Genomic DNA, 72,089 nt, shown 5'->3' on the forward strand with positions numbered 1-72,089 from the left:
TTATAGTATTATTCTTTTGGGAAAATAAAAAAGCATTTTAATTTCACACACAACCCAATGATCTTCAAATATTCTGATTTTTTACTCTTAAAAGGAGACTGACATCTAATGCCTGAATGGTGTGAAAGTCATCTCACCAGATGCAAAAAGTTTTCAGCAGGAAAGCAAGTGGAAAATGTGAGTTTTGCCTTGCTTGTAAATGAAAGGCATTATGATGGGTCAGGAGAACTGTAACTGATGTTGAAACTGGCAGCCAGTTCATTCACCTGTACATTTTAGCATAGACACCTTTCTGCTCTAACAGATTTGCAATAAACTGGTTTAACTGAATGGCTCTTAAAGAATAACAAGGCTTATTCAAGACTATATCTTATTAAGTGCAAATCATCTATAGTTAAACTCTGGAGTAAGGCTCATTAATTACAAACATGAAAAAGTGCCTAGCAGAAGACAGCAGCCTTAACAGAGCAGGTTAGGGGCACCATTGCTGAGAATTTACATGCCTATGTGCTGGAGACAGATACACAAGGCTATGGGTAAAACCAACATAAAATACACTGCATGTACAATAGCAGCTCAGAAACATGGGGTACCAAACAAGTTTTTGTTATGGAAGATCTATTCAGGTCCCAATTCATCTTCCGCACCTGAATGAAGATGTCCTGCAATCGAGATGAGCCTCCTGCTGGCACATGCCTGCTTGGATCAGCAGGCCACCCATTGGTGGGGAATTGCCTTCAGAACAGCGCACACTAGCTTTCATTTCTCATGGAAAACTTAGGGAAGAAATTGAGAAGTACACCTTAAACTTAACAAAAATGGTCAGTTTGAATACAGACTTTATAAATTAGGCAGATGTTTTGTGTTGCTAAGTTATATAAAACTTAATAGCATGCAAAAACCTGTGCAAATACTGGAAAACTTTTGAGTTCAACATTCTCCTATTATTTAGGAAGAAAATCGCTCTTCGATTTTCTCAGTGGAAATGTGTATAACAGCATCCAGCTACCAAAGTCCAACATTCAACTGGATAAATCACAGTTTTACAGGTGGGATAGGACGTAGCTTTTTTTCAAGGCATTTAACACATTAACAACAGAAAAAGTCACCTTCTACTTGAATTCACATTAGGACTCATGATGAACCTAAATTCCCAAGTTTGTCTGAGATCCCACAGGAAAGACAGAGGAAGAGAAAAGAAGCATCTGAGAAACAGATGGGTCATAGCTCCTCTCTTCAGTTTAACTATTCAAATTTCTTGTTTGCGATTCAAGCCTTTCAGACACTTACATGTAAAAGTGCCAGACAGTATGGGCTGCCTACTTAGGAGACCATATCACACTAATGTAAAAGGTTTTCCTTCAGTCAAATATTGCAGTATATTCTGGAAATAAAATGAAATTAAGCATACTGCTATTTGACCATTAAGATGAACAAGCTTCCCAATCTATCCGTTCAGTAATTTAAAGCCACTTCATTATGATAGTGCCTTTTATAAAGTAGTAATATTATGAGTGCTTAAACTATTAAGTTTATCTTTTTTTTTTTTAATTAAATTTAGTTACTCACTTACATAGCAGAGATGAACGTATCTAAAACTAAAATTGTCCTCATTCTATGAATATTTATACAGTTTCTTTCCTGAGAACATATTTTAACACCTCAACAAGAAAAATCTGCTCATGTGAAAATAAAATGCAACATCAGAGCAGCACGAACATGTGCAAGGTCACTGTTCTTCTATCATTCAGTCAGAGCACTGCAAATTATTTGTCTAATGTGCAAATTGCTGAGCTGTTAATGGTGAGATTCTTAACACTTCTAGGCACTACCAAGTTGATCTCCAGCTCTCCTAGTCTAGAAAACAAAATGCAGTCACATCATCTTCATCTATTCTTAAATATTCCAGTTACATGTACTTTAGTCTCCGAAATACACCAAGTGTTTTGGTCATTTTCTAAAAGTGCAAATTTTAAGAAAGTTTAAAACCTCAATTTGCAAAACAAAGACTAAACAAGAAAAGAAAGAATGGCTGAGGTGCTGCTTTCATTCTGAAAGCCTATGGAAGAATGAGGCTTTTACAGTGACAGGCTATGGTAAGTATGCTTTTACAAATAACAGGCTGTACAGATATCAAATCCCTTTTAAATCTCCAATTCTTTTCCTGCTGTCTGCAGTAACAGAAGTACCTTAAAAATGTATTAAACATATCCAAGAAAAACCTTTGCTTCCACGACTTTTATTAGTCGTGCCTTCAGTCCTATTATATTATGCCAGCCCCAAATGAAATGTTTTGTTTTTTTTTACATTTAAGAATGCTACTTAATCATGGTTTGTTTCCCAATATAGGTGATTTTTGCACCACATGTATTGTGCTCAACACGTGGACATAAAGGTATTTGTTCAAAATTGCATCCGTGGACATAAAGGTATTTGTTCAAAATTGCATCCATTATGAATATGCATTCCTTTACAATGTCTAAAACAGCTAAAACAAAATTCACAGAATAAATTACTAAGAGAAAGATCATGAGAGCTCCAGAAGTGAATCTGATGGTGTAACAGCATAAATAGCAAATACTGCTTTTCAGAACTTAGGTATTTTTTAATACCAACTTGGAATACTACTAGAATTATGTACCTTCTGTATAGGACAGAACTTTTCTTCATGCATTTTTCAAAGCAGGATTATTTGCTTCATTTTGCAACAAAGGAGGTTACACGACTCGGAAAATTTCACATCACTACTCAGTAAGAAAGACAGAAACCGAATCCAGCTCTTCTGAACTTTAAGCTCCCTATTAAAATGGACATTTATCCCTCATTAATGGGAAAAGTGTAAGAATAGGAATAAAAATAAATAAATAAATAAATAAACAAAAAAAATAGAGCATTAAAATGTAGGTAATAACAAGAGACTGAAGAAAGGATTTCATTTATTGTACAACACTTTTGTGTTGTAAATTTTACATATTGATACAGCTCTAGAAAAGGTTCAAGATACGGATTTGCATCCATACGTGAAATTGAAAATAGTCAAACATACTAAATCATGTGGTCCTTTGACTTTTGTCCTGAGCTTTGTACAAAACAGGTACTGCATGTTTTTAGGGTTCTACATAATGATGAGTAGGTGCCAGAATTTCAAGTCTTAGGAAATTACTAGCAAATGAATTGACAAGTTATGTCTATTAAATTTGTTCTTTCTGAACATGTTACAGTTAAAATGCTGTGGAGATGGGAGATGTGTCTTTTACAGAAAAATTTACATTGGTGTGGCCTGAAAGCTCATAGCCAAGTTACCTGTTGACACAAACAGGAAAGATCTGCTGACTTTATCACAGTTGTCTATTTGCAAATATTAAATTATACAAATAGCTGTTTTTATAAGCAGAAACTGTGATTCTTGGTCTCACAACTCCTTCACTCTCTTATTTTTAGGATCTACTTTCCAGCTAGAAAAGAAAAAGCAGACTGACAATCATTTTATTCCAAGCTGTTCCAATTATGCAGTCACTTGATTTCAAGCGTGAATAGTCTGAATATAGTGAATATGATATAAGAAAAATGCTGGAATGGAAATAACTGTTGACAGGCTCACACCTATGGGGAACAGGAAACATATCTACTGTTTTAGGGTATTGTCATGAAACAGCCACTCGTGTCTCCAGAGTCTCTTTCAGGATTCCAGGGAAAGACTAGAAGGCTCAAAGTTTCTTTCCTCCAAGGTTTTTATTAGCAGAAATTCATTCAAATTCGAAGACTCCAACAAACAAGCAGACAAGCAAAGTTAGATACAAATCCTCAAGGTACCAAAAACTAGGTGTGTGTTTAGTGTATCTCACAACTATTAAAATTAGCATAGATATATTCTTTATTGAAACATGATGCTCAAATGCAATCTTTTTACAATGCTATAAGTATGTTTAAAGAATATATGCCCCACAGATTTCTGTTACATAATAATTAATATCAAATACTTGCCATTTAAAAGTCTGTTGTAGCTAACCAAAGATAGAAGAACTTGATCTGCATTACGTTAAATCATTTACTTCTCCAGACATGACCAACAGTAATTTAGGCAGCTATATATGAAACAAGTATGTTTAAACAGATTGCCTTTAACAAAAAAAAATGGTAAATGTTAGGTATGTTTTGAAACCATCTAGTTTCTAGGCACACATTCTAAAAAAATACCCACCAAGCAAGTATCTACACGTCAGAGTATGTTTGTACTGAAATATGAATGTTGTCCCCTTTAACACTGACATTATTTATTTTATTTCTCAGTGGAATTTTATTAAGTGGGAAAATTTTAGTAAATTAAGTAATTGGCTGCCACTTCAACTTTTGTTTACACATTATAAGTGCAAAACTTATTAAAATTAATAATCACCATTAATATTCCTATTGGAAGTGAAGAGGAAGATGATGTTTCTGTTTCCTTATAACCAAAAGACATCTGAAATAGCTAAATGCTTCAAATCAGAAAAGATGTGCTGTAGAAATGCCTTTTAAGTACCTTTGGTGTTTCTTCATAATGGACTCCAGCTGTGGATTGTGCGAGACCCATGAAACATCTTGCAATAGAAACATTAAAGGGCAATGATCCTCTTGCCCATCAGGTAACTATGCCTTTGTAGGAAGTCAACTGAAGAGCACTGATTGCGGCCGCTATCTTTTTAGCTTCTTAAACCCCAATAATGCCAGCAAGCAAACAGCAAAGAAGTACCTTAGCTAAATGTCACGGTGACTTTACTCATTGCATATTGTATGCTGAACTCCTTTAGAAGAAGTGTGCTGGGCAGCCAACGAGAGCCAACCTTGCGGGTCCAGTGCCCCGAGAACCCCAGCTGGGAACAGGATCACACCTCCCCTCTTCGGGGAGGGCGCCATGGGGCACGGGGACAGGCCAGTGGTGTGGGAACAGCTGGCGGGGCAAGGCTCTTCTAAGGTGCAAAGAACGGGGAAGAGAAGTGTGGGCAGACATCACGAGGGACGGAACAGATTTTTGGTAGGCCTAAAAGAATGTTTTTGCATTCTGCAAAGCCACTGAGCATTGCAAGAGTGAAAACTGAGAAACAGGCAATTGTTTTTACAAATATACATATATTTCTATTCTGTCTCAACTGTTCAGATCTATTTTTAGACTGTAAAACTTGTTGTTCACCTTGATAAAGCTTGGCCCTGGGAAGTCAAAACCTTTTTGGTATCTTTAGGGAGCTGAAGACAAGGAAAAGGCATACAGCAGACCCCTGGGCAACCTCTGACCAACTCCTGGTCCACTAACCGTTTCTAACTACCATGACATTGTGAAATCTGCTACTACCTTTGAGTGTGAATACATTTTCACCCTCTCATTTAAACTTACTCTAAAGGCAGAAGTTCACGTACAGCCAACACTTCTAACCCCAACAAGAGGGAAACCAAACAAAACTCCACAGAAGCATAGCAACAAATGTGTCAAGAAAACAGCTGCACAAACTGAAGAGGAGCCACAGAACAAAAACGTGACCATCAGTACTGCAGTCAGCTGTTTATACAATTTTGTTGCAGCCATTGACATGTCCCAGACATTTGAATTCCAGTTTTGTTCTACAGCCTTCCAAGGAAAACAGTGCAGCAGAGCCATTGCTCTCACTATCAGTGCCCTCACACAGCCAGCTGAGATGAAATGACCAGAAAGCTGTACTTTAAAGTTTCCAGACCCTCACAGCTCTGCAGTGTAGCCTTAAAATGAACACACTGGCCTTAAACATGGCAATGCATGTTACATTCAGATCTCCAGAGGCCATACAGTTGGAGCTTCTGTTTTCATAAATCAAGAGTGCAATGTAGATATAGCAATAAGCCACATTTTGGCAGTACACAACTGTGTATTTACTCATGCATAAGAGGTCCAAGTGGAAGCTGGTATGTAACAGGCTAAATAAGCAACTAAATCACTTATCAGTGTAACATAATAGGGGAACAGCGGAATCCAGGCCAAAATCAGGAAGTAATTTGTCCACACAGAAACATCATTTAAGATACGTATGTTAATTTCTGCTGGTGGTTGTTTAAGTGGTCTCATTTTTCTGAAAAGACAGAAACAGAAGTACTATCCTGCTCGTCTGCACCCCGGAGACTGCTGAGCTGCCAGCTGAGTGACCTGAGCCTGAGAAGGAGGAGGAGGAGGAGATCTCTCAGGGCTGACACAGTGACCACGCACCGCCCCGCTCTGACTGCGCAGGGACCTTGGAAAGAGCCTCTGATCTGCCCGGCCACCCAGAGCCTCAGAGGGGGACTTCACCCAGTGGCCGTGACAATGAGGAGACATTTTAAAGGAAAGGGAATATAATTTAATATCTGTGGAAATAAACCACTGAAGCAGGCATTAAGAAAACTGCTTTATAACCAGTAGGATATTTTGCTAATAAATAAATATGCTTACTGTCCTACTGATTACAAAGCATCTCTGCCGGTGTTTCTTCTCAGTTGCTTATTTTTTATTCTACAGTTGCACAATGTCTGGCACAATGGGGCTCTGAGCTCCACTGGGCCTCTCAGCACTGTCATCGTAGCAATCTAAAAAACTGGTGATAGAAGCACTCGATATGAGTAAAAATATAGATATATATTCCATTTTCCTGAACCTTGGTGACCTCCTCACCTTGCTTGACTGAAAAAAAATACAGTTTTAAATGTGCATGCTTATGAAGTAACAAACATGAATTATTTACACTTAAAAGGCTTGCATCCAAGGGACCCAAGGTATCTACAAAATTTATTCTAACAATACAGTGATGAAGTACACTAAGTAGGAACCACTAAGCTCTTTTGCAGGTGGATGAACTTACACAATGTTTCTTCAAATATTATCAGTAGGACATATCCTCATGAAACTGTTTATATTTGCAAAACAAAATGCAAAAAGTTTTGCTTCTATCTTACATCTTATGCCTTATTTTTAAAACCTTATACCAAATTTTAAAATTTGTAAGTATGCAATAAATAAATAGCTTTTAAAATTTAAAATCAAGTTTAACAGGAGATAAATACTACTGATTAATAGTTCAGACATAATATTTGTTATTTAAGCTATTCATAAAAGATGGTTTAAAAAATTCCAGCTGATAAACACTATACTGTCTAGTGTTTCAATGAGTTTGTTATTAAAAAAAAAAAGTACTGACATAGGGAACTGCTGAGGGCAAAGGTAAATAGTACTTCTTATATTTTTAGCCTGAAATCATAAAATCAAAGAAACAACATACAGCCAGAGGATTTGTTAATTAATTAACAATTTAAATTAAATAATTAAGTAAATATGTTCTTTACATCAAACCTCTTCTCTTTAAATGTCTCAATTAAATGAATGTTTATATGTTCACATAAGGAAGTAAACATATGTGTAAATGAAGTCCTTACAGTAAGTATAGGGTGGTTTCATTCACAGGAATATGCAGCCTTGTTGGATGAAACTGAAAAGAATAAGTATTAAGGAAGAACGGGTGCTAGTTCAGTATAAATCTGAGTTGCAGTGTGATGCATCAGAATACTTCATGCACATCAGTTTAAGTATTTCCACAGTCCATCTGTTTGGATGACAAACACTCAGAATACAAAAGAGCTGCCAAGTGCGGAAATCATTGACACCAGCTGGGAAGCAGGTCTGTGCTCAGAAGAGAAAACTAGAAATTCAGGAGGCAAATGCTGATCAAATACACTTAAAATCCAGCAAGTGCTGTTTGCTAGTTGTGCCTGGTTGTTGCCTCTCACCAAAGAAAGTACCGAGGACCAGCAGAGCTATCTGACAGACCATACTGGACAGCCACTTTCCACAGAGCTCCATCTTTACTTTAACACCCTGTGTCTGAACCAGGCTCTTAGAGATAACTATGTCCTAAGCAATTGCTGCTATCAGTCCCCCAAAACTAAACATCTTAATGGCAGTGATATGACACTGCAGATTAGCTGGTGGTGCTGGCTTTTAAGCTAAATCACAGCTGAAACTAGCAGGGGATTAGAGACAGGCAAAATTGTGGTCCCAAAACAATATCCTTACATACAATGCCACAGAAAAGCAGTAATGTGCATCGACTCATGGGTCACAGCTGAACGGAGCACACAATACACTGCAGCACCCAATTTCTCATTCCTCAGATATCCTTTACCTTGTTGCTTCTGAAACCTTAATTCTGTGATTTGGCTGGTCATGAAAGTCTTTATCTTTTTAAAATTTGATAACTTTCAGGCAGAGCCCAAAGCTAACTGAAGTCATTTACAATCCACAAAGACTTTCTCAGGTCTTGAATAATCCCTTTTGTGGTCAGTTATTCATTTTACATGATACTGTTCTGAAGCAACACCAAATGAATGGTATTACCTCCTGATATATACTCGACTGAAGAACACTGCTCTACAATCATTATAAATGATGTTTGGGGGTGAAATTAGATACATTGCTTTGATATTTTCAGGTTAAGTAAGTACACCAAGCTCCATACCTGACCTGAAGTGGCCTAAACTGTGTTGGTAACCAACTGCCCGTTAGCTTAAAGGAAACTGCTGCGCAAAAAGACAACCTTAGAATTCGAGATGAATTTGAAAAAAGAAATGCAAAGTTTCAAAAAGTCTTGTCAGTTACTCTATATGGCAGTAAAACAAACACTTTTTTCCTACTTAGTAGAAATAAAAACTGTAAGATTTTTCCCTTCGTATTTCTTCCCCTGTGGCCACATCTACGTTCAGACTGCAGCCAGCTGTCTGACATTCTTCCTTCTGACTGCTCCTTGCTAGGCATCCCTCTAAGTCTAACTCTCCCACTGCTATAAGTAATCTTTACAGACCTTTCTTTATCTTTGGTTATATGGCACTTGTGTATAATGGAAGTTAGCTGAGGCACATTAAGAGCCTCCTGGAACTAAGCAAAACTCACTAGGGCTTGTTTACATGTGAATACTGAATTGGAATAACATAAAGATGTGAATCCAAACCATTACAGCAAAATTAGCTGAAAAAGATCAAGACATTTTTATATTTCATTGGGAGCAGCTTACAAAAGGATTTAATGACAGGAAGATTAATAATTCTTATACAAAAATTACTGTGTTCACCCATAGTATTTTGGCTCAAATCACACATTGCAATCCATCCCTCCACAACTGGCGGGTGGTTCCTAGCTGGGGAAAGTGGTAAATGCCAGGCACGGCTGCTGTTCAGATGGATTTCAACAGGCTGGAAAAACACGCCACTTCCATGCAGCTAAGTGCAAAGTCTTGTATCTGGGTTGGAATAACCCCATGCATCAGTACAGGGCAGTGATGGGTAAAAAAAAAAGGTCTAGGGATTCTGGTAATGGACAAGTTATTCAGTCTCTCTTCATTGATGTGCAGTTCCACCTAACACCTGAATTTTCTCTGCTGGATACTTCTTCTGTTCATTTTGTTGCCTTTAAAACTGGTTATACCCCGCTCTCCAGGTTGCTTTCATTGAAGAACCAGTCTTTGGCTACAGACACGAGGCACTCAGAGCCCTAGAGCATCTGGTATCACCCTGAGCTTGTAATGGGCAGCCCCAAGCGTACCCCATTAAATGTCAAGGTACATGCAACACCCATGTCCCCAGATAACATACAGCAAAAATAAATCTACCAACCTACAATTTCATTATAGTTCAAAACAACAATTTCATTGACATTTTTATCATTGTCAAAATTTCAACAGTTCTGGTGAGTCACTCCCGTTAGAAGGGAATTACAGGTCATAACTTTTGGCAATTATTCCCCTTATGATCACAGTAAGCCTAATCACTTTTACTAGTATATCCCTTACCTAATTGTTTTAAATAAACAATTAAACTTCTAAACAAGTTTCTTTCAACTTACAGTTTTATGTATTTCTCCTCAGAATGGGGAAGAGGAAGTCATGGGATAGCCAGGGTCTGCTATTTCCAGTATTGTCATAGGGTATTTATACAAATCTCCTTCAGTCCATCTGTAGGAATCCTACACCAGCTCCTCAAGAAAGGTTGGAACATCTCCATATTCAGGCTTGAGCAACGAAAGTCTAGTCAGCCACTAAGAGAAATTTCCCAGCCCACAAAATTAACTTCCTTTGGTATAATAATTGAGGTGATGCTGTAATCATTCTCTTCCTTGTGTGACGTGTGGCTGGTTACCAAGGCCTGATTACAGGGGTGAGGGAGAAACTAAGGCACAGCCTATCCCCATAGGCCACAGCCAAAAGAGATTTCTACATATGAGCAACACCGGTGTTATGACTAGAAAAATGCATCTATGTGCATTTGCGTGTGAAGTACATGTAAAGCCTTGATTGTCACAATTCCAGAACCATCAACACTTCATGAATTACAAATGGTAGCTGACAGTCTTCTTGGCTGTGAGGGACCAAACAGCTAGCTCCGGCCTTGTGCTTCTTGTGCAAGAAGTTCCATAAGCAATCAGAGTTAAAACAGTAATTCATTCATCTTCTAAGGCTTTAAAGTATTATAAACAAGAACTTTGTTCCACCAAATAATAAAATCTCACTTCTCATATCTGAAATTGTGGAAGAGAGTATTATGTTAAAGAATCCTTTTTTTTTTTTTTTTTTTTTTTTTAGAGTCACATAAAAGCATTCTTTTTTTCTGTCCTACACAGTGACAAAACAGTGGGACATATTGTACACATGAAGGGACACTCCCATTGACACAGTTACTCTTGCCTTCTCAAGCTGAGTGTCTGTCTTTTTTTTGGAGAGACGCAGAATCCAGAGTGAAGTATAGTGCAAGGCTTCTGTCTGTGCCTATTTCAAATGACCTGAATAGCTCATCACTGCTTTGTCAGTACTAAGCAGCATCCCAATTCCAACAGCTTGTTAAAACCCCTCATATTGAACTGCACTATCATGCATTTTGTATAGACCGCTTCTTTTATAGTCTGGTTAGAAGATAATAACTACAGTTTGGTGAAGTTAAAAATGCCTTTTTTCCCTTCATATGTCTATGAAGATAACAATCACACTGGGCCAAATTCCACAGGAAATAACTATGCCACAAATAGCCTCCAAATCTCACTATTTCTGTTCTTCAGCATAGTAGGTTTCTTCAATAAATCCAGAAGTTTCCCACAATTTGTGTCAAATGCAATATTTCAAAGAAGCTTTGCTTTACAGAGTGAAGTTTAAAAAGGAAAGTATACTTCTTTGTGCAGAGGGGAAACCGAACTGCCTCGTATAGACTGGTATTTACTTTGATGTAGTTTTATGCACTCCTCTCCCTTTCATTTACCCGAAGCTAACCAGCTGATAAACAGAAAAATGTATCCTAGAAACCAAAGATTATTCACTGGGGAGAACAAATTACAAAACTGTTCTTCATGCCCAGTAATCACTTAAATCGCAAACCATTAGCAGCAATCATACTGATCACATAAAACAACTTGCATCCCCAAGAAGCAGCTAACCGTAATCCTTCAGAAAGCAGACTATTAGGAGCTGTAAGATTTAGTATTGCAAACAGATAATGATTTAAAATGGCTATTAAAGGACTATAATATCAATAGCCACTTTACTATGAAGCTTTGACCTTTGATTACTGAACAAAGTAGTATTTTAACCAAACTATTCCAGTGAAGCTCTTTTCTTATGCAACTTAAAAATTTAGTGTATACATATAGCAAGGACTTTGAAAAATATATTGAGTGTTCAAGACATTCAACTACAATTTGTAAATGAAACCTTTCTACAAACATCACAACATACCTGCGATCAAATATCTAACTGATTTCCAAAACACATTAACCTATTTGCCTTTCAGAATCCCATCCATTGCCATACAATTCTGTTATAAAGAATTTTGTTGGGATTTTGAGGAATATCCAGTGAGATCCTTCTCAAATATCCTTGCAACATTCAGAGTTTCATTGCATCACTGACGTACCTTTTATATGTAAGGAATATACGAGAGATCCAAAAAGATAATAGAATTCTTAACATAAAAGAAAAGAGAGTTTGTCCATTCTCTATTTCATTCCCCTTTTCTGGGTGCAGATAGCATCCATCCCTGCAGCAGGTAGCTGTTCAAGCACTCCAACTTTAGAGCAATACACTTGAACAAAAAGGAAAGAAAATGGGGCTTTGCTGAGCTACAGGATGAGCCAACATAAATAAATGTGACTAAAATGAAACACTGGGTAAAAATAAAAGTCCAGAAGAGAAAAGCAGCAATGACTAGTAAGCAACACAGTAACTGGAACAAACTGATATAACTACACAAACAGCAATTTCTATTACATGACTTTGAATACTTTGAAGTTAAGGTCTGGCTTTCCTGTAACATGCCAGATAAAACAGATGTAGATGATTATATGTCATTTATTAATATGGTATTTCATTGCTAGATTCAGACATACCTGAATATGAAAAAATGAAGATGATAACACATGAAGCTAGAAAAACATAAATAATCTTTTATAGTAAAAAACTCCAAACAAGAGGTTAGATGTAGGAAATCCTACAAGCCAATAAATAATAATCATTAGAAGCCAAGTTTAATTTAGTATCTTTGACATTTCTCTTAACTGATTCTTGTCCTAGAGTGCTCTACACAAAAATAAAATTTAATATTAAAGATAAAACTAATAGCCTCCTATAACTACATTAAGTCAAACTAAATTGATATTTATATACTTCCTGGTATGCAGTCATTTATAACCGTAAGCAATTACAAATCTATGTGGCTGAATACTTCACAATACTAGCCTTTGTAATGTTGGGAGAATGCATTCATGATGGGCAGTAAAGCCAGCCTGATCTGGAAGCTTTTTAGGGCTGAACAGAAGAATTCCCCATTTTGAAGAGACAATTCTGTTTAAGGGACCTTCAAGCTGGAGTAAACCTCAATGAGAGTGAAATAGGGAACATGGGGGAAAAAGCAAAATACAGTTAAAAGTATTAAATACAGTTAAAAGTTACTCTAATGTAAAGAAAACGCTTTTAGGTATGCAAAACTCTTATGTTTGGATAGCCTGATAATAATCTTTTCATCACTTGCAAGTGATTTACAGTCATTAACACAACTACAAAAGGCAGAAAGAAAACAGATACGTTGCCCAATTCACCCAGCGTCTTCCTAGAGGCACAAGAACTGGTCTGCAGGATGGGCAGAGCACCTCACAAATCAACAGCTCTACAGACATAAATTTGGAGAATTGGCCCAGCACATCAGCAAGTAACCAGGCAAAAAGGGAAGCCACTGCAGGAAAGCAGGGACAGGCTACCTGTCTGCACACCCTGGGCACCAGTAAACTGGATTAGGGTTCTCCTCGCCCATTCTTTCCTTTCAGTATCTTAATTATTTAGCTTATGGGCTACCTATCCAGGAATTTCCCTAATTCCTTTTTGAATTATCTGAAATTATCTTTCTCAAAAACCTCTTAGGCCAACAGATTCGCTAAGTTTTCTATGTAATAGTATTTTCTAGCATCTGTTTTACATTTATCTCTTACCAGTTTTAATTAGTGATTCCTTGTTCTAGAACCAAGATTTAGTGATTAACAATTCTGCATCTACTTTACTCACTATCTTTATGGCTCTGTAATCCTCAAATTTTCTATCTCTCAGTCTTCTACTTTGCTAACTGAAGAACTCCAGCCTTTTTAGCTTGTATTTGGTAAGGTAGCTTTCTCCATCTCTTGATTATCTTATCTATGATCTTCTATACTCAAGACAGAGTCATAATGTTTTGAATGACATTAATCTTGTTCTCAATATTTTTCTTGACAATGCAAATGACAAAGCTGCCTTTTTGGAGAACAGCTACTCACAGAGCCAAGGATTTCAAAGAGCTCTTAGCAGTGATTCCAAGTTCTGTTATCTGAAGGCTGGCAGGATCTTTCCAGATCTAGGTCACTTTTCCCCAGAGTCATTATTTTAAAAATTATCTACAATGAAATTTATATGGCATTTCTTTTGCACGTTGGTTATATTTTGTGTAGTATATCTGGCACAGCATGAAGACTACCCAAAAGAGCTTGTTTATCTGCAACCTTGGAGACTTCACTGCGTACAAACTCAAAATTCATCAAAAATCATAGTCCATTTCTCTGCTAATTTTATGAAAGGAGCCCACTGAAGAGTTGTCATTTTTTTTCAATAATTATGCTTGCAAATTAGAATATATTAAGACTAGAAATGGCATTTCTAGCTATTTACATTACAGCTATGTACCTATTATATAGGCTAATAAAACTAGCCGTAACTTGCTATTAGCTAACAGTAAGTACTGTACATAACCAGGGTATCTTAGAAAATATCCTAGTTCTAAATTTGAACCTCAGATTAGGAAGAGTAATGCAGCAATGACACGTGCTACTTTCACATGGGAATTCTGTAGCAAAATTCTAGTGACAGTGAGGCCTTAAAAATCCTGACGGTTTGGTCAAGGCAGAATCTAATTATCAGACTACCCATATACAAGCACACAGCAAGTGGCAGAAGATGCATCTAGCTTAACAATAACTAAATACATAAGGTTTCCGATTAACAAAGTTCAATAGTAATGTTAAGTGACTACAACCTTATTTATATTGAATCTTAATGAACAGACGTACAGTGGTATGTGTCTTTTGAAAGGACAAAAGCATATTCCCCGCCTTCATTTTGCAAATTCACAACAAAGCTTGCTGGGTATCACACAGTGACAGCAAGTTGACTTGCACACTAGGAACAACTCTCTTGATGAGACAATATTTCAATTTGCTCCTATGCGTACTTTCATCTTATTTTCAAAGATGAAATTCCAAGCAGAAGTATAGGAAGAGTACTCTGGTGCAGAACCAGGAGAGAGAGAAACAAAAAACAAAACAAAACAAAACAAACAAACAAACACTTCTTTAGAGAAAAGATCCTTCAGGCTTTGGAAAAATTTGGCTTAGTGTCAAGCTGTTGTTTTGGATGGATTGCAATATTTTTTTTCATTGGGCAAAACTTAAGTGATGAGAGAAGCAGAACTTGCAGTACTAAGTGCTTTTCCACCTTCCCTTGTAGCTTTTCCCATCACTTTTAATTAGACTTTAAACTATACAATAATCTTTTCAATCTTTATCACTTTTGTTTTCCTTATGTATAACTTTACATTCACAACAAGAAATATCATTTATAAAGCTATAAAGTTCCCAATAAACCCTTCAGATCAGACTATAGAAGGTGTTATTTCATCTTTAGGAAATGTTAACTGTATCACACATTGATTGCTTCATGGATACGATTTTATGGTCAGCTTCATAAGAAATGTAATCGAGTAGCAGTGATGGGCTAGCTGACTTTGTAGAAAAAAAATATTTCCTTGCAATCTCTGCAAGGAAAATAACTCACATAAAGAGAGTAAGTATACACTAGGTGCTCTCTAAAAACACAAGTAAATAAAAATGTTCCATGTGTGTTAAAATCAAAATGATATTTTTAACAACAGGAGCTAGTAACATAGACAGGGAAACCATCCTTCAGCAGAGAGCATCCTGAAAGCCCAGCCTCAGGCTTGGCAGCCTACACAGCGCAGTGCTGTGTCCAAAAGGATCAGCAGCAGTGCGATGGCAGGCCAGTCATGTACCTGCACCTCCTTCAGCTTCAGGCTTGCATTTTGACACACACAGACACACACACACACACCAGGAACTCTGTAACACCTTGCGTTGCACTGTACCATAGCAGAGGTGAACTGATTTAGGCTCCAAGAAGCTAAAAAACAGATGCCAAAATTTACCTTTTGAAAACATTCAAAATTTGATGCAAACTGTACATATGATGGTACATATACATTTGTCAAACTGATATTTCTTCTGAAGGTTTCTACATACCTTTCGAGCATTTAATATTGTTTAGAGGTTTCTATCTGGATCGTTAGTGCTGGTAGAGTGAGGTTTATAGGCCATGGATCAGGAATGTCACAAGCAGAGTGCATGCCCTATGATCAAAGCTGTTCTGGTAACACCACACCATTGTGCAGAAGTCGGCGAGTACCACCAGCAACACAGGGTAGAAGCTATGAGATAATTAATTAGGTCTAGATAACTATCCAGACCTTGCTAAGAGGCTATTTGAAGACAGAAGAGGCATGATTAATGTCCATCTTTGTTACCACAAATTTTGCATCCCTTTAAATCTCATCATTAAAATCAGGCAAGGAACATGAAAAGGACTGCTGCATAAAACCCAATCAGAGAAAGAAAAAAGTGCACTGTCTTTGTAAAAGCACTCTTCTCCAGCTGTCTTCCCTTCTGTGGTGCTACAGTATGACAGCACCAGACTCCCCAGGCTGGGAGATATAAAAAGAAAAGTGAAGGGCTTGCTTCAGAAGATCGTAATGGTATTTGGGAGGAAAACAAGCAGGAAGGAATGCATGAAGAAGACTTCACAATAGTTTTCAGAGCTTAATTTAATCCTCTCAGAATCAGTGCATGGAAGAATCTCTTGATTATGAAGGTGGGATAGAAGGGTAGTTTCTCTCAAAACCAAGTCAGTTTTGATGAATATTCTACTTCTTCAAGAGAAAAAGAGTCTTACTTAAAATTAAGAATTAGGCCATTAACAAGTAAACAGGAACCAATGTAAAAATTGTTATAACAAATATCACAAAGAGTAGGAAGAGCTATTTCATGTGATGCAAAACAAAGACTCTTGCAACCTTGACTTGAAAGTTAATGGTACCATAATGCTGAAGTTTTTCTTAAAATGTAAAAAAAAAAGATACAGCCCCTGCATAGATCACTAGTGTCACTCTTACTTCCCATGCTGGGACCAAATGCTATACAGAATTAGCTTCACAACACTGCAATTCGTAAGCCAGACAGTCCAACTGTGTTCTCTCTCTCGTGCAGTCATTATTTGAAAGTCAAAGCAACTGTGCTGTGACGTAACATGCGAAATGCACCTCCACCAAATCTGTTCTCAAATCTGAAGCGAAGGAGAAAAAATGTGAACTGCCATTTTTGAATTATTATTATTTTTTAATTTGTGAGGTATTAAATAGTAGGAGTTCGTACTGACTCCTATAAGCCACACATAATTACCAAGCAATGAAAATAAAACCGAACAGCTTCAGTGGACTTTATGAACGCTCACTCCTCTTCCCCTCACCAAGCCCTGTTTAATATGCAACTGGGCTATAATGTTTCTTATTAGGGAGACAGCTTAAAATTAGAACTGTGGGAGAAGTGATTGATGACCTGAGTTCCCATAGCCCTTTCAATGAAACATATTCCATTTCCATTTCAAAATATGTTTATTATGAATTATTGGTTTGTCATTGGACTTGATGAAAGTAAATTTACGTGAACAACTCAGGCCTCTGCAAAGGGAAACACTTTAATTAGGCAACCTTTCCCTCAGTCTTTTCCATGCTTTACAAAACAGACACTCCTTCTAGAATTTAATTCTTTGCATACAGAACCAGTTTATTGATTGAATAATGTTTCTTAGTGTGGAAGCCATTTACTCAAAGTCAAAAAATGTTGTGACCTCAACCCCTTACTCCCAGAATAAATCATTAACATCAGTGTCTCAGGCAAAGTTTTATACTACTTGTGTAAAATGATGAAAAAGCATATTAGCACTGAACTAGAGAACAAATATCTTCTCAAGATGTACGCGTAATAACAAGATATTCAAGGACAATGGTCCTTGAAATTCAAACTGATTCCCACCCACACATACGAATACACTTCAACTTCCAGAATTACAATTTTCAGAGCAGTCCTAGTCTGAGGTTTAGTAATAAAATCCAACACAAGGATAGAGAAGAAACCCCTATTAACTGCACAGTCATACCACAGCTTTCCAGTGCTTAAACAACTGGTAATCCCTCGAGCACGAGGACTCCCATCATTCACAATACAGCTGTTATACTGCCTCTGTTAAGGAAATCGAAACCCAGTTGAATATGGTTATTGTAATCGTCTCTCAGTCGCAAGAGGTACCATTTTAACAACAAAAAGTGTTACAGAAATGCTTCTTCCCCTGTCCTACACAGCAGTGGTTATGCAGACAGGACCTATCCGTAACAAAGGAACAATAGTTCTCACTGGCCCCCTGCATAAGAAACCAACTCAGAGGGACATTTGATAGCAGGGTGGTAATAGATTCAATATGCACAAGTAACTGCACCCACCATCTTCAAAGCCCTCAAATTCCTTGGCATCAGCTGTTAAGTCAGCAGTTCAGCTGACCATAGATCTCATTTAAAGTAGAAACTAGTCCTTGCCAGAGTGTGATGAAATGATTGCAAGGCCTGTAGCAAAGGATAAATTAGATTGCAATTAAAGCATACAGGAAACAGTAAAATGCTCCCTATAGAGAAATTAAAGGAGCTTCTGAAGTTTAAGGTCACTGCACAGTGTTGGTTGAAGATGCACGTCAGCACAAACACTCCCACATCCTCATTTTCCTTGTATTTTAACATATGCTTCTGAAATATCCCAATTTACTTTTGACTCTTACCAGAAAGAAAAATAAATCCCCAGGTTTTCAGGTTTTTGTTTTGTGTTTGTAAAGGACAATGGTCTGGACATTTTATTAAACAGTACCTGCGGTACGTCAACTACAAGGATCACAACTTCAAAACAGCACAAACATCAGAGCTGTGGTAAACGGCACAGTATGTTTCATATCTGGGGATATAATTTACATCAGCTTATCAGTATATCAACATTTTCATTGCACATTCTTGGTTAGACTTCAAAGATCAATGGCAGAGGACAAACCAGCAGGCCAGGTTTGGATTTGCTACTGAGAAAAAAATCTCAGTGCTACAATTAATACATCTTCCTGGAAACTGTAAAGTTTCTCTATCCAGTCTACTTATATTCATCTATTTTTTCTAGCAAAAAAAAATATTTTTTTTTTTTCAGTAATATGTCTCTTCAGCAGTCACATTCATTCTCAAAAACATACACACTTCCACCCTAGCAGTGAGTTCATTCATACTTAAATCAGACTTCTGTTTATTTTACCGTTTTCATTTAGGTTGTACTGTTAAATTATAAAGTGATTTATACAAACTACGAGTTACATATTTCTACCAGGGTCTTTTAACGTGCAAACTTCAGAGCAGTAAAAGTGATCTCAGCCAAGCTGACTGTCCACTTCTTTAATGTAACATTGATAATGTAACAGATACAACAATACTAGAAAAAAAAAAAAAAAAAAAAACATACCATATATAAGGTACAAAACTAACCATTCTTTTTTTTCTTGTGCTGATTCCTATACCTGAGAAAATTTAAAAACTAAACCAAGTATTTCTTGAACCTGAAAAATTATAGATCTCAGTTCCATGTCTGTCTATATATATATATATATTATTTTTTTTTTTCCTTCTTGGGACACCTCCCTAGTTTTGTAAGACAACCTGACAATCACAGACAGAAACCAATTTTACTGTACTTGATAGCCTTCCAAGTCATTCTATCTACCTTTATTTAATTCCTAGATGTGTGTCTACAGAAATATATTATTAAATATAATAAATTAAATACAATAAGAGTAGAAATATACCAAATGTTCATTTTCTTGGGTAAGAAACACTCCGGAATAACACTGCAGGAAAGCATACTTCTAGGATACAGCACTATCTGAGCTCCAAACAACAAAGATTTTCTTAAACAGTTCATTTGGACTTTAGTTTCATTAGGACTGCATATTACAGTTTCTGCTTAGGGCTGATTTGTTTAAGCATACACTAGAGGATAGCCAAGCCAAAGAACAGTTTTGAGAGATCTACTAAATGGTTCAGTAATAGTCTGTATACTAGCAAAGTGGATGTGATGGATAGTAAATAGGGAAACACTTATTCCACAAACAGCATGATTTCAATTTTAAAATCATCATCTGATAGGAAAAGAATATGTATCTTTATTCACTGGCAAACAGCTGCTCTCAATTAGCTCAACAAGTAGGTAGTATGAGTCGTCTTCTCCTCCAATGAAGTATAAACATATAATCAAACTGATATTTCAAGGAAATCTACAGCATTCTTAAAAGTATTGAACATTTTCTTTCCTCCCCCCCCCCCCCCTTTGTTGAAAGCATGCTTCATGGTGCTGAACATTTTCCAGATGAAGCCACATTCACTCTTGGGTAGTTAAAAGGGAAAGAGATGAGAAAAAACGGAAACAAAAATCAGAAAGGTACCCAGATTTTTTTTGTTCCTTTAATTATTCATTCTGATTTATACATATATATATACACACACACACTCACAGACGGGGGGGTATATTTTGTGTAAGTCCTCTCTCTGTACTACAGGCAAAGTAGAGATTCTGTAATTCTCTCTGGCTCTGCACTATTATCTACCACTAACATGCTGATTTTAGTCTTGTTCTCTCCTGGGTTGTCGGCCAGACAGAGCTTGTAATCTGATTTACTCCAGAAGGCAGTTTGTAGACATCTAATTTTATTTCTTTATCTAAAAATTGCAGGGTGTGTAATTTTATCTTCTATATTGTATGCCAGTAAATGTACAACTAACATGATATTCCATACTTGTATATTAAAGCCAGAATCTGTTAAGATATTCCACGCACAAATACCTGTTCATTTGAACTCTTAATGATCTTGGTTCCAATGTCTATCTTATCAGTCAAGCTTTAGAGAACCACGAACATTAAACCTAAACCTAAATCATTAAGAATACAAAAATATAAGTTAAATATAACATAGAAAATAAAGCCATTGTGTATTAGATAACTACATATATGCACAGATACACATATGGTTTAGTTCTGTGGAATTTTCCGTTTAAAAGCATCAATTTACTTGGTAAAACACATCACACTGTAGTACACAAACCTGAACACTTACTGTAAAGTATCTTAGTATTGCCTCCTATTTTACAAACACCAGAGTCAAAGAAGGCTGGACTGATCAGTTTGAACACCAAGCAAGAACAGTGGGCATGTTGTAAAATGCCCACTGGACTTAAGTGTTCAAATTAAGAGCATTAAGTTTCACACTTAAAATTTATGACTTATAGACATCTTCATTCTAAGGACATGTAGTAGCCCAAAGCTGTGAAAAGTAAGGTTACAGATCTCCTAGATACCCCAAACTCAAGAAGAAAACTGTTTTTGCTACATTGCTGTTCTACCTATAATCAGTGGCAGAAGTCAACCAGAAAGAGTTTCATGAATTAGGAAGACAATTGCTCTGCCTCTGTGATTTCAAATTTTTCATATCTGTAAGTATATATGCTTACATGGCTTCCAATATTATAAGATTCCAAAAGATTGGTTTGGCTTCAGATTCAGTATTTGTTTTCAGCAAGCGTTTTTTTCTCCAGATGCTTTGAAGACCAGGTGAGCTACAGTAGAGCACAGAATACAAGAGGAATTTGATATTCACGAGTGTACTATCAATAGAAAAAAAAAAAAAAAAAGCGCTCTGCCTCCCTGTTTTCTTCCTCTTCAGCACAGTAGTACAGCTATTAAACAGATTTATTGATGTTATGTATGATTATTTCAGCAGAAATGGGAGGGAGCAATGGATCAGCATTCACACCTCATTTCCCATCACATCCCACCAGAACAGATGACCTCTCATGCAGTACACCCAGCTGATGGATAGTACCAGAGAACATGAGAGAATTGATGTCCAAAACAGAGATACTATTTTTCTGGCTTTGTCACAGATAAGAGCATAAATTTGTTTCCTGTATGTACAGACGTGTTCATTTGCTTTCAATGTACAAAGCAGCAGAGCAACATAATTGCCATCTGCCACTTCATCAAGGGAGAGAGATACAACTTTTAATTCTTTCCTTTTTGTTTTGGTTTGCAAACCTTTTTAATGATTTTGACATAAACTAAACCTATGCAATATGAACTATTACTAAGATGTTTTCTAAGTAACACAGAGCAACACTTTTACTTTACAAGAAAATATGTATTTTCGGTATATAAAGTTGGTAGTCTCATCTGCTCATAGTCAAACTCAAAAGCCTTCAAGTAAACACTGCATCTCAAATGTCTACATGCAAAAGGTGCCAGTGCTGGGACAGGACTATGACAAATTAAGTCTCTAAAGAAACGAGAGCACCTGGTGGTGCATGCATCCAAATGTCAATGCAACACACAGCGCTGGCAGAGTCCCATGCACATCAACTAGCAACACGCATCCACTTTGAGCAGGCCCTCCAACACTGCACTGAACAGCACTTATATTTTCTACAGGTGATAAACATTCTTTAGTGATGAAATTGAGAGCACCACTGAGGCAGGAAGCCTTGGATTTTAATGCACATAAAGGTTGTTTGACACTAGCATTTATGATCTGTAACTTGAAGAATCCTAACCCTTCTAACCAGAAGAGTAAGAAAACACACTGCCAGCGCTGAAACGGTGTACTCCGGCTGGAGAGGAGGGCTCTGGGATTATAAACCAGGTATTGTTGTGTGCTTGACAAGCACATTTTATTTATTTTTTTTATTTAGTTTGTCATCTCTGTAGAGTCAGAAAGCATTGCCAATAGTTGCTATGATCTAAGTAGTTAAAGCATGCTTGCAGTACATTTATAAATATGCCATTTCAGTGTAGTCTTCTATTTTATACTTCTTGTGCAGCATGATGATTCTGCAAGTAGTGTAAAGTGTTTTTCCACTTTGTTCACTCCTCATTCCTTTCCCTCTCATTTCCCTCTCAAAGTGCTGTCCTGAGGTGCAGCAGCAGGTGCAAAGCAGCATCACGCTCCTTACCACCAAGCTGCTACTAGAACCCAATGCTTCCCTCTGTCTTCCAGACTTTCCATCATTAGGGAAAGTTTAAAGACAAGATCTTTTAATTTTCCTAATAGGAACTGCAACAATGGAGATAACTAATGTAAACTATATATATGTTTGTAGACCAAAAAAAAAAAAAAAGACAAAAAAAAAAAAAAAAAAAAAAAAGAAGTAACTGTCAGGGCACCATCGGTGGCTTTCAAAACATAAGAAATTAAAGAACTATTAAGTTTTATTAAGAACTATTAAGTTATTTCACACATAACTGACATCAGTGAATTGAATTATTTCATTTAGATAAGCTTTCAGGGAGAACGCTTCTCATTCTGAATCGCTTCTCTCCAGGAAAAGCCCACAGGGAAAAAAAGGATGATCTTAGGAAAAAAAATGCATCATTTCCATGCAAGTTGTATCAGTTACAGCATGGAAGTGTGCTCTGTATTTCATAAATATATACACCCACAAGAAGAGTACCTGTGATACTTCAGAATACATATTGTATCATTCCAGCCTTATGCAAGAGACTGAATTAAAAATGTTCTCCTTGCCTGGACACAATGAATGTCATATATTTATACCCACCCTAGTCATGAGGGTGAGAGCGAAGTCATTTCATTTTTTGAGTAGTTGCTGCTCATGATAGATTTCTTCTGCCAAAAATCTTTTCTATTTAAAATAATGTAGAACTACTCTGAAGGCAAAAAGATCGGACATTCACCACAATACTAGGTTCACTTTCACCCTCTTCATCTACACACTTCAGGTAACCCAATCTATTCATTTCTTTCATATATAAACATTTCAGTAGTGCGTATCTCTCATTAATGAAATCCCAAAGCAATGATGAGCTTGTTATAAAACTAACTTGATAGAGATTATTATTCAGTAAGGATACAGCCAGTAAAATAAAAACAGCTTAAAATCAGCACTTGGCAGTGGCTATCAAATCCAGCTTGTTACACAGTGTTACCATCATTTGTAAAAGTGCACTCTAATTAAGGTAAATGAGACAGCAAGAACACAGTGACATTGTTAACTTAATGACCCACAGCCAAATTATTTAAAACTTCTTTGAAGTTCAACTTAATTATAATGGATATAATATTGAAGAATTTAAAGAAGCTCTGGATGCCTCGTACAATAACCTTAATGATCTTCCTTTTCCCTCCCTTTAATTTTTGTGTTTGTGTGTATATTTAGAACATTGCTTACAATCCATGTATTTAGTATGGAAGTGAATTCCAGTTTATATCTGGTGCCATCCTCACAGTAATTGACATCCAAGTTCCCCAAAGCAGTCACCATGCCATATTTTAAACTAACAATGTACCAGAACCTGGAGGTTATTACAAGGGCACTGAGTTTTGATCAGACTCTTGTTCTGTCAAGTGAGATTTTGTCTATACAGAGAAGGATACTTCTGCAGATTGTAAAGGCACTTAAACTTTTCAAATACAAAGGACACAAAGACCACTTCAAATTAATTACCATCATAATTGCATTTTGCCCTGTTCTAGAACGCGGTCTCAGAAGTACCAGAGAGTATTGCGGGTTTCCAACCAAAACAAAACCCATTAAAAATGCAGCTTTACTGCAAATGGCAAGTTTAAGTTACTCTGGAGACTGGTAGTGAAATCCAATGTACTTATTTTTTTTTACCTAAATTATGAATGCACAGTTTTCATCTGCAGAACAAGAATGGATGTCTAATTTGAATGTTAGAAAACAGGAATAGGAATAACATTTTATTATTTTGTTTTATTTATTTAAATTGTTTGATTATGGGATCCAGGAGGAGAATTATTTTAGACCTCCAACATAATGCAGAAGAATTAGATCTGTCTAAGACCATTGGGTACAACTCACCGAAAAGATCTGGAGCATTCAAAGATGTGCATTTCCATACTGGTTATTATGGAGTAAGGAAAGAGTCAAGAGCAATTTAAGGGAAATTTAACACATAAGGGGGGACGTGGGACATTAATCAGCTTAGGCTGCAGTCTTTTGGTGCTGAACTGCTACAGAAATACTGCACACAGCAAGTCCAGCCACTAATGAAGGGCACAGTTAATTAGCTTATATGACTGTTAGAGAGAGTTTTCGGATGCCCTTAATACCTTTAGAATGATCTTTTGTTTCATACAAGACAACAAAAAGACACAGTAATACTCACAGAATTCCTCTGTTAACATCTTGAGCTACAAATGCCAAAGAAATTAGTCTGAATGCTCTGTCATCCCCCTGCTCCATGACGCAGGTGATGATTTCATAAGCAGTGCCAGCTGTACTACCTCATCGCCCCCTACTTTGCTCTCAGTGAGTCGAGCACACACGGATGGGGGTGCTGCAGTTTTTACTCTGAGAGCCAAGCAAGGCTCTCAGGCTGCAAGAGCGAGGGCTCCAGAACATGATTCAGAAAGATCAGTGCACTCAGCACTGCCAGCTTCATCGGTTACCTCTTTGAGTCCTGCATCACAGAGCAAATCCCACACACTAGGTCTTGTTAACAAAAATACCTCACTTCTCCCTTAAGCAGAATCTCTTTTCCCCTTTGTTTGAAAGCTTCTTGAAACACCTACATTTTATTTCTAGCTGAATCTTGTTCCTGAATAAATCCAGCAAGGCTCAAACACGGTACCGTGCAGGAATTTCTCCCCTCAGTAACACTGCGGCAGAGCAGGGCAGTAGGCTGTAAGACAAGAGTATCAGTAGTGAAAGGGATGACCCACACAGCCAAGCCCAGGCTGGCTTAGGAAACCAGTCATGTAACTTACTATTTCAATAAGCCGATCAAACTGCATCTTACAACTATTTAGATTTTTTTGCCTCTTCCATTTCTATGAACTCTTGTTCCAGGACTGTCTTTAATTAACATTATCTTCTTACATGACAGAGTTTGTTTCTGTTTCAGCAGAAACAGTCATAGCCTAAAGCCATCATTTAAGTACAAGCAACACTAAATTTCACTAAAGTGAAATTAGTTTGAATTTGCTTACTTACACTGTTAATCCCATTTTCTTTAGCAGAACAGATAGATTACAAAACTAAGCCTTTTCAAATGTATGTCTTATTATAAATACATACCAAGAAGGGCAACTGGCACTTCTAGACAAACACTTGAAGATTTCGGTATCTTGCCATTGTCACATGCTGCCTGGGCAAGCGGTCGCATCACAAAGCTGTTCTGTTCAGCAAAATGGGGCTCTGACCTCTTAAGCCTTTATTTCCCACATACACACACACAAAGATCAACCTTCCCATGGACTTAATGCAAGTTTTTAGATTTAACTGCTAATGCTACATATCCAAAATAAGTATTTAAAAAATCACATTGGCTGAAGTAAAAACTAAGATGACCCCAAGTGTCTTAGTAAACTCATTTGTTCTGTGCAGAATACTTGGCCATGCATAATTGGCTATGCATAATAACTGTAGTATTATATACATGCTGATTTTTGTGGGGGCTCTGCTTTTATCTCTTTCATGACAGACTTTTATTTTGGGACTTTTATTGTTTATTCCCTGAAACCACTATAATCTCTCATTAAAACTGCCTTCCAACTCCTGCAGGCAATGGGAACAGAGGCAGGAATGGCAGATACAGTGAGCAATTGCTGGTTCTTCAAGTTTTGCATGTGTGCATTCTTCACATAATAGGTTAGCTACAAATACGGCTGTCTACTATTCACTTAATAAATAAAAAAATAAATACTGTGGTGTTATGCTATTAGCTGAACCATGAAAAACAGTTATTAGCAATAAAATAGTTCAACTGGTGACCAGCTGGCTGCTCTCAGCCCATGAGAAGTCAATGCTGTTCAGCCACTGGACTTGGATTGTTTGCTTTCTGCCTAACCAAGGAACAGAGTTAGACCCTTCCAACAACACTATTCATCTTACAGCCAGGAGTAAAGCTGCTCCTCTGGAATTGGTTACGGCTGACCAAAAGCTTCCTTTTAAACTGCTTCAGTGTTTTCCCAATTGTAAATCCCTTCTCCTGTGAACTGTCTGCTGACCAACCAAATTTGAGTCCTAGCTTTGGCCTCACCATCACTCTTCTGGGCTTCTTCTGCAGAAGCACCTATTTTAGTAAGATTTGAAGGAATCTCAAACTCCAGAGATCTCTGTCTATTTCTCTGCCCAGAAATCAGTTCACAGCTTCAACAGTTATTAGAAGTTCATCTCTCTCTCTCACACACACAAAAGTTAAGAACTTATCCTCACCTTAAAAAACTAAGCTGAAAACAAAATGTTGGAAATATGAATGGTTACAAAATAAAATTATTAATTAATGTATAAGTTACTGACAATCAAATGAAGGGAACTGAATTCCACTTGCTTATATCTGTCAATGATTTGCCTTTTATAAATAACTTTCCAAAATTCAGATGAAACAAATGGAACCTTCCTGTTGCTATGAATTCTCACTTTATCAGTCTATGATGAAATAAGCTCCAAATCTGATGTAGATGGCTTTCATGTCATTTGAAGATTAATACAAACAATAATAGAGATTTGTGCTGCATTTTCAGAACAAAACAAAAAAAAAAAAAAAGAAAAAAAAGATTGGTTTTATGTTTACCGTTTTTGTTCTTTAACCACATCATTTTCAATCTTTCTACAGTCAACTGAACATCATATCAGATTATCAAGTAACATAGAAGAACAGAACATTACCAGCATTCTCAGAAATGCCTTTTTTCTTTAGTCAGACCAGGTGAATTATCTAAAATTTCTCCATTGGAGAAAAGATACTTTTTCAGAGCTACTTCAGAAACTCCATAGTGACAAAGTACTTTCTGTACAGAGCCTTATTCTTAGAGGTGAAAAACATGACAGCCTAATAATATGTTGGGACTTCAGAGACAAAAGGAAGCTCAAAAAAAGTACTAGAAACTGGATTATTTAACTTTCACATTTTCAACACAGATGGGAAGATGCTGTCCTGCTAGATGGCTTCATTCTCCTTGTAGTCATTTCAGTGTTATTCAAGAAATGAGTAAAAACTGAAAAAGGGATTTGCCTTCTTAAAGAATCCCCAGTGCAGTGCTGTCAGCTCTCTTCGTACTGTCTTTTAAATAGTATTTGCAATTCAGCATTAAAGACTGTCACCTTTTTTAATACAAAGTTTTCTATTATCATAAGATTGGTTTTGTTTATATCAGTAAGTGCTTGCGAATAAATGAGTGGAACCCCAACTTCTCTCCACAGCACAGCAACTTTAGATAAAGAATTAACAACCAGTTTTTGACAGTACTTCTTCCCAGGTCAGAGCCATTCAATTTCTGCACCCTAGAAATGTGTATCTCAAAAGCACTACTCTGAAGTAGCAGAGAAAACAAGTGCAGATATGTTTTGCATTCTTGAAAGACCCTCTCTCCCCAAGGCCAAATCAAATCCTGTCCATTTACTTACAGGCATGGATGTGTATGTAATACAGCAACAACACAACAGGATATTAGATGAAGAAAAGATGTTGAGACAAGAAGAATTTCCACTAAAACTGCTCCTAGCCATTCTCTCCTACAAAGCAGCAGCACACAGAGATCTGAGGAAAAGGTTTCTGTGCTACAACCATCAGCCTGAAATGCAAGAATGAGCCTGCAGCCTAATGTCTCAGCCAGCCACTGGATCTGGTACTGCTGTCCTGCTCGTAAAAAGTGGTTAAAATTGTGCTTATAAAAGTTAAGATTGAAGGCCAGTTACTCATGTCACTGGTTTGTAAGAGCTAGGCCTGCTAAGCCACTGTAGTCACCCTTGGTAGATCTTTTAATTTCAGCAATGTTGTTTCTGCAGAGGTCAACAAACACTGCACACAACCTTTAACAGATGGTGGGAAAGAGTTGTAATTTAGTTCAAAGAGTTCCTGTGTTGCACGATGCAACACATTGCACAGACCCTTCAACACAGGCCAACGCACCAAATGACCAAAGGAATCAAATTTCCTTGACTGTGATTTCAGACTGGATATACGTATCTTTGAATACTTTGATGTAATGACATTTCAGTCATGATATCCAATGCTAAATATTTATTTCAAATCTGAAATTTTCCAAACCATTAGGCTGATGGTCAATTTTAAGAATCATACATAACAAAGAGTTGAAATAATGACAAAAGCAGAAAAGACATTTTAGGAATTAGCAATGGAAAAATAAAAGTTAACTGATGAAGAATGGCATCTATGGCCCATGCACCTTGTACACAATAACACTGTTTTTTTTCGGTAGATCCTACTCCCAGATACTACTCAGGTAAGTATGTTAAAGCTCATCAATATTAATTTCTAGCAAGCCTTGGAAAACTCAATAAATTCTAGAAGGCAGGAATGTTATCACCAAAAAAAAAATATGCATTAGTATTCAACACGGAAACAACAAAATTGAGGATGTGCATTTAACTTCTGTGAGTATAATATTGTCAGTAACCACAAGTCATAACTTTCTGCAGTTACCATACATGAAAATTTATTGCACTTCAGCTTTTTCTCTTCTATACACAGAGGACATTACAGTGCATCAAATATGCACTGTGGCAACTTATTCCACCGTGATAACTGTCAACCCTTCTACATTTGTTAAAACAAAACTGGTATGAATCAAGAGTTATCTGTTAGTTTGAAAATGCTCTTACTGTAATACCTTGTAGACTTTCATATTCTATAGCAAAATTTACTTCATGTTTGATAATAACTACTTATTCTGCCTCACAATTCATTTTATTAAGCAAGCTAGTTCCCACTCCTATTGCTGGATTTTACTATATCCTTGTAAAACTCAAACACTGTTAAAAACGAAATGCAGAAAGGTTGACAGTTATTACTGTGCAATCACTTGCAGTGCCCAGCTGCTATTAACCTGTACTGTTTTTGTCTGGGATAGAGTTGATTTTCTTCATAGTAGTCAGTATGGTGCTGTGCTTTGGATTTGTGACCAGCACTGTGTTGACAGCACACGGGTATTTTAGCTGTTGCTGAGCAGTGCTTGCACAGCACCAAGGCTGTCTCTGCTCCTCACGCTGCCCCAGCAGCGAGCAAGTGTGGGATGGGCAAGAAGCTGGGAGGGGACACGGTCAGGACAGCTGACCCCAACTGACCCAAGGGATACTCAATACTGTATGGCATTGTGCTGAGCAAATAAAAGCTCAGCGAAAGGAGAGGAAGTGGGGGATGCTTGGGGTTAATAAGATTTGTTTTCCAAGTAACCGTTAGGTGTAATGAAGCCCTGCTTTACTGGAAATGGCTAAACATCTGCCTGATGATGGGAAGTAGGGAGTAAATTCCATACGTTATTCTGCCAGTATGTACAATTTTTGCTTTCTTTCTTAAACTGCCTTTATCTCAATCCATGAGTTTTTTTTTTTTTACTTTTGCCCTTATGATCCTCTTCTCCATCCCGCTGTGGGAGTGAGAGGCTGCACAGGGCTAGGCTGCCTTCCACAACTGACGCAAAACAAAACATTACAAACTTTTCTGAAATATTAATTTTGACTTAAATTAATTCTTATTAAATAAGGGACATGAAAACCGATTACAAAAACATCTTGAAAAAATGAACAGCCCAAGCTTTTGAACAGTATTTACACCACAGCTACTTCTGTCTTGAAATCCCAAACTGATGTAACAACATAAAATCAAGCAGAACTATTGTGAACTTAAGTAGTGACTTTTCTATCCATCCTTTTCCATTACATCTTTCACTTCAATATCCCAGAGCAGAAGGGAGCAAAGGGCTCCTGATGAATGAATAAAACTCATGGAGCATTAGTGGTAACACATATGCATTTGCACTCTGATGTCTAACATCACACTTAATCTATTCCTGCTTGAAAACTCTCACCTTGAATACACCAGGGATTTGTTCTCCTGTTTTCCTGAGCTGGTATAAATCAGTGTTATTTGTTAGTTCTAAAATGTTCTCTGTTGTAATACCTTTTAGTGCTTCATACTGTATAGCAAAATGCATTTCATATTCCACAATCTACCTACTTTTTCTACTTTGCGATTATTTTTTTGTTGTTGTTAAGCAAGCCAGTTCCCACACCCACCGCTGGATTTTACTATTATTTCCTTTTAAAACTCTAATATTACTTAGGTGCATCTCTGTAGCCAACATGTTGTTTCTTTAGACAGAAGATACATTTTCAGCAACTCTCCTTATTAACGGAAGGCCTAAGCAATCTTTAGTCTGTTTCCACAGTAGGATATCAGCAAAAAAAAAAAAAAAAAAAAAAAAAAAAGAGTTCAGAGACAGAAATGCATATGGATAACAAAAATAGAAAAGAAAAGGTAAAATGTAATCAATGCTTACTAACTTTCATATAGGATCTAGAGACTTTAAATTTGTTTTACACTGACATTATAATTGGCTTCATTAGTCTTGAAAATTGTCGCTGCAAGTCAGACAGGCTGACTGCCTGGCTCCTGCAGTTAGAAAATAACATTAGAAAATGCTAATTGCTAAATGAAATTTCAAGCTAAAATGTCCTACATGAAAACACATTGCACTTTGAGCACATAGATACAGAGAGTTTTAAAGCAGACAAATAGAACAGAAATTTTGAAATCCAAATCACCGAAGTGAGAAAGGGGGTGCATTACAGTTTTTAAAATTGCAGCTAATTTGAGAAAGGACACACAATATGCCCAGGAAACACCAAGGCTTATAATAAATCCGTGAAGGAACAAACCTTGCATGCTCTGCTAAACTGTTTATTTTGCACTTTTAACATTTTATACACTTCTGAGACATACCACACAATATAAATTTCTAGGAAAAAAATGCTAAAGAAGATATTGCTAAATGGTAGAAACATGAAAAAAGCTCCTTTACATTCTTTGCTTAAAGTACTTATTAGTAAGCCCCACCAATACTTCCATCCGAGGCAAGCTATTTATTGGGATAAAAGAGGGGGGAGAGCAACTACAAGATCTAACTTTAATATAAAGGTTTTGTTGAGGTTCTCCTTAATCAAAAATTTATATCTTAACACATTTCTTCTATTTTATTAAGTACTTAGGTATTCAAGTTTGTCTCTAGATGCCATCATCTTTTGCTCAGTAGTTCTTCATTCAAATACCAACATAAGTTGCAAATGTCTACGAAAAATCATGATTTCTCTCCTGCACAATAGTCTCTCTAAAATGGGCTCTTTCACCTGATTATTCTACTGAGGTTTCTCCAGACTGTTTGCCCAACAAACTTCTTGTAAAACAGTACACTAACAGAAGCATTGCGAAACTGGAAGATAACTGTCTCCACATGAAATCCAGAATGGATAAATCTGAAGAAATAAGCTATTTAAAAATTCTTTTGAAACCTGTCCTTTACTTGGCTGTTTCAGTTGCGTATGATGTAAGAGAGAGAAGATGACTGGAGACAGTCTCCTGATCTCTCACACGGGAAAACAGGACCTCAGTCAAGAAGAACTTTGCAGGTCTGAAAAGCCAGCTCATAAATTTCAACAGACCTTCTGAGCTCTGTTTCAAGTTCCAGATGCAAATGCCATGAAGATCTTGTCTAGAAACAGATACTCAAAAATCTGTACAGGGCAAGATTTTATTATGGTCAAAATCAAAAAAGTTTTAGGAGAAATTAGTGAAAGTAACCAAAATCTCAAATAAGAGTCAGCCTGTAACCTCCACTATGGGTAGGTATTGAACTAAACCGAACTGAGAATCAGGTCAGTCAAAATGCAGGAACGTGTTTCCTTATCATCCCTGCAGCAGAGGAGGAAACCTTCAGCAGCTACAGCCAACAGTCCCCAGAGGAACTGTCCAGGGAGGTGTCCTCATTGCCCTCCAGACGCTCCACAGGCTCTGGCAGCTGCTATCATTCAGTTGCTGCCACTTCTAAGATGACAGGAAGAGATGGGGGTTTGGCTTGGAAATGTTGTCCCTAAATCTTCTTAGGGAGGAGAAAATATGAGTACCACTGCCTGCATTTATTGAGGATGAATTATGCATATGCACACAGACATAGTGAGCTATTAGTTACTGCTTAGGCTTAAATAAAATCATGAGGCATTTATTTACTGGCAAAAGCTAACAATAAGCAGCACCTCTGACACTTCTTTAATATTCCGTGCTTAAAAGATCACAAAGAAATTCGTATTTATATATTATGCAACAAAATAATCTAGCAAGATGCATTTTCTGTGTTTCACCATGTGCTTTGTAAGAGATAACAATTACAAATGCTATTTTCTCCTGTAAGGCTAATGTAGTTTTTAAAGTAATGTTTATGTATTACTACAAGATATGTTTTCCTGCAATTGTTCAGATATCCATTGGAGACAAAAAGTAGGTTCTGCTTATTCCAAGATTCTCATGTAAACAATAAATAAATAAATAAATCGGTTAGCAGCAGGCCATTACGACATGCAAAGGAAAAGTTGTCTTTCTTCTGCCTAGCCCTAAGGAAGTAATAGCAGCTGTACTTCATCAAATCAAAGTTCATTCTAGCACTGTAGAGTCTGTAGCACTGTAGTCTGTCTCGTTTTCCTCACTGCGACAGAAAGCTGATGCCTACAGAAGAGTCTTAGGACAAGGCAAAGAATATAAGATTTTTTTTTCCTTCTTAGCCTCCCTTTGTATTCACAGACTCTGAACCAGAAATGCCTAGCTCTCCTTTACTAGCTCTCATTTCATTAACCTACTTGACCTCTTACTTTTATATCCAGAACATCCTGCGGCAAGGAGATTCACTCTCAAAGTTTACATAAATTCAAAGCATGAGGGATGAACTCACAACCATTAAGCAGCACTGAATAACAGAGAGATCTGCCAAATTTTTGGAGTTTATTCCCTTACAGTGTTAATGGTATGGACTCCAGGCCTTGACAAAAGTGACTGAGATTCAAGAAGACTGTTCTTCACAAATACAACAGTTTGATGTTCCCATTCCCATGAGATACTTCGGCAGTTGGCATCTTAATTCCCAGGAATTTTGTTTATTTGCTACTACTCTTCATGTTGTATTTGTGTAAATCATTTATCAGTAGACCTACTGGATGGGAATAGGCATTCCTTTACATGAAGAATCAGAATACTGAAATATAAAGTTAAGCTCTGTTCTAACTGCTCTTGACAATTTCATTCTTTGAAGTCTAAAAGACTTATTAAAATACAAGCAATGCATCATCTAACCACAAAAAAATTCTCCCTACTAGATACCTTTTCCTTTTACTACCACCTTTATTGCTAGCACATATAACATCAGCTGATTTAACACATGTAAAAAATGACATTTCTCTAAGGATATCATTGAGCAACTAACTTGTAACTTCTGTCTGAATTCTGATTAATTAAATATCAAGCATTAGCGTCCTTTTTTGTCAATGTTTGAAGGAGGTAGGTTTTTAATCTCAAGCACACGCAATATTGATCAACTCTGAAAACAATAACCACACAGTGATCTCTATCTTATTTTACAAATACTGATACACTTCCAAATACAGAAGTACCTTGGGCAAAACTAAATTAAAAAGAGGTTTATCCCACCTATTAATTGCACTAAGAGCAAGAGATTTGTGCTGAGGATTGTTTTTGCGATCTTTTACTGACAGCACGCAGGCCACAGTAAGTGATATACATATTCTTACTAGTTTTTGTAAAATTCAGTAGAAGCATCTTGGATGGTTGAGATATTTCACACAAATTGCTCTAAGTGTAGGGAAAAACGATGATGAATTCTGTCATGGGACTAATGTCAGCAGGCAGAAGATCCTGCAGGGACTGTAAATATTTCAGAACCTGGCAAGTAAAGAGACTTTAGTTTTTAAATGTCTGAATACAATAGTATGAAATTCTAAAACTACTAACTTAAGACATATTGGAGATTACTAACAAACACCAGAATATCTCCTGAAGTATTAGTCTAAAACGTTCTGTAGCTTTACTTATTGAATTCTAGCACTCAACTCCAAGGCAACCATTATGATGGAGCTTTCACACTGCTGACATGTCTCAACCAACAGTACCTGCAAGATGAAAGAAGTGTTGATAGCAAAAAGAAATCTGTTTGAGATTTTAAGCAGATTAACAGCTGACTATGCCCTCTGTACTATGTACAGAGAATCATAAAACCAGTATCCTGTCTTACAGACAATATGTATCGTATAGTGGTTATAAAAGTTTGATAGAAGTGCTATTTAACTTGAAGCATAGCTATAGGTAACCATAGTGGAGCAAACCTGAATGCGCTCTGTGTGTGACTGTTATCACGACATAGCGTGGGATGCTTCTGGGGAAAGGGGAGCACTGAGCAAATGGCTTAACAGTCTTGACAACAAAAAACAGTATTCCTTGGACATAGGAAAGAAGTTAAGTCCCTACTGCTCATTTACTTTATTTTCTGATTCTGTGCTCCCAAAATAGACCTTGAGGCTACCCTTTATTTAGCCTGGTGTTTGAAGCTTCGATTTGCTTCTAAAATGGCCAGTTCTGTTGGGACCTCTGCTGCTACCTGGCTTAGAGGTAAAGGTATTAAGGAACTTAAAAGCTTTCTGAAAGAAAGCTATGAAGACATAAAAGTGAAAGGAATAGTATGTATCTTGTGGTTAGCTGAATGGTCTAAAATATTTGCATGAAGGGTTGCCAAAGATTCCCTATGGTCTTTAGAGGGCCACAGTAATAAGCATGTATGTGACATCAACTCTCAGCAGCAAGATCCTTTTTAATCCACAATAAGCACACTGTTAATCATCATACTAGTTTTAAAAATACCTGTTTTTTTCACTTCTATAATGTTTTCCAGAATAATAATGGTTATGGCTCTTGTCTCAAATGGATTCTGAGGCAAAGTGCTGTGAATTTCTTTGTCATCAACAGATGGATCTTGTGCCACCCAAATGAAGATAAGTTTTGTTCAAAACAAAATAAACAAACAAAAAACTTGTGTTCAAAGAAGACATGACAACAACCAAAGAATTTATGAAGAACATTGAAAACTATTTTCTCAGCAAAAGTTGACTGAAGAAAAACATTTTTGAAGTGATACTTCATTTCCTAGAAGGACTTACCAAATTTAGCTAGTAGATAAAGGAGAACACGGCATCAAAAAAGGGAAAGAAAAAAAAAAAATCTTAATCTACTAGTCCACCTCTCATAATTATTAACTGCCTTACATGCTTGCAAAGCCATGAGTTCTCTAAATGGGCTTTCTTTCATTTTCTGCACGTCAACGGAAGATTCATAACCCAAAACCAAGTGTTCAACTTGACAAAATATGAAATTCTACTATTCCTATTCTCATCAAGTATTATGCTTCTTTGAAGAGATCAAAGTTGCATCATACAGAAGGCTCTGAATCTATTAAGAGCACTTGGTTCTGGAATCAAAATAAACAAACAGAAATTTATTTTGCACTTAGAATAAAAATATCATCCAGTGATAGACAGAAGCGAATGCATTCAACTTAAAAGGTAATAATTTAGAGAAAAGGTAAGCAGCTGGTACCGTACAATTCACATTGCATTTTTCAACCTTTCTCCATGACATAGATGTTTCAATGGAACAAAACAAATAAAGCAATGGGGAATAAATTAAGAACAAAATCTGGTGGGTAGGTACAGTCAGCACAGTTCAGCTGATAGTTACAATCTCAGTATGTTTTCAGGGGCTATTATCCTCACTTCAGCATTCTGTTTATTGTTTTAGTCCATCTGCAAAGCAGGAACACTTGGAAGTATGCTATTCTTTCCTATCACAGATTTTGTTTGCACTTAAATATTGTCACAATTGAATAGATATGCCCTCTCTTATCAGCCATAGATCAAAAAGTTTATCTTACAAAGGGCTCCTGCCTGAGAAGGAAACACAGTAATTAGAATTCTTATTTTCTGTCCTGACCACATGGCATCCATCAGTTTATTAGCTGTGGATTTTCAACACTGACACTCCCCACAGGATGCTTTGTGCCCTGTTTTGCGTTTTAAAAGACAAAGTGAAGGTTATTGTAACACTTAATCAGAATACAGAGGACTAATTTTTCCACCGTTGCAAGCAGGCTGCAGTTCTCTGGTTGAAAGCAACCACTGACAGTCAGTCGCCTGTTGGCTTCCTACCTCCTCCATCCCTCACGCGACTCTGGCTCTCACAGTGGGGTACGTGGATGGGGTAAATCCACCCAGTGCCATCAGCAGTCACACCACTTACTCGCACATCTGAGGGTTTAGATATAGAGCAATGATCTGTGTCTGTGGGCACACGCTATTTGACACAAAATCACTTGATCATGAAAACCCCAAAGACCTAAAAGTTTGATTTGTGCCAACCTTATAATTCTGTCACAGATCTCTCCAGTCAATCAGGCTGCTGTATGATGAAAGGAGAATGCAAAAGAGAATTTTTGTTTTCTTTTAGTTTAAATTTTCAGCCATTTATACTTTAATGAGACACACAGGCCCTCATCTCTTCAAAGAGTAAAAAATGGAAGGTATCAGACTTGACGAAAATTTCATCTCACGTTCAAATGTGGCCTATTGGTAGGATGTTTGATTAATGAGATTACTGGAGAAATAGGTTTAAGTACAAAAAGTAAATGGCACTGGAACATCAGTAGGCAAATATAACCTTTTTCTTCCTTAATTTCTTTCTTTCTTCCTTTCTTTCCTTCTCTTTCTCTCTTCCAGTTTTTTTGGTACAGTAATTAAGAAAAACATCATAACTTAAAACTGTCTCATCCAAATCATAAGCCAAATATTCTGAAAGGAAAGCAAACAGAAGAAAGAAGTTGCAGTTTGGTTTAGACCAACCTGTAACAACACCAAGACGGACACAAATAAAGAAGGTTTAAAAAAAAAAAAAAAAGAGAGAGAGAGAAAGAAGAAAAAAAAAGGCGTTAAAAAATAGATCTTTCCCCAAGGAAATACTCTTATAAATATAAACCTGTTGCTGTTGAACTTTAAGAAATGTTTTACGTCATTTTTTTGTATGAGTGTGTTATGTCAAGATTCACTTGACAATAAACAAACCAGCCTATTTATTATAGTTATCTATCCGGTTTTATAATCTGTGTATTTTTGCCTGTATATAATTTGACCAGATATATATGTAATTGAGACAAAGGTTATCCATTACCTGAAATGACATCATCCAGAGACCAAAGAGTGAAAGACGAAGATAAAACAAAAAGACAAAAAGGAAGACATCCACACTTTCAGGTTAAAAAACAAAACAAAACAAAAAAAAACACAACCCTGGAACAAGAACTCCTACCATTGTTCAGCCTTTCCTCAGGCCTTCAACTTCATGGATATCAGCGTCACTGTCAAGCTTGTGTTACAATGACTTGTCCCAAAGGCAAGATTAAAATCAAATGGTATCCACTGGACCAAAAAGTCTGTTGAGAAGCAAACAGGCATAGAAACTCTACCCCACCTTTCACCCTAAGCCAACATATTAATGCTAATTGTCAGCTACAACAGTTGAGGCACCACAGGAGGGATTTTTTTTTACCCTCTTCTAAAATCTAAAATGTAGACTTTTCACCTCCTGCCTCTCACTTGGAGCTCACTTCTCATTAAAACATGACAAAGAAGTCTGATAGCAGGTGTTTCTGAGAGTTGGTATTTTAGATAACTTACAATTGGATTGTGGGTTGTTGTGTTTTGTTGTTTTTTTTTTTTTTTTTTTTTTTTAACAAAAGAATACGAAATTTATCCAGAGGTCATATAGAAACTGAATACATATATGATTTTTTAAAGCATAATTTGGAGGTAAAAATCAAAGCAGGAACTAAAGCTAAAATCTCAACTACAGCTGAAAATCTTCTCCGTAGTGTTGAATAAAAATACTAAGGTGATTATGTAGTCCCTTAAACTGAAGATAATCAATGCACAGTACAAGTTCTATTCAGCAATTCTTCCTGCTCTGGCAACTGGAATAGTGGTATCATTAATGGCAGAAATCATAATCTGCTACTCCAGCAACAACTGTGATGACACAGATCAAAGATAAGCAGTAACTGACAAGGAACTAGAAATAAAAAGAGGCCTATTTTAGATATAAGACTGTATTCCACAGTGAGCACTGAACAGACTGCAGTAGAGAAGGGACAATAGTGTCTAAAAAGGCAGATCAAATCTGTTTTCCAAAGATTCTTCACACATGACTCCTGAAGTTGTAAGGGTAAATTACAACCTGCTGTTTTGAATTATCTGCTCAAAATACATATTTAATTTATTCTTTTCTTTCTCTTCACTGAGAAAGAACTGTGCTCTGCACTTTGCTCATATAAGCAAAGAATTATCTGACATGATCTGAATCCTCAGCTCTCTCGGTATTACATATACACAGATCAGCTAGTGCTCTGTGCTTCTGTAACTCACCAGTGTTGCAAGACAAGTACTAAAGCGACCCAGGGCACTAAGGAATATCACAACAGAGATCCTAATCTGTGCTGGCATCCCATGACCCCCTCAGCTGCTTTGTATGTGGCGGCTCCCACACATGGCATATGCTTCGATGTAAAAGCAAACACAGCATTCATGGCTGTGTGTGCTTGCAGACCCTTCAGACTGTTTTACCATCACTAGAGCAGGCACACACAACATTACCATGTTCCCTAGGTATCTTCTAACAGGGGCAAAATTTCACCTGCACATTCACAATGAAGTCACCAGAAATGGGATAACAAGCAGGAATTCAACTATAAGCATATAATCAATGTTTTCTTTTTGTTTCAGCTAGTGTTATGCCTTAAGTTTGCATCAAATTTAACATTATGTTTGGGGGGTTAATTTTTTTTTTTTTTTTTTTTTTTACATCTTTGTAAGGCAGACAATAAAGTTTCAGGGAAGACATCTATTGATTATAGCAGGCTGAGAGTTAAGGAAGCTGCCCAGTTTTTCTTGACGTGGTAGCTTGACAATTCATATTGAAATTTGTCATTAGTTTTGCAAACTGCATGTGATTTTAGGTATCTATCAACACATTGCTTATATATTCTGCATTGATTTTACAGCTTCTGTCTCTATTATTGAGACCTTTGCCACCGTGATAGGGAGGGAGTACAACAACCTGAAAATCCTGTGGCACTGCATGCCACGAGCCCACTAGTGGGTGGGGACCACCGCTGCCCTGGGTACGGTGCTGCTGGTATGCTGGGGATCCATGCAGCGGGCAGGGCACCAAGCACGATGCGCTCTGCTGCTTTACCTGACCTTGCGGCCATTAAGCACTGGACTGGGAACAAAGCACAGCTGTCAGCTTTTCTTTCCAAAATGTGGAGAAAAGCCAGGAAGCTAAACCTGCTCTCCACATGAAGTAGTTTTGAAAGTGAGGTTAAAAACTCACGAAGGGCGTGTAAATTAAGGAAAAAACTATTTCTCAGCATGCAATGTGTTAGTTAAGCACCAGGATGAAAATTCCTATCAGGATACTGACTGCTTTTATTCAGCATATCTTCTCACACACGCTATTTTGCCACAACTTCACAGGAATACTCATTCTGCAGGTTAGGCTGTCACTGGCGAAAGATGCAAGGACAGGCAGCATATCTGCAATGTTCAGTCATATAGGGTCCACAGGGCACCACAACTGCCTCTTCAAAAAGAGAAGGGATATTATATTTAGGAAATAAAAATAAATGGTTTTGTTGTCATTTGTGGTTTGTTTTTTTTTGTTTGTTTGTTTTTACTTCAAACATAATACATTACATATGTCCCTGTTCTTTGAGGATAGCAGAACTGCATTGGTTGTCCCTGAGGTACCTATTTGATCAGTGTACTTTCAGTGTAAGACTTGATCACAAACAGCAAACTCCTAATTCTCTTGCAGATTGTATCAGAGACTAGATGTGAGTATTACCGATGATTTCAGCAAACCAATTAAAAAAAAAAACAACAACAAAAAAAACACACAGGCAAAGCCCCAGTTCTTCAAGTCCTGTATACCACTTGGAAATTCCTGTGGAGAAGCAGTCAGATGCAGCTGTAGCAAAACATCGATCCAATATCTGCAGTCAAATGACTCCTTTAGTTCAGCATCTGAATTGCAATCATGTTGTTATTCCTGGGTTCTCTCTGCTGTTGTGTTTTGTGTTTTTTTTTAAATGATATGCTAGTATGTCTCCAGACTTAATTAAGCAGAATGCAAAACATGGAGGATGGAAAACACACAGCATACAATCATCAACAACCTAACCCGAAAAGTATGAATCATTACTACTAAGACTAAACAATTTCCTCCTGAGAATATCAAAAACAAACTGCAACCCCAAGTCCTTTCACTTGCAAAGTCAATTAAATGCATTTTGCAAACAGATCCTGCATAGAAAAATTAAATAAAAATTAAATAAATAAATTTAAAAAAACAGTTACCGCTTCTCTAATTAAGAAGTTTGTGCATTAAGTTTGGTTTGGATCTTGGGATCTTCCTAGAGTGAGAACAAAGAGGGGGAGAGTTCTTTCATATTTATAGACAGTGCTTTAAAGAAATTTCTAATAATGGGACAGGACTTGATACAGGATGCCATGGCTGTCCCACTCACTGCAATTCTCTTCTTTGTTTTAGAAATAATGAATTAACCACCAGATGTTTCTTCCACCCACAACATGTATGTGAAAGGAATAAACCTCTACATAACAAAAAATCATTTCATGTTCTTTGTGAGTCATTCAGAAGGATAAAAGATGCTTCTGAAAAAAAAAAAGGTATTTTTGCTTCCTTTCTAATAAAATATAAAATTGATTCTAAACTGATTTACCCAAACAATTACACAGTTGACTTTTTTGGTGATTTCTCCCATTGCCAAATCTCAGCTTGAGGCTCTGGACAAAGTAATGTCTTGCACAAAAATCAGACCTCAGAGGAACTGCAGCTGTGTATTCATCATGCTTTAGAAAACCAAAAACATATTTCAAAGATTTTATTTTTTGTTCCTCAGAAGAAAGACATTTCATGTTAATATTCTTATGTAAAACAGTAAATGGTTTACTATTTTCATTTAATTACTAAGGGCTTCCATAAAGCATTATGGAAGAACAGTAACAAAAATACTGCTGTTCAAAAAGTGGAGTTGGCTTTTCAGTCATTTTCAAGATTTCTGCACTGGTCCACTAGCTGAACAGTAAATTGTCAAAGTACTAGGCAGATAAAGCTATAGGAAATAAACCTGGGAAAATCTAAGAAGTATGCACCTTAAAATACAATGCTGCAAAGTACAGATCTACAGATCACAGCTTGTAGAAAATATATAAAGCTTCTTCACAAAAGACTTAAGTTCTTTTATTTGCCCACTGCTTTCTAATGCCATCTTCATAGTTACATATCAGCTCCTTATCAGATTTGAGAACACAGTTGCTGCTCTTTTCAACACTCAGGATTATCAGTGATCCTTTCACTTCTCAGTGCTGCTCTCACCCACACCAACTTACTGGCGGCCCTGAAAACTTGCCTTTGCTCCAGGACTGCTGGAGCTCAGCAGCATAAGTCTTGCCTGGCTGCCCTTGCTCATTACCTGTGGAAAAGTCACAGCACAGTCTTTTGTATCGTGAGACCTGGCAGATGACACAACCAACATTTAACACCTACACTGTGGTACCGCCTTGTGCCACCAAGCCTTGAATTGGAGCCACGTTGGAAACCTGTGTGTCCACACCTTCACGCACAGGAAGGCAGCCAGTGGTCTCTGCACATAAGCCACATCCTATGCAGAAGGAACACAGCACTGCTTTCTTACTCCAAAATGAAAGAGACTTGCATGAATGCTTTTCAGAGGAGAATGATGGAACTGATGGTGCTATTGCACTTTTCCTCAATGCCACAAATAAAATATAACACCAAAACCCACCAGTAGTGTGTTTGATCCGGCTGCAGTACCTGAACACGGGGCTCGAATTGAGTCCCACCATTACACTTGTACTGCCAGAGGCACCACCACACCTGCAGACGAATTCCAAGCACGGAAGTAAAACTGGAGGAGGGGAAGGGGCAGGGAAGATTAAAACATTCCTATGTGGTGAAACCTTGAATCAATGCTTTGAGAAGCCAGTGCTAGAGACAGGACATGAAGTAGAGACACTACATGTCATAGATTAGTTAAGCTTGAACAAAGACATTTAGGTATGTTAGAAAAACAAAACAAAACAAAACAAAAAAACAATCATTATTTTAACATGACAGAGTATTTCTCACAGCAGGACATCTACTGGCAAAGGATGCCAGCTAATACCTGGTGGTTGTATAAATCTCCTTTTGGGATTCATTACAAACAGCTGGTAGGTAGATGGGTAAAGATGCTCAGAGTCCTGTAAGGACAGCAACGTGCCAGGCTGACAAGGCTTTGTTGCTGTCTCCCATTGTCCTTCCTTCTGCTTTTATTGCACTTGAGTCTCATCATTAATTTTTTTTCTCTCTCTCTATTATGGAGAGTGCTTCAGTGGTAATGGTAATGTTATTTTTCTTCCTTTGTTGACGTATGCTGGCAGACACCTGTATTTGGCAAATAATCCATGCAAGGCTCTTAAACACCTTGTCAATGGCCAACTTGCTTCTCCAATCACTTCAGGCTGGTAGGGAACTGCTACTGCCACAGGCAATCAGATTTACTTACTCAGCATTATAGGAGAGAAGCAGATTTGTATTTCTTTTGCTACTTACTTTGCTTCCTAGATTAAGGCTTACATTAAGGATCTTCCTCTGAATCTCACATTAAGAAGCTAATCATGCCAATACTGAGAGGGCTTACACAGCCATGAATTAGAAGGAAGCAGAATTCAAGAATATAATCTGGAGTCCTGTCCCCATCCCCAAAAGGATACATAAAACACTGTTAAAGGGTACAAAATATATTCCTGGGTGCAGAAGTAAATGTGAGAGTTACAGATATAAATACTCCAACGTAGATTTTCTACTGACAGAACTATTGATTTTTATAAAAACTGTATATACATGCAGTAATCCAGAAAAGCACACCATGCGTTGCACATGAATTTAGAAACCACAAAGCAATGCTTCACTCTGACTGACAGAATGGATGGCATACTGGGTAGCCCTTACACAGGGGTTACTGCAATTAATCAGTAAAAATGTCTGACAATCCTAGACAAAAGTAGAAATTTGTTTTAATAATAATAATAGTATTTTTTTTAAAAAAAAAAAAACAACTATGAAGTTTCCCTTTAAACTTGAAAACAAAATTTAAATGTTATCGATGTTTTTACCACCAACCATGATAGCATATGCAGTCCCTACCCTCTGGGCCAGTCTTTCCTTATCATCTTCTCATTGTAGTTGATAACAAACACAGTGTATAATTGGACTCTGATTTTGTGTAAACTCGTTAAGATGTAGCCAGCGGGTGAGTCAGTCACAGTGCTTTTAACTCCTTGTAATGTTTGAAAGCATGAAAACTTTCTTCTCTGCTATCAACGAAAAAAATAGGTCATAAAGAGGGAAAATAAGCAAAACCCTTAACGTGCTGAAAAGGAATGCCAGTAACCAACTAGAATTTAAGGATGACCAAGAAATTAATGCAACCATTATGAAGAACGATTCCTCCTATGCCTTAATCATTCACAGGAGGATTGTAGAGCAGAAATCTGTGCCTGCCTTCTCTATGAGAGGGGATTACAATGTTGCAATTATTGCTCACATATTTTTGCCAGCCAAAAAATGAACGTTTGTCCAAACTCATGTCCTGGATGATTTCAAAGTCTCATTTCCCCTCACCTTCCACACTTCCCCCATCCCCCCCACACTCATTTGACACAAGTGACAGACTTAATGAAATCTTTAATAAACAAAACTGGTGCATGGTGGGGTTGGCATTTGGAAAGTTACAAGCAGTAGAACAGATCTACCTAAGTCCTCCAAAACACCTTTAAAATGCTGGATGAAAATAGAAAGAATTTGAGAATGAGAATTACAGAGCTAGGACAGGGAAAACAGAGGAATGCCTTTAAGACTCTGATCTTAATTCCCAACATGCCTTGAGAGACTTGCAGTGCGGAGCCCACGTATTGTTTCTGCTTACATACAGAATGTACGTCTAGCCTGAAGAAAGATGAGAGGAATACAGAAATCCACGTGTCTGTTGGTCTAACACATGCTTAGAAAAGAAGGAAAATAAGCTCCCTCTCTGAATATAGCATAGGGAAAAAAAAGAAAAAAAAGATGTATTAAAATTGTACTAATGTAGAAACTCTTCAGCTGTACTGTGAGTACAGGCTCTCAGGAGGCAACACAGAGTTTTGTACCACGAGTCCATCCAGAAGCACTGAACAGCAACCACCGCCGGCCAGATTCTGAGGGACTGTGCTCGTCTGAAGAACATGGTGGTCTGACAGGTGCCACCTGAACAAAGCTTAGCAAGGAGAGACATCTTCAGCACTGTAAGGGTATAGAGGGATAGCATTTTTCCCCAGTCTCCTCAGTATATCTTCGTTGTTCTGTAAAATGAAGTTAGACCAACAGCTTACCCAGTATAGCTGCTATGTTTTTGAGAGCAAGGGAAGAATTTCTCTTCTGGTGAAAAACTGAGTAAAACCACCTAAGAAACTCCCTGGAAGGTAAAAACGTGTAGGGTAAAGATCCATTAAGCATGAAAATTGTTCTATAGGTGCAGACTTGACGGACCCAGGGACAGGGACTTTAAAGGCACAGGGAATAAACCAGCAGGCTTACTCATCACAGTACAGAAAAGAAATAAAATATTAAATGAAGAGACTATGTGCAGTTTGTTCCGTCACAGGGAACCACTGAAAGCTCCTGTGCCAAAAAGCAACACTAGAAGGCAAGGCTGCTAGAATCTGCAATAACCCAGGTTGATTGCTTTATTTTTCTCACACATCAGTTTTCTCCTGAACACCTACAAAACATCTAAATTTTAGCTACTTAGGGAGTTTATATTATTAGAAAAATGATTAAATAAAACTGCTTAAGACAAGGAAAGCTTCTGACATCACCTGGCAAATTAATACCCATTAAATAAGGGTCCCAGTTTCTACGTGGCCTGGCAAGGTCCTGTCACACTTCAAATCTACTCTAATAAACTTTCATACTTTGGGAGTTAGTTGAAAATGTGAATTTGCACTGCTTTTCTAAGTATATTTAGAGTTGGCTATAAAGTATGTTCTTGTTAGACTGTTATGCCCTGATTCCAAGCAATGTAAAGATTCTGATGACCTCAAAATATCAAGCAACTTTCAAAATAAACAGCGCCTGGAAATTAGCCAGTAAAGGTCTTGCTTATGGGCTTTGCCTTCTTCCATTTGGCTCCAGCTTAAACCACAAAAGAGTCAAATAACCAAGAATCAACTAAAAATGTTCCTATACTTTTACTGATATATCATTGTAAAGGGAATGTTTAGAAGTTTCTTTTCTAACTAGCAAACATCTGTGCTACTTGTCCACTGCTGGCTGCTGTCATCTGGCAGCTCTATGAACTGCATCATACAGGTCTGAATTCTTAAAATGGCAGTTAACATACAAATTTTTTTACATCGATGCTGCAAGAATTAAGAGCATATTCACAGTTGTTTACCCATAAACAATACCTTGTAAACTTTGTCAGAGTTAGAGATGCGGAGTTCTGCCCTTTGTTGTGTTTTTCTTTCTTTCTTTTTTTTTTTTTTTAAAGGAGAATTTGAAGCTTTTGTTCCTATGTTGAGACGTGATTCAGCAGCACTGTGTAAAGCTTTTCAACAAGTAAGTCAGAATTCTTCCATCCATTTTTAGCAAAAGAAAGAGGCTGTGTGGGAAGGTATGTGGAAATTGTGGGAGTTCAGAGAACATTCATTATGTTACTCAGCAGGGAACAGGAATTCAAGAAGAAGAGGAGAAGCCAGCAGACTGAGCAGTCAAGTCAGCAGTATGTAAGAGTAAGCTACTGCATCTTCAGAGGCTTTAAGTTACATGTCCTCCCTCTTCTTCTTAACAAAGCTGTCACTTCTTCAGATTCAAAGCCAAAAGGAATCCTTAAAAATCTTTAAGCCACCACTGGAAAGTTCATAGTGGCCAAACATCAGAAGTATATAATAATCTTGAATATCTTGCATTAATCTTTTAAAGTAATCTATGCTTCTCTAGTCTATCTGCTCATCTGGAACTCATTTTAGCTAGATATGAATTTACCCAAAATCCAGGATGTCCAAAAATCTGAAGACAGTTTCAATACAGATACAAGCTTTATGATCTGAACTGTCTTAATTATATAGCAAAGTACAGTAAAGCTAGGGTGCATATGGAGCCCTCACCAACTTGAAAGCTGTGCCAAGTAAAAAAGCAAACGTTACCTAACTTTGCATAAAGTGGAAGAAAAGTCTATTTCTATTCTGGAACATTTACAGTGAACCCAGCAACGTTCCTGAATTAACAGACTGAAAAGCATTAATGATTGATCTGGACAAACCCAGCAGCCAGTGGCTGCTCAGCTACCCAGTATTCTACGCTTGAGCACATCAAAACCTCACTGTGATAAAATGAAACCAAACGAAACCTAATTTCTCTTGAACCATGGTATGCAGTGTAAACATGGTGTGTTTTATAGCTGAAGTAAAATACTTTCCCAATTAAATATTTGCAATCACCCACAGAAATGCACTTCAGGAAAAAAATGGTAGAATAGGTCGTAAAACTTCCTCTATAATTCTTGCTTGTAATCCCGGAGACCTACTCCCTAAAACATTTCAGGAGCTTGTTGACTTCACACTTTCATAACTTGAATTGAATATATATATATATATATAAGTTTTTCTCCATTTTGAAAACGGAAAAGACATTTACAAAGAAATCAAAATGCTAGTGCCTTTTTGGGGGGCTATATGATGATGGAAATGCTCCTGACAAAATTTTTCTTCTTGCTGATGTTTAGCACACACCTAAGAAATCTCAGCAGAAATATTACGAAGACAGAGATATCTCTTTAAGTGACTGTTTTCTGTTAACTTCATTCATCCTGAAAAGCACTAGCACCTTTTGCATACATGAAAATTCCTGAAGCTATACTCTTTCTGTATTCTGACTGCTAGAGTAGGACAGGCAAGACCTGTACACATCTCTTACGGTACTGCAAATATGATATTATCAGGATTGCACAGAAGGAGATATAAATATTAGCAGCAGAAGCTGATGTGTGACATTTCATATTCAGTGGGAATACTAAAAGTTTGGTTTGGGTAAATCCCTTCTATTTAGGTAAAATGGTGAAACTGTCTTGTCTGAATGTAGGTTCAGAACAGCAAAAATGGCCTTTCAGTGAATATCTACTAGTTCTGTGTTCATCCCAAAGTGTTCCTCTTATTTTCTTCTCTGTACTTTTTTGCTTCTTGGATAAGTTTTGGCCTGTTGTCTGTTTGTTCACTCTCCTACTGTCACATACTGACAGCCCTCCTACTCCATTCTTCCTTACTTCATTCTGGGGCTTCTCTTCCCTTTTAAACATTCATGCACAATTTCATCTTTCTTCCACTCACACCAGTTTGCACACAACAGAAGGAGCTGCATAGCAATCAATTGGTAGCTGTCCTTTCCTACATATTCCTAATAGAGATGCATACACCATGCTACTTAGGTTTCTCTGACAGCTTCCAAAGAATCAGAAAATGCATCACAGGAATAGTCATCGTTTAGTGTTTCAGCCACACAGGTTTCACAGTCACTCTTGTTCTTACAGCTCCTAACAGAGGCACATTAGCACTAAGACTGTTTATTTGCCCTCTGGCAAATTGTAAAGCCTCAGCTGTTGCAGACAATGATTGATTTGGGTCTGATGCAGTGCTCTACGGTTGAAGACACCCAAGCGTCAGCTAAGTTCTTCCCAACAGGCCTTCTGCAGATCTTTATATAGAAACCACTCCATTAGTGGCGCAAATGTGATCTCAGTGGACAATGATTACACAAAACAACAGCACTGCACAAGAAAACAATCTAAACATAACCAACAAAGAAATTTCCCACAGTAATCTCCTCAACTGCACAAGAAGTTTTTGCTGAAAACTTCTGTACATCAGTCACGTTTTTTTGTTTGTTCTTACTGCCACCATGCAGTCATGTGCAAAGGGCCCAGTTACCACATCTTTTTTTGGCAGCCTTCTCTCCAGAGAAGCAGCAAGGTAACAGGGAAGCCTTTCGTGACAGGTTGCTGCTCCTAGGAAGACTCTTCTGTGAACTAACCCACCACAACCTCCTCTTAACCACCTGTATCACTCGTCATGGAGTGGCCGATCTCTAAGAAACTGAGGACTGTAACCAACTCATTCTAGGGGTGGGGGAGTTTTAAGGATTCAGACAAGTTTCATTCTGTCAGCATCAGTAAGCTGTCTGATGATGATAATGAAGTTTCTAAGCACATAGCCAGCCCCACTAATAGATCCAAATTGTTATTTCCAGCAGTTCGCACTTTTAATGCATTTATTACAGACTCAAGATGGGACATTGTGCTTTTCTACTACAGTGATTCATCTCATGAAGGACTGTATGGAGTTACTTCTCTGGGTAACAAAGCTTCTGTTAAATTTACAGTTAGTATGACAATATCTTATCCTTTGAATAAGTGTCCCTGAAATTAGTGTTGTGTTTACCTTTGATAAAATAAAAGAAAATCCTGTAATGTTTATCTTTTTGCCTCTACCCCCCCCCCCTCCATGGACGGAAAGCTATGATTTAAGCACTTCGCTACTGCCTACACTGTGAAATATACAGGAGCAGATGAATTCTTGGCCAAGTACAGCTTATTTCCATTTTGTGTAACAGGGATTTCTTTTTAAGATTGCAGGGATAGGTTTCTTGCACCTACAGATGCACACATAATGGGTTTGGTTGTGTTGTTGTTTTAATTTATATAAAAATGGGAAAGCAGGAGCTGTGTCTTACGACTGTCAGCAATAGTTATGTGCTGCTCAGCCATTTGGTCATGACAATATTGTGATGAGGATTTTTTTTAAATGGTGAAATACAAGTATGAATTATCTAAATCTGAAGGCTGAATTTTAGTCTTCGGTACTCTGGCTAAGTTACCTGAAAAGGGATATCCTCTCCTTTCCTGCAGGAGCAGTCACCTCTGCGATCTGCTGAGGCTGCTATGGCAAGAGTACATTTCCCAAATCAAGGAGAATTACCTCAGTCATGGCCCTCAGCAGAGGGGACATGTTGGCAGTGTTGTGAACACCCCCAAGAACTGGTTAATCCTATGTACGTGGGAAGGGATAAATTGAGCTAATTCAGACACTTACCCATGGAAATCATCTTCAGACACCTTAGGTAGTTGACTGTAAATTGTATGTTGTGAACTACCCTATTTGTGGTTCCAAGACTCCATAGAAACTCAAGAACTATTAGTTTTAGAACCAGAGCAACACACCAGCACCAAGTTAAAATATTTTGAGTGTTTTCCTTCTTTGCCTACAAAATAAGAATAAAACCACTTTTCTGAATTCCAGTAATGATGTCAGGTGCCAAGATACTATGGTATCAAGTGTCATGGAAGTACTGTTCTGACACGTGCAAAGATGAAATAGCCTACCTGGGTGGGTGGGTATGTTTTGTAACCCTCCCCACAAAGAAAGATAAAAGTATTCACTCTTGATAAACAACTTCCTAATGCCTGGATGGAAAACAAACAAAAAGCTATACAAGGCAAAAGTACTTATGTGGATATACAAGAAAAAAATCTGGAAAAATTATATGCTTTTGTTTTCACTATACACATTGCTGTGAAAAAATTATGTTCACCTAAATCTATATTCATACAGTATATTCATTCTTTATATATAAGAATGAAATTTTGTTTTTTTTGCACATATATATATATATATATATATATAAAATCACTATTTCAGCTGGGGAAAAAAAAGTGAAATAATGATTTTAGCGTAAAAAACGCCCAAGTTTACGAAAAGTTGCTTATAAAAAGTTGCAAAATTATAGGCCAAACGCTCTTTCTTGTCAAATTAAACCCTACTTCAGTGGAAATGTTTTCATCTGCATCAGTACAAGCAGTTCAGGACCCCAGTCTTTCACCGTTAAGACATTTCTTTATTGAATTTCATAGTAGAATATCTGTCTGAATGCATTTGAATGAAAATGATCCAGCAATCTAGACTGTATGGGAAGAATACCGTGAAGCATAAATAGTTGCAGGCAGAAGTAGCAGCAGTCATTGTTTTGCTGTGAATCCATTTGTGCGCAACATTTTACTAGACAGCTGATTTTGGAATTTCAACTTAGATTACAGCAGTTCACTGGCAAGCCACAAAATGCATCTACAAACCAAAATACTTAAGAACAAATTCTTATAAATTAATAACAGCAAAATGCAATCATCCATATTGCTCTTTTGGGGCAGAGAAGATTCAGTTAACTGAAGAGCAATTTGATATGAAGGTGCCGCAGAACTGGCTGTTTTCTGAAGAACAGAATTTTATCCAAACAATATAAAAAGAACAAATTGTACACTACAGTGCACTCTATTCTTCCTTGTATTTGAGAGCTGAGTTCTACTGTTATGGTCAAAAGTACACCGGCATTTAGGCATCTAACTCAGTTGGCTTCAAAAGAAATTATGTACATAGTGCCCCTATCAGTACGAGCTTTTTGCCTTCATCTTAGAGGTATACACCTTCGTGGGGAAAACACAATTTAAATACAAACCAAAAATAACGACATGGATGTTCAATTTAAGCTTTATTCACATATTAAACTTAGTGTTTCTTTAACAAGGAGCTGAGTCAAGTCTGTTTGAGCTCTAGGAAAAGGTATTCCTTCTTAGTTTACTAGATTCGCAGGTCAAACGCTTGAGGAAGAAAACAAAAACACAGGAATTTGTTTTCCGAGTAAGGTTTTTACAAGTGGTATATGCTTCTCCTAAGCACAAGTTGAGAAATGTTGATTTAAATATTTACAATTAAGCAGGCAAAAGAAGAAAAGCCAGATTCAGCTCACAGTTACTGAGTGTGTTCTAACCTCAGAGTTTCATCTCACGGAAGGAGGAGGAAACAGAAGGAAAGAGTTCCAGCATTTATCTGGATTTACCCCTGTGGTTTTTGTTTGTTTGTTTGTTTGTTGTTTTGTTTTTGTTTTGTTTTGTTTTGTTTTGCATTTGAAGTGCTGAAAGAGAAGTATTCCATTTTGAACAGAGCATTTTGCTTCTAGTAACACTGTTCATTTTGGCAAAATAAGCCAGAACAACATTTCTGTAAAGTGCTACATCTTTTGTACACTGTTAGTAACTCAAACAGAAAATCAGTTATTAGATGTAATTTTCTATCAGCCAAATAGGAATACATTGAAGTTCTGGCTTTGCATGGTATCAAGAGGAGAACAGAAAGTGCGAGATCTGTTATTAGAGGAGGATTTTCCTTTATAATGCTATTAACATCAGTTGTACAGTTTGGGGAACATAGGTTTTCTTTGCTTTCATTTGTTGTTTTTTGTTGTTGTTGTTGTTTTGGTTTTTGTTTTTTGTTTGTTTGAAAGGCTCATTTCTGTTGGAAATACTAAAATAATAATATACAGCGTCATTTACAGATTTGGGTGCAACTTTTCTTGTCACCTTTAGAAGCTAGCAGAACTCACGAAGGGTAAGAAAAGCACTGCAAAGAACTGCACAGTAGAGAAATTTATCCTAACTGTAAGGTGCTACTGAATAAAGACATCAAAATACAGAATAAATCAAAGTAGGAGGCAGTAAACAAGAAGAAAGTCGAATTTGTTTATAAGGCATTCACAGAAAGATCACTTTCACAAAAATGATTTTATAGAAGATGATTGCTATTATATGTTTGCTATTAAAGCTAAAAAAGCTTACCACCAAAAATAAATCAGGATCCTTTGATTCAAGCGTAAGAAGAGCTTTACATTCCAGAAGTCAGTCCACAGTGCACTTTTAACTATAACTATTATTTGTCTCCTCTGTGTAGTTTCAGGAGGTCACTAGCAAATAGTGGATTTTAACATGTGCATACAAAAATGCTACATCATCACAACAATTGTTTTGAAGATCTCAAACTGAGAATCCTTTTCTGTGTTGAACTGCTGCCTAGCCAGTATTGCCCAACAAACACAGTAAAATGTAAACACCTCTAATTTCTTGCAATGTGTATTATAGCTTTAATTACTTTGCTAACTTTTCTCACATTCTTCCAGGGGGCGGGGGAGTAGGGAGGAGGGTAATGTTTGAAAACAAACCAAAAAACAAACAAACAAACAACAGAACTCAGTATTGAGACCAATATTTCACAGTCAGCACTGATTCACAAATCTGTAGGCTACTTGCATGCTACTTGCAAGTTACTTTACTAAGTTGTTAAACATTTCTTCTGTCCCTGTTTACCTTACCTTCCACAAGTCTAAGCATCCATATTTTTTTAGGTGCTTGTGCTAGTTTTGGCTGGATGTATTTGATTTTCTTCATAGTAGCTTCTATGGTGCTATGTTTTGGATTTGTGACCAAAACCGTGTTGCTGACACACTGATGTATTGGTTATCACTGAGCAGCACTTCCCTGCCAGCAAGTAGGCTGGGAGGTGTCCAAGAAAATGTGAAAGGCCCAGCCAGGACAGCTGACCCCAAAGGGACATCCCATGCCACATGAGATCATGCTCAGCGATAAAAAGCTGGGAGAAAGAAAGAAGGAGAGGGGAGGTGGGAAACACACGTTCAGAGTATGTAGGTTATATTCTGCTTTCTTGACAGCAGCTAAACATCTGCCAGCTGATGGAAAGTAGGGAGCAAATTCCTTGTTTGCTTTGCCTCCACGCAGTTTTTGCTGCACCTCATGAACTGTCTTTGTCTCAACCCATGAGTTCTCACTTTTACCCTTCCAATTCTCTTCCCTGTCCCATTGGGGAGATGTGAGCAAGTGGATGCGTGGGGCTTAGATGCCTAAACATAAACCATAACAGTGCTAAAATATTCCGTAGCAATACATCTACTAGTAAATGACAGTGTTAGCAGCTCTTATAAAAGACAATAATTAGATATGCAGGAAAAGGAACAGAGAAGAGTGGATAGAAAAAAATACATATAATGGCAATGACATCTCAAATTGCAATTTTTCATCAATATCTATTTTTCATGCGGTAATTATAATGCTAATCTGTTCTTTTGTGACAAAAAGGCACCTCCAAGTTATTAATGACAACTAATATCTGTAATATTAATTTTATATAAATAATTAATGCAATAATTTATATACTAATAATGTAATTAGACCAAGGTTATGATCTCTGAAGAGTAGATCAGTACTCAGTTCATGTTGGTATCTACTTTCTTCCAGCACAATGTTTCTTGAGGCTTAATTAAGGCCTGCAGCATTTTTCAGCCTTTATTCAGTATATACATATTCTACTCTCTCTTTAGTCTATTCTTACTCCTTACCCAAAAGGACTACATTTAACTTTACATTTGCACAATTTGTAATACTGTAGAAAGGCAGGTGGACATCAAGGAGTTACACAGATGGAAAACACCAGCTGTGTGCAAGCAAGCTTCTTCCCACAAATGCAGTGTCTGGTCCAGAAGCCTTTTTTCTCTTGACTATTCAAGCCTACTTCAAAGTTACCCACAGTACAGATAACCTGCCTAAAATCAGACACATACCTACCGGTATTCCAGGAGAAAACAACTTGTACACCTGCAGTTACTATCCTAAACCCATGTGCTCTGCAAGCACCATGAGCACTTGCACCGAGCTCCATTTCACTGCCTGGGCTTTGGAAGGGCACTAACTGCAACTCACAGCACAGCAAAGTAACAGGACAGATACCTGAGCTACCTCCCAGTACCTTAGCAGAAAAGCTGTGTTTAAGAGAACTGAAAGGAAAATACATGATTAGATGTGGATTTGCTTAGTATGATTTAAGTGCCAGGTAATCAGCCAGAAACGCTACAGGGCAAATTGACAGCTAAGGATGAGAACTTGTAAGTCTAAAGACGTGATTGGTTTTTCCTCCTCATTTGCTCTCTGTTACTCAGAGCATGTAACATGCTGTCCTGAATCTAGAACATGCTTTCTTCTAGCTCTATTTTGTGGCCTGTGCAGTTAGCCTTCATGAAAGAAATCTTGAGTTTAACCTACCCAGTAAAATTCCACAAAATAAAATAAAATAGTTCTTTATTCAGATTTGGAAAGCAGGATTTGAAAAGCCTTATGTGAGTTTTGTATCTTTTTCTTTTCACTGTTACTAAATGCCACTACACAAGAATTCTAAATAAACCTAATCATGTAGTTTAGAAATACAACAACTATGAATGGGAAAAGTATACATGAGACACAGTGATTAAGTCAAACAAATTAATCCTTCCGTTCTGGTTCTTGTTTACCTCTTTTCTGCTGTGCAGGGTTCTAATATAAGGGCCTAACCAAAGTGCTCACAAAAATCACTCTAAACACATGATGGTTCCCAGTGTCCATATGCATCTGTACACAAATCTAGGCAGACCAAATGACCTCTCTCACTTCGCAAACTGAATCGGAAAGGTGAAGCAAGTACATCAAAAGGAGAAAAACTGAAAAAAGGAGAAAATGAGAACTATCTCATTTCCAAAACACAGAGGGGAGAGCTGGGACACAAGTATGAACTACAACAAAGCCTGTAAATTACCTTATCTTAGAAAAGCAGTTTAGATTTCCTCTGCTCAGTACCCATACTTGTCCTTTGGACAAATCACATATCTACTTAATTCAGACTAAGTTTAGACACATGCAGCATCATAGTGAAATGTTTTCTCCCTGGGCCATAATGGTTGTTGTACTGCTTTACCATTCCCAGACTATTTGGGTATCATCTAGCTCTGCTATTTACCAGGGCCCATCTATGCAACTCAGACTGCAATAAGCGTAAATGAGAAGGGAAAATACTGCACTGTTTTCTATCCTTATCTGTGTATCATTCATGTGCTTACTGGATAGCTCTTGGCAGATTATTCGCCTCCTGGTTCCCCTCAACAGGAACCAGATAATGCATCTGCTTTTCACCCTATGGACTGATTGGGAAAAAAAAATTGGCTGAGAGTATCCCATTGCAGTCTAATAATAGTCATTTAGATTAATCTGAAAACATGCTTTCTATTACAGAACTCCAATTTCCTAGAAGAAATGTCTTAAATGCATTAGTAGTATGCTGTTCAAGTCTGCTTGGCACAGATTTTGTCTTCTTTCTACAACTCTATTACATGAATTTATGAGGGATATATTTCATCTTTATAAACAGTGAAACCTAAATAGTAAAGTCAGATATTCAGAGTTGCTTCTCATCTAGTACCAAAGGACAATTTCACTGTAGTGGCTGAACCACATCTCACAGGAAATTGTTTCAGCTGGGACCCCTGCAGTTATGTAACTCCTGAATCACTTCAAGTTGTCATTCTTAAAAATTCCATCTGTTTTTCAAGACATGCTATGTCTTCTGGCAAATAATTCTCCTGGACTAGCAACCACTGGCAACCACTTCTGGATGTTTCTCTGACCATCTTGTCAATGCTACCACCACCTCAATCCTAGAACCATTTGCCAAAACTACTAGCAATTAAACAAATGCAACTACACCTAAAAAATTCAAAATTGCTGACAGACACCTAGTTAACATTTACATGTACATTGTTAGATTTGCTGATCAGAAAGACAGTATTCAGTAGATGAAGGAAAACAATATAAATGCTCTAATAACTTTTACTGAATTAGTATGACAATGTCTGGAGAGTACAATTCATCCAAAATACTGTACATTGACAAAGTCTTGATTTTAGGAATGGTTTAAAAAATAGCTATTAGTGCTTCTGAAAGGTGGGGACAGCCTATGACAGGGAATTAAGTTGTCCATTTTTCCTCAGGACAGGTAGTAAGCAAACAGAGAAAGTAAGTGTTGAGGACAGTTCTGACACACCAAGAAAGGGACAGTGATGGAACTAGTGAATCCATCAATGACAATTACTGACATTGTGTTCTGCCAGATCACTACAAGATATTAACCCCCCACCTGTGATCTGAGATCAGCTCTCTACCACCAAGCCATGGAAAACAGAAAAAAATTGCAGCCTGCTAGAGTAGGAAGATAATCATTTTGACTAGACTTGAGATTTATTGAGTCACTGAATGAATACTGAGTGCACAGCAAAAAAAAAAAACTGAGACCTCTGAAATCCTGCCTGTCTAAACAGGCTTTGATGAAAGGTGTCTGACAGGAGCAGCACTGATCAGGATGTTCTGTCACATCAGGTACGTGGCAAATCGGCAGCACTCTGAGGGCCGTCCAGTCCGCAGCTCCCTACACCAACAGGTAAGGGACTCTTGTCGATGGGGCATTCCTCAGAACAGGAAGGGAAAATGAAGTGGTATGCAGCAATACAGCCTACCGTATGTACCCAAAATTGCTACGTATCTTAAAGATAACTCCAATTTACTACTTCTGTTTAGGAGACTGCCTGTATGAAAAATAAAAATCAGAACTTCATGTACTTTTGAGTAAAGCTTACATTAAGTTCTGGGAGCCAGCTTACTGTGCTATGATTGTGGAGCATGATTCCAGGGTTTATGACCCTTCCTGTAACACAAATCATCTTCACAGGAACCACGAAGCGAATGAGGAAACCGAGCAAGATAACTTGTGCGTGACCCACTCAAGATAACTGGCCTTGACATCTATTTCATGACCAGACAGTTTGGGAGTTAAGAGCCTCCCACTACCATTCACCTGAACCTGGTTCTACTGAGACACTTTCAGCTCTGCAGAACTCAACTTCTACCAGCAGAGCTTCCACAAACTGACCCGAGCTCGTACCTCTTTCTAAGGCAGAAGGGAGTGCTGAGTCTTGCACAGATGGTAACTGATGCTGTACTCTGCAGTACTTGCCACTCTAAGGCCCTTTGCTAACTCAGAGCATTTCCAGATAATCCAACACACCTGTACCTTACAACACTGCCCTTTAAACTACTTAGTTTGTTGTGTTCTCAGCTTATCCTGATACTATATTGGACTCCAGGTGCTGGCTATGAAAATCCATAACTAAATGCTTAATTTCTGTAGTATTTATCTTTTATTTTCTCAAAGTTAGCAAGCAAGCAGCAAAGAAAAAAAAAACTGTAAAGCTTTGTAATTTTCCAATCCAAACATGTTGTCATATGGCAGTCTCTTTCCTGACATATATACTGCACAGAAAAGAGGCTGCTAGAAACTGTAAATGCCATTGTTCAAACAGGATACTCGGAACCCAAGAGGAGAATCTTGGCAGCTTACTGAGAAATCTTCTGCTCTAAACAACAAAATCAGGGTGAATCTCACATTCTCAATTAGCTGAAATATTTTAAAAGCAAATGAATGAAGGCAAATTCACGACTGTGCCATCTTCTATAACAAAGAAACACACTCCTATAAAGGTAACTTGTGAGTAAAACAAAAGCTATCTCATAGTCTTAGAATTAGTCTGCTAGAATTAAAATCAGGGTAAAACTAGAAAAAAATTACCAGTTAGTCAATGAAGAGTATCAAACTTCCAGGTAGTGTTTTCAACCGTAGCCACTTCTATTTGAAGAAGCAACAATGCTTTCACATTAAGATGGAATCTGATGAGCTGTTAATGATTTAAATCCTTTTTGTTTAGTTTATACTTCATGAAATGTCCATTCTACAGTCATGGTTTTAGGTTTATGTTGCAGGCAAACCCCCAAAAAACAAGCTCCCTAACCCACTCCTCTTGTCAGGGGGGACTAAACAAACTGAAAAAGAAGGGACCTTCCGAATACCCACTGCAGCTTCCCTAACGCTTCGGGACTCGGGGAACACAAATGCAGGACACTTTGGAGAATGCGTCTGCTCAGTGGCACAGCCCCAGATTCCAGCACTGCATAGAGAGCTCCAACCCTGCGGGGATCAAAAGCTGCATGGGGTGATGGCAGATCTCAGCCAGAACTGCTGATCGCGCTTACCATCCATCATGCTCACGTCATTACAGAAATGCTTTCCCATCTTTCTTAGTTCGAGCCAACAAGCCAGGTCCATTGCAAAGTAAAATGATTCCATCTAGCAGCTACTTTTCTTCCCTTTCAGTAGCATTTAATTTTTAATGTCAGAGTATATTCGTCTTTCTCTTTCCAAGCAAAATGTAACCCTTTATCTGCCCTCCAGAATCCTATCTCCAGTTTTCTCAAGCCAGATAAAAATAACTTATGTTTTGCAATACTACTTTTGGGTAGCTTTTATTCTTGTATTCCATTGCTATTAACAAATGCATTGATCTGTGTTATCACTGAAGAAATCTGCTCCATCAACAAATAACTCAAATTGTTTAAATTCCAAGGGGCTGGTAGACGTGCACGCACGCATGCCCGCATATATATATGTGCGATTAAGGGACAGGCAGAGAGTTTTAAAATCTAAGTTCTATTTTTAGAATAGAAGTTATCCTCAGCAAACAGCCAAGGAGATAACTGCAATACCCTCAAGTAAGCTGTTTATACAATTGCAGAAAATGCATGTGGCTTTCGTGACAGGGCCTATTCCCATTCTGCTGTGCACGGCATCACAGAGGGAGCCGGCAGTTCGGGGGCTGAGGGCACGTACACCTCCTGCAGTTGCAGAGGCACTCTGAGGCTCCTGATAGACTCCCACACCACCAAAGGTTTTCAGATGTTGATAAAAGGAGTACATCATGATGCAATGAATAGAGGGAACAGAGGAAAATATTCTGATAAGCAGTTATCCTATTCACTCTCTCTTCTGCTGAATCCCTTGCTGAATGCAAGGAGCTATAAAGATGCAGGCATAAAGCAGTAACACTATATGGGAAAGCACACTGAGCCCTACTAAGGGTGAAAATTTTGCATTCTCTGTATCCTTGGTATTATTACCTTAAACCAGCCTGAATTCAAAATTAATCTGGAATCAAAACATTTAAACGTGTGTTTTTAAATAAATAATATTGAACAAAACAGTTTTCAAAATGGATGATGCAAATACAAATACAAAGAATCGAGGTGGAAAGCAGGAAATGAAATCCGTGTTCACTCTACTCATTTGTAAAATGCAAAAAAGGCAAAAATTTTCTCTCTTGGATAAACTGAATGGAAGGAGGAAAAAGCACTGAAGTGTTTTTACTACATCAGGAAACCAAGCCTAGATTTCATTTGTAAAGCTCCTGTCAGTTACAATATTCCTTTCATCACACTATTCTTATGTATCTAAGTAAGCATAAATCACAAGGAGGCAATAAATTGCTGATTAGTTTGTGATTCAGTTTTCATTTATGCCCTTAGCAGAAAACCTGAATTCAAAGTCTTTTATGAAAGCTGCATATCCAACCCTTAAAACACTTTTTAGTAGGGAAAATAATGAAAAAAAAGTCACATCAGTCACAACAAAAATCACATGGGGCAGGGTGAGAAGATCCCAGTTACAAAATTATGGTTAAATGATTATTAGTTTAGGAAAACCTACTATATTAGAGCATGTGAAGATTACTTGGTTTTAGGAATATGTAGTAGCTAAAGATTTAGAATAGTGAATTATGTTGCCTGATTAATTATAGATTAAACATGCTTTCAGAAAGGAAGCAGAAGTCACTCTTGTGCAGGTTTGCAAATACAGGTATATACTTCTTTCCCACATAACAAAGCTTTCACTTCAGCTTCCACTTAAGAAAATACCAAGAGAAAACAGGGCAGTTGGGCAAAACAGTACTCAGCAACCTAGGTAACCTTGCATCATTACTTACAGTGACAAGAACAACATTACGGGTAAAATATTACATATTTAAGTAACAGGAGTAATTGCTGTACACATCTATTTAACATTGCCGTACACATCTATTCAGGAACAAGGTGAACAAGATGTCTCTTTCTTCTAGCTAAAAAGTCTATCAGCCTCATTTACAATTAACAACACACCAGAAACAAAGCTGTCAGAGCATGAAAACTTCACTGGTGACAGTTTACATGACACCAACGTTCGGATTTCATTCGAACTGTTAGCATCAAGTTACAATCAACTCAAGGAACCACAAAAGTACTATAGCTGTAATAGTGGAAATCTATCTTCCAATCATTGCAAGTTTTTTCTAGATTTTTAAAAAAGAGTGTAAAAGGACAAGATAAAGACACGCAATCCTAAACTATTCTGTTTTTAAAAGGGAGTCTGAGAAAATTTACATGTCTTCTTGGTTTTAAGTGCTAGAGTAAACATACCGTATCTTGCACAGGCAACTACTTACAGAAACATTTTTTAAAACAAAGTCTTCTATGAGGTATTCTGAGAAAAAAAATATATACTGAAGCTACAAGTTCCATTGTAATTTTGGCTTTACAGAAATGTCCAAATCAATGAAATAAATGCCTATTTAGATAAATGCAGTGTAATGACATTTTACTGCTTCCCACTTCTCATGATTTGCTTGCTATAGTTAAATCTAATGATCATGTTTTCTGCTTGAAAATACTGATTCTTTCCAACCACCTGTGGTAAGACAAAGTTTTTCCATGTACATGATGTAAAGTAATAAAAATATTGTAAATTTTTTTTTATCAGGTACACTTTATACCTCACATTAGATTCTCAACAGGAAAAACAAACAAAACATATGGCCTGATCCTGTTCCCAGCAAAAGTACAGTGACATGATTTAAGAGCTCCTTGCAAAGCTCAAACTAACAATAGTGACAGCCAAACCAGGTAATCAATAACCAATATGCTACTTCACCACTTTGAAAAGATGTCTGTACAGTTTATACGTATGTTTGTACATATATTACAAAGAATTTTTAACAGAGTGAAGAATACTTTAAAAGATATGAATACTTACTGAAAGTTTAGTTACATTTTAAGTCCTATTTTAAAATTTCCTGAATTACAAGGTGAAAGTCAGTTGCCAGAATCAGTTCTCTAGTGGAAAATCACTTCTAATTTTTTTTATTTTTTTGCTTTTTTCAAGTTATTTAAGAAACTTTCCAGTGATTTAGCTACTAAAATTGTACTGCAGCAAATACTACAGGGAGTAAATTAAAGGCAATTAAGTTTCAAAACACAGAACTCATTAAAGCAATGCTGCTATACCTGTGACTAGAAATAATCAAAGAAAAGGCCAACTCTGAGAAAGAAATGGGTTTGTGTTATGGGAGCCTTAGAGTTACTCTGTTTTAATCTCTTTAGATAAATATGATTACAGAAAAGAAGTAAAAGTTGACATACTGTAAGAAAAAATAATGACTGTGAAGGAGTAAAAGAACTTGATCTGCAGAGTAGGGAAAAGTGGTAAGAGTGCAAGCTAAAGGCTTTATAAATTACCACCAGTGGAAACTAATTGTCATTGCAATTGTAGACTTCATCAAAACATATCACGAGATAATCACCTGAAAACACACCAACATCTCAGTAGTACCTCATACGAGGCATACTATTTTAGACAATAAAAACATTTAAGGTGATGTTGTGTTGTTTGTTTGTTTGTTTTAAAGCACAAACACAAACATCATTTTTTCTCCCTCACTTTACATTCTCTATGCTTTTTTTTTTTTTTTTTCCTTCCTTTTTGGCCTCTTTTCCTCAGCTCAGCTAAAAAAAAAAAAAAAACATTTTTCATCATTCTGAATGCAGGTAAATGGTTAAATAGTTATTCTGATCTTTGATAGCAATATATAATGTCTCAGCCCTGTGGATATCTGCCACTCTCAGGACTATAACCCTTAACAGCTTCATTGATCCTGAAAAATACAGCATTTTAGGAAGTCATTAGCACAAAGATATTTATAAAACACCTGCTACCTACTTTGCAATTAACATGTAACTGTCGACTCAGCATTGTAGGAAGCAATACTGTCTCAGCAAAGATTTGAGCCAACCCAAACCATCACAAAGTTCAAGTGTCTCTTCATACAGACTGGTTTGGAAGTCACAAAGAAACAACTGCTGTAAATAAGTCCAGGTATTGCTTAAGAAGAGGAACAATCATATAAGGACAAACTCTGCAAGAGAAACCTAGACAAGGGAGGTACCTATCACAGGTAAGTTACGCAGCATCCAGCAATAGAGAAACGATGATCTCAGCACACAGAAACACCACTCAGGATTTTTGTGACACTCCCTCACTTGTACACGGACCATAATGCAGAACGCAAGGTCCCTCACTACTTGATCATATTTGTTCCCTTACTCATCAGTGACAGGTGATCAGTGACACACAGTGAGGTCACAAACCTACCATAGCACTTGCTGCCCTGCCCACCCTCTGCATGCACTGTGCCAGTAGCTAGGGCAAGGGTGTACAAAGGATGCAATGAGCCCTAAAGACAGCTGCTGTGGCCGGCTCAGAGTGTCACAGATTCTGGAAGAAGTACAGCCAAGGGGACATTCGGCACCTCCAGGCTCACTGCAGCTGCAGAGCCAATGCTTCCCTGCAAGTCCCTCCCAAAGCCTGCTCCCTTTCTTTCAGGACAGAGAACAAAGTGTATGTTTTTCCCTCAGAAACAAACAGCTATTCTTGAATTTATTAATCATGCTACCTGTATTTATATTTAGAAACAGTGCGTTCTTCCTTCCTGTGAAGAGGTGTTTGTGATCAGAATACTTCGTGTTTCCTTTATTTTTCTTATGGAACCAGCGGCCCCAGCCCTCAGCCTGAGGAAGGAGGAGCAGGGAAGCATCGGCAGGCAAAGCACGTGAGCCATGGGGCACCAGAGCACAACTGCAGGGGCATGCAGGATGACAGAAAATCAGGAAACAGTTTTTTAAATGGAAAACTGCAACAAAACTAGATAGATCGGAAGTCTTACAGTGGGATGAAAATTAAGCATTATAGCCCTGTACATGAAAATCAAGACAGTAAAAGCCCACTAGGCTTATTTATTTATTTATTTATTTATAAATCTAAAAAACAGTCACTGCAAAAGCTTATCTAAAATGGGGCATTTGTAAGTCAGGCTATTCACAAGTCCTCTACAGCACTACCTTTTCCTGTCAGACTGTACTGACTTAACTACTGTTGACAAAGTATGCCCAGCTGTTTTCCCTTCAACTGTTCCTATCTATTTTCTTTATATTCCTGGTGCACAGCTCCACGAAATAATATGCAGTGATTACTTGTTCAATGTTGTCTACAGAACCCTGCTTTGCATGCCTGCCCCGAGTTGAGCAGCATGCGTTTGCCACACCGTTTCTCTGTCCCAGCTGCCCAGCCATGGGTGAAAACACTAGCTGCAGTGCCAAGGGAAGCTGCAGACCCAATGCATTTGAGGAATTCAAAGTAGAACTGAACATGAAAATATTCTTTTTTCCTTCAGTCAAACTCAAACGTGTGGAAGATGGGGAACTAACTCCATTTGCCATTTAATTATAAGGAAGGTGTGTGCATGTCATCCTCACAAATTTACCAGCATAATTAAGCCAGTGTTTTCTAAGTGACTTTTTCCACAGTGAAGTGCATATTATAAAATAAAATAAATTAGCAGTTGTGTGTTCTGTTGACAGCTTTTCCAACCTTGGGAACGGAGATCAACACTGACTGGACTTTCTGATGAGGCAGGGCTTTATGCTGGCATTAGAGGGACAAGCAAACGATCTTGCTTAATCTCTAAGCACTAACAAATAGAAAATAAAAAATAAAAATAATTTTAAAAAATCAGCACATTAGACAGAAGTAAAAGACAAAAGATCATGCCTTGAGGAAGTGCTAACACACTGACTGGTTACAGTTGGCCAGTATTAGAAGGGCGCTGTATCAGTGGCTATATTCCCTCAAGACACTTTTTTTAATGCAACAGTTGCCAGTTCAACAGAGAATAGGACAGAGCCTAGGACTGCAATTCAAAAACAACAATCACCATTTCAATTGTAGTTAACACTATAATCTCATTTTATAAAAAGCCAAGAAGTCTATCCAAAATAAACTGCGTGCAAAAGTATGACCTTGACTAGAACATAAGGACCTGGTTTTGCTTGTTAATACTCCAGAGGTGTGCAACAAATTCAAGGACCACCATAATCTTAGAATAATCAGTGACAGAACTTGTAGACACAAGGTTTTTGCTGTCAAAATGTGTGAAGTACATGTACAGAATCCACTGAGTATAAGTAAAAGCAAAGCTGTCTTTCACTTGGTGAGTGTTTTCACAAAGCGAGCACTGCTGAAGAATACCTTCCATTCTGATTGACTCATACAATGCTGCTGGTGCTCATCTTTGTTCAGTTTAGGCAAGTACATTTCAAAAGAATGATCAATAACATAACCCTACAAGCAGAACTGTGCCAAAATGTCTAGTTGATCACATCCAGGAGCAAATCTAGTAAAAACAGTATTTGTTACAGTCACAAGTTGGTGATCGTTTCATAACTAATATACAGAAATATGTAAGAGTACATATACTTTTAGGAAAAAAAAAGAGACCAATATTTATGGTTCTGAAGTACAGCCTGTGCTGCGATACATCATCAAGATATTTTGGCTCAGCCTTCACTTCTGAAGAACCCCTATCATTTTGACGGAGTAATACAGAAGCAGTAAGCTACTGTTGAGTATTCAAAGATCATTTCTTCCACATAACGGATGTCAGGAATCCTCCAAATGAAAGATGAGGTTTCAAGTTCAGATGGTGTAACTATGAGATTTATGTTATTTTTTTAAAAAAAAAACACACAGTAAAAAAAAACACACACACACAAAAAAAACACATTAGACAAACTATTAGCAAGGAAAAAGAAACCTAGAGGTTTGTTTGTGGTTTTTGTTGTTGTTGATTTGTTTTGTTTTGTTTTGTTTTTTAAATAAGCTGTTCTGTTATCAAGTTTTCCCCCTTTACAGACAGCAAATGCCTGCAGTGTTATGCAAGGGAAAATGTTCTGCAAGGAAGACACCAGGTTGTCATCAATACAATTGGCAATGCAGTCTGACAGACTGAATTCCTTCCTCGCAGTTATATTAATCATACATACTATATCACGCAATTGGGTTTTTCAGGACTTCAAGTGTGTTCACAGAACTACATACGCTTTGCTGACTTTCTAGCACTCCAGTATTGGCAAGAGTGTTCAATGAAGTCTTGAATTACTTGCAAATGTTTCTGAAAAGAAAATTGGAACATGCATCTGCACCAGAATCCTGATAGAAGGAGTTACGCTTATCCAGGGAAGGAATGTTAATGTGGAAGCCTGTCACCAAAGTCTCCAAGTAAAACAGCTAGTTTGTTATTCTTGTCACTTGTTAACAATATCACCTCTGAAAGCACAAGCAAAGACTTCAACATATAACAATTGTTAAAATGTTTTTACAGACAGTTTACAAATTAAGAAGCAAGCCATCCAAAAGATACCTAACACAAACTAGAATACTAGCATCTTGTTTCAATCATTTATTCTTACGATGAAGTTTAACACTTTGTTAATTAAAAGTCAGTCATTATGATGACATGCCATGGCTGTCATCTTCCAAATGTTCTTACTGCTAAGAAAGCAACTGCTAAGTATTCTAGGTCTGAAATAGAAAGCTTGTATTATAACTGTGCAGTAATTACAGGAACAGACCTTCTAAACAACCATTATTATTATTCCCATACTGACATACATCACAGTATTATATGAAAGGCTCCCTCCAAAATAGCAGTATTAACTATACACTATAAACATTTTTGCTTATCAAGAGAACAGAGGCTGATTACAAAGAACATTTCTTGGGAAATGGAAACATTAATCCATTATTATAGTTTTATTATAGTTCTTGCTTCGATAATATTTATGTATGAATTTACATAATCCCCCTCTAAAATCCTGCTGAACAATCAGAAAACAAACCATATATATATTTAAAAAGACAATGCATTAAAAAAAAATCAGCTCAAGTTGTAAAAATTACTTACAAGCATTAGAGGACAAAACCACATAATGGCAGACATTAGACAAAACATAGCTCAACTTTACTACCCAAACCTTTTGTTGCTTAGCTGTCCATTACATATGACCAGAAATGTACAAAACCAAGCTGTTCACTTGACTCAAATTGAATACACTGGAAAAGTAGAAAAGGGGTCCTGCCTTTTAAGGCTCTTAATACCGATCATCACCCAGACACAAAAGGATTGTAAAACGAAAGGTTTTAGAAGCAGAACATTAGGAGTCCTTCAGAACATTTTAAGAGAAAATACTATTTTCTACAGTGTTCCCAGTTTCATCACCCACTCCCAAAAGAAAAAAAACACTTCCTTTTGGGAAGTGTTTGTCAAGTCCTCATGTACTGCTTGTGAAGTAGTAAAAGATTATTACTAAAAAGACACCAATAACTTTAAACAGATTGGGTTTTGAACTCTAATAAAGCTAAGATGATCTTCTACTACAGACTACAGTCTTTACTTTCACTTTATATTACATAAATTACACCCACTGTCCACATTTACTGAGCCCTATTAGGTTTGTCTTGGCTTCTTCTCATTGACAGTGCATACCAAGGCTGCTCTTGAATATAAGACTCCCTTAAGGTACAAATTCCTGAAGTTTTCTTATTTCATCATACTGTTATTCCCATCTGTTCATCATATACTATGAACAGCTAATCGCTTTACACTCATTAAGGCTGCAAACAGAAGAATTTATCTGTTGTCAAGGTACATTCTCTTCTTCTTCTTCAGAGAAGGGTTTTCAAAAGGAAACAAGAGTACCAGTGATGCAACCCCATACCTGCATGAGCAACAAGCTGAATACTTGCAAGGGATTCAGCAGTGGCCTAGTACCTCGGGTACATTTCTGACTGCTACTCTTTGGATATATCAACACGAGCGACAGATACTTTTTTTCCAAAGGCTTTTTGCATATAAAAATGCACCATTATTATGGGGCAATCTAAGAATCTAAGGAACTGTCCTTAGATTCTTACATCTATGAGTAACTATGAAACAAGATCCACTGCAGCTTAACTAAAGCTGGACACGAAGGCTATGGAAAACCTGATTTTAATTAAGTCTCCAGAAATTACTAGTTCTCTCTATCCAATCCCAAGTGAAGCATCACAGCTGTAGAAGAAAAGGAACTTCTGGACTGAACAAGATCCTAAGACAATCAGTGCTCATGACAGGACCAAGACTATCAGACCATTCTCATGGACACCCCTCTTTGAAAAGAAAAGGTATAAACTCATTACTTCACAGCTGTAGAAGGATCAGGTCAATTGTACCTGTCTAAAGAAACATGTTTTCTCCCAGCTTTTCCAGAGTTTTTTGGCTCTGGGAAGTTTTTTGCACACTGCAGAGGGATGATACAGTACTTCATTATGACAGGCAGAGCAAAAAGGCCAGGGGAAGGCAGACTTCAGGAGAAAGAGACTTAGACTAAAGAACAGGGGAAAGGAGTAGCCCACCTGCTGAGGCCTTCTAAAGCACCCCACTGGTCCTGGAACATGAATCCATTTTATTTCCCACTAACACTGATGGAAATAACCTCTCTGATACTTGACTTCCACAACAATAAAACTAGCTTTTGCAAAGATAAGCACAGAGCTTTACTTGCTAAATAAAAAATAAAAATAAAATAAAATAAAATAAAATAAAATAAAATAAAATAAAATAAAATAAAATAAAATAAAATAAAATAAAATAAAATAAAATAAAATAAAAACACTTTAATTGAAACAGATACATGTACATTGAAGCTGATAAGATGGTGGTGTGACCAAGTACTCTACTACTGCTTTTAGTTATGCTATTGCTTGCTATTGTGCCCTGCGTTGGGAAGTAGATAGCTTTATAGGTGAGAAAAAACACACCACTTAAAATCTTTTGCAATAACAGCTGCAAAAACAATGCCAGAGAATAAGATAGAAAATTAAAATATAAATGTAATTACAATGTATACTTTAACATTTAATAATTCATAATTAAGATCGTGAACATTTAAATTAATATCCTCTCTTCATGGACAACGTATCATCCTCTCAGATCTCTATAGTTACTCAATCTGTGTATTCCTATCTTCAGTCTATGCATTTCTAATTATTCACTTTAAGTCCAAATGTCACTCTTCTCAGTGTTATCATTAAATAACTACAGGGGGCTTAGGTAACATTAAAGACTATAATGAAATGGAGGGGAGAGAAAGTAAAGTCAATAGAAAATACACAGAGACACACAAGATAAAACAATACTGTTAAATATACATATTTGTAATTTTGGTCACCTGCAGAAAGAGTTATCTACATATTAAGCAACCATCCTCTTTAATTGAATTTTGTATTGCATGCCTCCTTTAATCTCTGTCAGGTAATTAACTGATCAGTTGCACAGCAGCACCCAAAGAAATACCAACATTTTACATTAAAATGCTACAAAGCATTTGAGCCTCCAATGGGCAAAATATGGGCAAGAAAGAGGCAAAATAATGTGGGAGGGGAGAGTCAGTATTGGAGACACTACAATTAGTTCTGTTAAATGGCTACGTCATGTTCAAAATAAATATTTAATTAAATTTCACTGAGTCGATACAACTTTTATCATGAAGTCTGCATAGAGTCTCAGCTGTAAAGTAAAGGATTTACAGGTCTACCAAAAACAAATTAATACTAAAGTCAAATTTAATTGAAGTCTTATGGACCTAAGTTCCCTCTTATGTACAAGGTATGAAGCACCCCAGAGCTTTGAAGGAAAAAAAAAAAAGGCAAGGCAGTACCTTCCTGATGTGCGAAAAGTAAGGATGAAAAGAAAAAAAAAATTACTTCAGACTGAAATCTAATGAAGGTATCTGAAACATTTGATACAACGGTAATTAGATAATCCAACAGAAAGGTATGCGTAAACGTATTTATGCGTAAACTTATTTATTTTACCTGCATAGCTGTCACAGATAAGATGATTCTGTGGATTGATCCCAGAGTTCTTACAGAGCCATTCCTTGTGTGGCTCTAAAAAAAACATATTGAAGTAATATTAAAACTTTAAATATTAATTCCCCTTCTGCTCTAAAATTCTCATTCTAAGCTGGCTTCTCTCCAGAGAGATAAGCCAATTCGCTTAAACAAAACAAACAAAACCGACCAGGACAAATGCAGCTTTACTTGGAAATCAATGACCAGGTCACCTAAAATGGAGGTTTGCATTTTCTTCATGATCTTAATCCTGCTAGGAATAGTTTAGTATTTCCTTCTGGAGCTTCCAGAAATAAGAACTTCCAAACATTGATTCATTTGTTGAAATAGCTTCATATGTCTCTCACGGGAACAGAAGGAGACAGCACAGCCTAAGGACCAACACAGCTGAGCCACCGGAGAGCATCAGCAGCCTACCCGTCATACCACTGAGGCCTGAGGATTTACACAGTTTCTGTCACCCTGACACCACATTTGGCAGTCCGACCCACTTAGAGCCTGCTCTTCCTCCATCCTTGCCTCCCAGACTTTTATCTCCCATGTATTTTTATTTATTTATTCTCATATTATTCTGTTGCTATATCAGCATAACCATAGGTCACCATAACAGTAAATTAATAATCGAAGATGATAAAACTGATGTTTGTCACATGATAGTTGTGGCCTCCCAAATACTATTCTTAAGGATAATGCTAACACCCTTCCGTGATCTTTCATTTTTGGTTCTTTTGCTGTAGGACATGCTTTTTAGTTGAAATAACTTAACCTACAGATTAACACATTGATATAACAGTTATCTGAACCCTTAAACAGGAGCAGTAAGCTCTTCATCAGTACGCAACAGAGCTCTGTCAGTCAGTATCAGATGAAGCCCGACAAGAAGAAAGATTCCACTGTATGGCCAAATACAGGGGGAAAAATTAAGGGTGACCTGATCTAGCTTTGCACTTTACCTGCTTGAAAAATAATCATAGAATCATTAAGGTAGGAAGAGACCTCCAAGATCATCTGGTCCAACCATTAATAACAACTTTAAGAACAAAAATTCACTATTATTACAACTGTGATCAGGAAGTTCATGAGCAGTGCATTTTAAGCCTGATAACTTATGTCATATGTGTACTTTCTAATTCAGACTCCCTTGCTCAACAGCCTTGCTACTTAAAGTCTGCCTGCCTGAACAAATTACACAAATACTATAGACGTAGAACATTTGAGAGTTAGCTGTAGCCATATATTTTTATCTTAAAATTATAAGCATCTGTTAATTACAGCAGTCACAAAAATTAAGCTTTAAAGTGATCTTTTATTTAATTTTGTCTGAGTCCCAGTCCTACTGTCAGATAACGCTTCTATCACATACTTTTATTACTTAGGGAAAACCAGGATTTGCAGGGGGCAGGCAGTAGGCAGTTGCAGACTCCCTAATGGCTCTGCTCATCTTTTTTTTTCCTTGCCTCAGACACATAGCTGTAACTGTGCGGTATTATCAAAAAATTAAATCAAAAATTAAAACTTCAGGGAGCCTGAATGTCTGGTTCTAGTGACACAACACCTAGTCAATACCTATCTTTTCAATTTGCTAGCAGAGCTTGCTTTTTAGCTCAGCATTTAATAGTTTCCATGTTGAATTACACCTGAATTATGTAAGGCCAGTGCAATAAGGCTGCTTTGCATCTCTACAACCCGTGTTCCATGCTGATCAATTAGGCCATCTATTAATAATGTATTAATTTTTCTTTCTTCATTAAAATACTTTGGGAGGGGTGGGGGCAATGGCATTAAAAAAAGCTTATGGTACTAAGAAAAAAAAAGAAGGTCCACACAGATGCAGATATTAAAAACGTAATTGACTGACAAAAGTACATTTAATAACAGTAATAAAAAACAGCAGAAGTAGCTGGCATTACAGTTTTCATAAACTAGCAAAAGCCAAGGTAAAACAGCATGGTTCAGCCCTTCCACTTGGGAGCTGAAGTTGGTGGCCACAGCTGCCTCGCCAGTAAAAGAGACTTTTACTTTCAAATCCCTAAACATGCCAAAGCACACAAACATATTATCTTTTTCTTATGTATAATGCCATATGACTTCAAATTAGATCTATAAAGAGCAGTAAAATAACCTAATATATATTAAATGTACTTTTTCAAATACAGAACTTAGAAGGTCTAAGGCTGAGCTGAAGTATGAACTATAGCCCACAGAGACATTTCCCACAGTTCCGCGAAGTTAAAAGGATCACCTGGCATTAAGAGAGGAATAGACCTTTTGCAATGGACTTCACATTTTTCAGCTTCTCAGGCTTCCTCCTGTCATGCTTTGGTTTTTGTTGCTTGGTTCTGGAGTGTTTTTGTTTTGCTGGGGAATGTTTTGATTTTAAACAGGAATTGGCTGTGACTGGCAGCAGACAAGCTCTTTCAGGCAGGATTTGATCATTAGCTTTCTCACTTGTGAGTGTTAGAATTCCAAGTGTATTGTAGGTTTGCCACTTTTCTTAATAACCACTGAAAAGGGTTGGTTCAAAAGTAGGTTTTCTTCAAAACTTTTTACTCTGGCATGCACACACACCTGTTTAACAG

This window comes from Aythya marila, assembly GCF_965140915.1.
Source record: "Aythya marila genome assembly, chromosome: 13".
NCBI lineage: Eukaryota > Metazoa > Chordata > Aves > Anseriformes > Anatidae > Aythya > Aythya marila.